Below are 67,113 nucleotides of genomic sequence, written 5' to 3'. Positions count from 1 at the left end.
CGGAGGGGGAGACGAACATGAGAGACTATGGTCTCTGAGAAACAATCTGAGGGTTCTAGAGGGGAGGGGGGAGGGGGGATTGGTCAGCCCGGTGATGGGTATTAAGGAGGGCACGTACTGCATGGAGCACTGGGTGTTATACGAAAACAATGGATCATGGATCACTACATCAAAAACTAACGATGTACTGTATGGTGACTAACATAATAAAATAAAATAAAATTTTAAAAATGTATATTTGTACATTGGAATAGTATTCAGCCATGACCTGGAAGGGCCTTGAGGGCATTATGATGAGTGACATAAGTCAGACAGAAGAGACAAATACTGTGTGATAACATTTATATGTGGTACCTAAGAAAGCCAAACTCTGAAAGAGAGGCTAGAATGGTGGTTGCTGGGGGCTGGAGGGAGGGGAATATGGGATTTGTTGGTCAAAGGGTGCAAACCTCCAGTTAGAAGATGAATAAGTTCTGGGGATCTAAAGCACAGCATTGTGATTATAGTTAACAGTACTGTATTGTATATTTAAAAATTACTAAAAGTAGGTATTAATGTTCTCACCACAAAAAAGTGGTATAACGTAGGTGTTAGTGCAATGTGATGTGATTAAGCTGTTAGCTAATGCAAAGCTGGTAATCATATTGTAATATATAAATGTATAAAATCAACATGTTGTACACCGTAAACTTACACAGTGTGATATGCCCACTGTATCTTGATAAAGCTGGGGGAAATGAGAAAATGCCAAAGATTCTACAAAAAGTAAACAGAATAATAAAGGAGTTTATATGGAAAATCAATTTTATTTCAATAAATACAAATAAAGAACTGGAAATTGAAATTTAAAATAAAAATAGTATCATTTAAAATAATAACATAAATCATGAGATACTAAGGCATAAACCTTAGAAAATACCTGTAAGATCTCTATCTTATAAACTAAAAAGATGACAAAAGAAATCAAAGAACATCTCAATAAATGGTGGAGTGTACTCTTATTTATGGAGTGCAAGACTCAGTATTTTTATGATGTCAATTCTCCCCAAACTGATCTATTGATTAAATGAAATTCCTATCAAAATTCCAGCAGGATTTTTTTTTTTAAAGACTTTCTTATTTATTCATTCCAGACACAGAAATACAGAGAAAGAGAGAGAACATGAGTAGGGGGAGAAGCAGAGGGAGGGGGAGAAGCAGGCCCCCCGCCGAGCAGGGAGCCCAATGCGGGGTTCGATCCCAGGACCCTGGGATCATGACCTGAGCCGAAGGCAGATGCTTAACCATCTGAGTCACCTAGGTGCCCCCCAGCAGGACTTTTTGTAAATATTGAAAGGCTGATTCTGAAATTTTTATGGAAGTCAGAGAAAGTATAATTGCCAAAACAATTTTGAAAAAGAACAGTCAGAGGACTCACACTACTTGTTTTCCAGACTCCTTCTAAGGGTATAGAATTTAAGGCAGGTGGTATTATAGAATGGGCATGTATATAGATCAACAGAACAGAAGAGAGTCCAGAAACAGACCCCCACATTTGTATGATCTATCAATTTTGGACAAAAGACTCAGTAGAAAAAGGGTAATCTTTTCAATAAATGATGCAGGATCAACTGGATATTACATGCAAAAAAATAAATAAATAAACCTTGACTCATTTCTCACATCACGTACAAAAATTGTCACAAGATGAATCACAGACCTAAAGGAAAACCTAAAATGACTAAACTCCTAAGAAAAAACAAATTAGAGTCTTTGTGTCCTTCGGTTGGGCAAAGACACCTAGATATGATGCCAAAACCACAATCCTCACACTAAAAAATTAACAGTTTGGACCTTATCAAATGTAACAACTTTTGCTTTTTTAAAGATTGAGATATTAAAAATTCAAGGCACAGAGTGTGAGAAAACATTTGCAAATCATTTATCTGATACAGGACTTTTTAAAAGATTTTATCTATTTATTTGTGAGAGAGTGGGTGAGAGCATGAAAAAGAGGAAGGGCAGAGGAAGAGGGAGAAGCAGACTCCCGGCTGAGCAAGAAGCCCAATGCAGGGCTCCATCCCAGGACCCTGGGATCATGACCTGAGCTGAAGGCAGACGCTTAACCAACTGAACCACCCAGGTGCCTGATAAAGGACTTTTATCCAGAATATTTAATAGCCCAATAAAAATATGGTTAACAATTTAAGAAAAAAAATTCACCAAAGAATACACGCACACATACACACACACACATATAACAGGTGGCAAGAAATCACATGAAAAGATGCTAAACATCATTGACTCTAGGAACGTATAAATGAGATACACAATATACAATGAGATTTCACTGCATCTATTAAAATGGCTAACATGAGGGCACCTGGGTGACTCAGTTGGTTAAGCAACTGCCTTCGGCTCAGGTCATGATCCCAGAGTCCGGGGATTGAGTCCCGCATCGGGCTCCCTGCTCAGCAGGGAGTCTGCTTCTCCCTCTGACCCTCCCCCCTCTCATGCTCTCTCTCTATCTCATTCTCTCTCAAATAAATAAATAAAATCTTTAAAAAATAAAAAAATAAATAAAAAAAATAAAATGGCTAACATGAACAAACAAAAAACTGAAAATCGAGGGCTGATGAGGATGTGGAGCAACTGGAACTCTCACAGATTGCAAACAAGAATGCAAAATGAGGGGCGCCTGGGTGGCTCAGTCATTAAGGTCTGCCTTCAGCTCAGGTCATGATCCCGGGGTCCTGGGATCGAGTCCCACATGGGGCTCCCTGCTCAGCGGGGAGTCTGCTTCTCCCTCTCCCTCTGCCTCTCCCTCTGCTTGTGCTCGCGCTCTCTCTCTGTCAAATAAATAAAATCTTTTAAAAAATTAAATAATTTAAAAGAAGAATGCAAAATGGTACCACCACTCTGGAAAACAGCTGGGCGGTTCTTGTGGAGTCAAACAGACACCTCTGGAGCCAGCAATCCCAGTCCTAGGTATTAATCCAGTGACATGAATACTTACATTCATACAAATGTTTCTAGCAGGCATACCCCTTCAGCTGAGGAATGGGGAAACAGATTGTGCTCTGTCCATGCAGTGAAATACGACAATCGAAAAGCTACTGATACGTTCAATGACATGCATGATGCCAAGTAAAACAAGCCAAACTCAAAATTTTATGATTCCAATTATAAGAGAATCTTGCAAAGACAAAAACAGTGGGGAGGAAAATAGCAACTGTTGCCCCAGGCCAGGATCACATGGGAACTTGGGGCGATGATCGATCGGTTCTATACGTTCACTGTGCTGGTAGTTATAGGACAAGAGACATCCATCTATCAAAACTCACAGTACTGTATGCGAATTATATGTTAACTAAAAATGGGGAGAAAACAGACATACAACTCAGCATTCCACTGTCTCCCATAGCACCAGCTACAAAACCCTATCACATTAATTTATCTACCCACATGTCTCAGTTGAGATTCTTAAAAAGGAGAATGTTGTCTTTATTTGCTCTTATCCCTAGTCCCTAGGTGTTTGCAAAACCGCCCTGAATAATCTTGGAAAAGTACCCCGGAATCTTCAAGTTCCTCATTTGTAACGGGATTAAAAAATGTTTCTTTTTGTGCCCAGTAATGTCCTTTGCATACTGCCATCCTCCCAACATCCCGGGAAGACAGGTGTGATCTCCATTTATTACAAGAGGAAACTGAGTCACGGTCAGTGAGGGCAGAGGCCAGGTCTGGACCTGGGCTGCCCTTCTCCACAGCCACCTTCCAGCCCTGGATGAACCAGCTAGCGAACAGGCCGAGGTTCAGGGCGCGGCGGAGGGAGGCGCCAGTCCGGTCCCCCGGCTGGCAGGCCTCAACACTTTCAGGCCACAGGAACTTCAGCGGCTCTTTGGAAGTTGTAATTGTCAAGCTCAACTTGGTCTGCATTGTTTAAAACAGTTTTTAAACTGTGCATGGCTAAACTTTAAAAGTTCGGTTTGAAAAAAAACAGTTGGATTCAAAATGACATCAGATGTCACATATGTTTCTGTCGCCTGGCGTGTCCTTCGTCCGCTGATTTGTGCAGTAGAGCTCGGGACTCTTCGTGTTCACCCAGAGCAAGGCCAGGGGCGCTGCTGGGCGCGGGGGAGGGGGTTCTCAGCCTCAGTCGGCCTTAATCCAGCCATGGAGCCCCCAGTTCCACCACCATGCCCACTACAGTGGGGTGAGCATGATCCGCACACCCCAAGCCATGGAAAGGATTCAGTGAGATCAGGTAAACACAGGAAACCACTTTGCAAAGCAAAATGCCCTGTAGAAAGTTGGCTATTATTTCCACGCCACAGCAGAGCCAGTATTTCGATTATTTCACAGGGAGCCCTGCGCCGACCCGCCTACTTCTCTGTGGGGTCCCTGCGCACCGCTGGTCGCAGACCCTGACCCACCGGTCCGCGGCCCCTCGGGCTCGGCCCCACCCTCAGCTGGGCGGGGCCTCCCGGGGAGCCCCTACGACTGGCCCGGGTCCCCACCCCGCCCCTGCCCCGCCTCCAGGCCCCCGGGCCGCTCAGTCCCGCCCGGTCCGCCCGGCCCCCCAAGGCCTGCAGCGGCTGCCGGCTGCGCCTCGCGCCCAGGGCGCCTCGGGAAGGAAAGGTCCCGCGGCGCCAGGGGGACTAGTGGGCGAAGGATGCTCCCCAAATACTTTCTGTCTGTACCGTGTTGAGCTGCTCAACAGTCCCGCGAGGCAGGGCGCGCGTTCCGCACATCAGCCAAGGCAATGAGGCAGCTGACTCCAGCCCTCGCTCGGAACGAGTCCCCGCGGCCCCCGCTGGGCCCTCCGGTTGCCTGGCAGGGGCACCTGCTGGGGCGGCCTCCCGCTGCCAGGACCAAAGGTGGATTTCACCCCGGGACGGGAGTGCTTATCCGGAGTCAGGAGCTCCTGACGTTCGCCTCATTCAGTTGCTCCTGCCCTTTTGAACCCCCACCCCACTCCCGCGTTTTGGAAGGTCGTGGACTGTTAGAGCCCACCTCCCAAATGGTGGGACAAACCAACTCTAATCGGCATCCAAGGTGGGAGGGCCCAGAGGAAATGCACTGAGGACTGCTGGGGCACTGGGACCTGAGGTCCAGCTTGTCCTACAACAGACTGAGAGGTTATCTGGAGCAAACCTTATTTTTTAGCAGAAAGGAAGGATCGGGAGAGCCTGGTAACCTACCTAAGATAAACGGCATAATTCTGTCCGGAGACTCCAAGACAGCTACATCCATTGGTATCCCAGATTTCTTGCCCCACATGTTCCCTAGAGGAATGTGTAAGGTCCTAGCAACCCTTTGTCGGATACCAGATACCCCGTTATTTTGCATCTCAGCCTAGACGTGCATGATGACAAAGTGAAACCTCACATACAGCCAACCAGTCAGTCAGAAGAAATTGGAAGCTTCCCAACACCAAATAGGAGTTCAAAAGACAAGTTGTGGGTGTTGGAATGTGGACATAACTTTGGGGGGGGCCGTCGTTCAATCTACTACTGAGGAAGTCCACAAGAGGGAAGAGTGGGCCACTTCTCCAGGTCTAGAGAATGCAGAGGAATCTGAGTAGTCAATTTTTAGTGCATTTACCCATATATTCCCCATCCCATGCATCAAGATTGTATTCTTTCCCAGACAAGTCCCCAACCTGGGCATAACCGCCCCGTTAGCGCTGAGAATCCCACCTTCTCTGGCGCTCTGCTTCCCTGAGAGTAAGTGCTGGGCCTGGTCCTCGGCCTCTTCTACCTTCTGGCTGCAGGAGGTAAGAGCCTCTGTTATCGTTGCAAGGAGGTGGGTCATGCGGCTTTCACACTTAGCCTCTAAGCACTGATGTATTACCGCAGCCCTTCATCATCTCTTCCCACCGCAATGGCTCCCCTCAGATGCAGCCATGCCATTGCACTTTGTTTAAATTCTCTTTTTCCTGTGTTTCTCAATTGGCTGTACATTGCATCCACCAGGGCATTTCCTTTCACTGAATACAGGAAGTTGAACACCGTGCTCCCACCTATGCCAGGGGCCATCGGTGCTCCGCCTACCACTAGTAACAGAGAAAGCCAGCCTGGGTGAATGCGTCTCCAAACACCACTTTAGAGCCTATCTTCCTGGACCCCACATCTGGTAGCCTCCATCACATATAGGACCCCTGAGTAGCAGACCCTGAGACAGAGATTAGTGTGAAGGAAGTTATTAGGGAGTACTCTCAGGATCAAGTCCTGCAGGGAGGGAAGGCAGAGGGGGTGAGCAGAAGCCGAAGCTGATGTCTGATGCAGTCACAGCAAAGGGCCCAGACTGTCTTATGAGGAACTACGGAGCTGGGATGTCCCTGCAGCCTCACCCCACCCAGGGGCAAAGAGGCTAGGTCTTTATGACCCCATATTGACCAGAGGGCATGTAGACAGCCATTGGGAAGGGAGCATAACCTTGAATAAGGCAGCTGCCTTAGGCAGAGGACAATCTTTGGAGGTAGAGTCACCAAGACTCTCAGCGGCTGGGGGAATTGCATTTGGTTTAGATGGGAGAAAATTCTGGGACACACCTCTCAGCATGCATTACATTGATCCATTCAGTCACTCTGCTGCTTAATCAATGGACCCACATACAAAGTGACCAAAGTTGGAGGTCACACGTGGCTCAATAAAAACAGACTTCCACTCTTCGTGAGCACTCAACCTGTGGGTCAATTCTTAGCTCTGAGAGAGCCCAACTAGCTGCCTAATGACAGGTTCATTTTATCTGGCCCTTTCCTTCAAGGAAGGGTATCCCTGTAGACCTCACAGAGATAGATGCTGTGATAGATGAGAGTAAAGCCGTCACACCTCCAGGCTTGATGGCTAACTAAGAAACTGTCATATCCACAGTTACGGTTTATTACATAACATGCATTATAGTACATAACATAACAAAAGTATACCAAGTAAAATCCACAAAGGAATTAAGCACACGGGGTAACGTCCAGAGGACATCAGAAGTCCAGGATCCCCGAGCAGGCACATAGGACATGCTGAATTCCTCCAGCAGCAACATGTGAAGTGTTGCCAATCAGGGAGGCTCATCCAAACCGAGGAATCCAGGGTTTCACCGGGAGTCACTCATGCAGGCACACAGGGAATATCCAGAGGGAAACCAGGCATTCACCGTAAAATACATACGTGTTCATATCAACTATCTAGACGAACTGGTACAGTGTGGCTCAGAACCCCCAACATGTGCTTTAATCACTCCTATTCACCTTTTGGTGAGTGAGGGAACCCTGCCTTAGGGTTATGGGGAGGCCAGATAGAAGACACCCCGAAACTGGACAGATGAGTTCAATGGCAGGTATCAGCCACATGTCCTCACAGCTCCTAGGATACCACACACCCAGAGATGGTTAACTGTATAGGGGCACTGGACCACCCCTTTCTTGTGAGCTCCCCTGTGGGTGTTTGTATGTCCTGAATGAGGGTGTCGAGTGGCCCTCCTCAGAAGAGGATGCCATCGATGTAAAGTCATATGTCAGTATGCTCCTGGAGAAAGCTGGATGCAGTTAAGTAAGGTTTTACTGCAAAGACCCTGCAATGGCAAAGTACCCCATGCTACGATGCAGGGCACACAGGGTTTGCTCCAGTAACACAGTGAGAAAGCGGGACTCTGGGGGGCAAACTTTGTAGGGTCACGAGGCTGCAGCGGCCCCTGGTTCTCAAAAGAGAATATGATCAGCTTGTGGAATAATTCTTTAGGCTGTCAGGAAGCTGAAACTCAGTACTTGGGGAAACGCAGGAGCGGGGCTGGTCCCTTGGATAGGAGTGCACCCACAGGAGCAGAGTGGGGAGGGGAACTTAGAGCGAGGCCATTAAGAGCCCTCCCAAATTTCAAGGTCAAGGTCAACCTGTGGGTCAATTCTTAGCTCCCAATGTCAAGGTGGCACCTGACATTCAGCTGATAATAACCTTATGATAGTAAACACATAAGTTTAGGCCTTCTGCAAGAGCGTGAAAACCATTTATCAGTCGGGACACTGCAAGAGCTCAATTCCCAGCCGCTGGTCAAAGGCCAGCCATGAAAACAGGTCCTTCTTGGGAATGTGCCAGGCTGCTGAGTTAACCTTTTCCAGCAGAGATGCCTACTCCAGGGTGGAGTCTCCTTTATGGCTGGTCCTCCAGCGTTACTGCTGTAAATGCACACAGTGCCTTGCCCATCACCGTGGTGTTCCACACAGCATCACACCCACGAGGGACTCATTTTGTAGCAAAGGAAATGTGGAAATGGACGTGTGCCCGTTGAATTCACTGACCTCAGCCCATGTCCCATCTTCCAGAAGCAGCTGGTGTCATAAAATGGCGCAGTGCCTACTTTGGGGCTCACTCACAGCCCCAACTGGAAGACAGCCCCCTGGGAGCGGAAGGTGCGTCCCCACAGGAAGCAATGTGTCCTTTAAACCGGTAGCCAGCTGTATGAAGTTCCTCCTGGTGCTGTCACAAGCTACCACAAACTTTATGGCTTAAAACAACTCAAAACTTACTATCTTCCGGAGGCCAGATGTCCAAATGAGAGGCTGGCTAAGCTACTCCCAGTGTGGCTGCCGTGGCATTCATTTTCCGCGGCCTGCAGGGACCCTCCACAGACACGAGGCCCTCCTACAAGGGCTGCCCTACAGAGCAGCCCACAGAGTCACCAGCAAGTGTCAGCTCCTGTTAGGACTTCCCCAACAGCCCTTGTGATCAAGACTCCCCGGCCTCCCGGGACCTTCCCTGTGCGTGCCGCTTAGTAAGACTTCGTGGAACTTACCAGCATGCAATCTCTTTGGTTTGAAAATCCAGCCTTAGCCTGGGAGACCCCCAGCACCCCACCCATGGACCCTAACAAAGGCAGGTTCCCCCGGTCCTGCCTCTCTCTCCATCTTCACTCTAACTTGAGCTCCCTGTGTGGCTCCCTGAAGATGCTGTGCACCTCCTCCAGGACTCAGGAGTAATTAATGTCTCTATCTCCATTTCTCTTGTGCTCTGTGGATAACCTACAGCTCACCATGTGGCATTATGTTCCACTTAACAAAAGTTAATTTTAAAAAAAGTCATAATGATGAGTCTTACAGGACTAACCTCAAGATGTCAGTACAGTTGATTCCTTCTAGAGGTTCTGAAGGGAGCACCCCTTTCTTTACCTTTTTCAGATTCCAGTGGCCACCTATATTCCTTGGCTTGTGGCTCCTTCTCCCGTGTTCACACCACTCATGTCTTTTCTTCTCTTTTGCCGTCAAATTTCATTCTTCTTATAAGGACACTTGTGATTACATCTAGGGCCCACCTGGACAATCCAGGATATGCTCCTCATCTCATTATCCTTAACTTAATCCCATCTACAAAGTCCCTTTTGTCATGGAAGGAGTCACAAATTCTGGGAATTGGGCATTGATATCTTTGAAGCCCATTATTCAACCTACCACACTATACCTTCTGGCTCCCCCAAATTCATGTCCATTCCATATGCAAAATATGTGCACCCCACTCCAACATTCCTAAAAGTCTCCACCCATTATAGCACCAACTCAAGTCCAAAATCTCATCTATGTATCACCAGCTCAGAAGATCCAAATCTCATAATTTATATCATTAAACCAGGTCTGCATGCTCTCTAGGTGTAATCCACCCTGGGTCAAAATTCCACTCTGGGGAACTTGGGAAGATGGCGGAGCAGGAGGACCCTGAGCTCACCCCATCCCACATGTACAACTCAGTATCAGCCACATCCAAGTCAATAAACCTGAGAGCCATCCAAAGATGGGCAGAACAAACCCTCTGCTAAATACAGAGAAGAAGCAGCATCTGAATGGTTGGGAAGGTCGGAAAGGCAGAGGGAGGGACCTGTGCCCATGGCGAGGGCAGAGAAAACAGCCCCCGCAGGAGGGAGCTCATAGGGGGAAGACTAGTCCCCATGATGTTTGGCTTTAAAAACCAGAGGGGCTGAATTCCCTGAGTCTTTAACACCAGTGGGACTTGGAGCCTGGAGGGCGAGTGAGAGCTGGTTCATCACCTTGCAGAGACAGCAGCCTGCATGGAGACACAGCATTAAAACAGCAGTTTACACCGATTCCAGGGGCAAACAGGTCTGTTTATACTGAGTGCAGAGCATGCTGGGGACTTCTCTAAACGGAGGAAGTGGGCAGCTGCCATTTCCCCTCCCCTCCCCCTGCATTAACAGCTTCCGGGGGGCGGGGCTACACACTTACAGGGCTCTGGGCAAGTTTTGTTAAAGCTGACCTGGCTGCCTGCCCCCAGCCTCTGCAGCACTTCAGGGATCCAGCGTTGGATTAGTAGGCCAGTCACTTTTTTAAAGATTTTATTTATTTATTTGACACAGAGAACACAAGCAGGGGGAGCGTCAGGCAGAGAGAGAGGGAGAAACAGCCTTCCTGCTGAGCAGGGAGCCCTATGCGGGGCTCAATCCCAGGACCCTGGGACCATGATCTGAGCCGAAGGCAGAGGCTTAACGACTGAGCCGCCCAGGCGCCCCAGGCCAATCACATTTTGCTACCACCTTGCTCACAAGATCCCTGGTGGGCATGTCCTCTCAGAGCCGGCCTGCCTGGGTCACACTCACACCACAGAGAGCAAGCACAGACCACAACAGACAGAGGGTCAGTGCAGATGGCTGCACTGTTAGGAAGAGTGACTCACAGAACATCAGGGTGTAAGCAATATGCACGGGACACTCCAGAAGTACCAGGTCTGGGCGAGCAGGGGACACTGTCCTGCAGGGCACTCCTGGACCTCCTCTGCATGAAGTCACTACTTTCAAGAGCAGAGGACAGAGCTGACTTAGTCCACACACAGGAACAGAGAGAGGCAGACAAAACAAGGAGACAGAGAAATTTATCTCAATGAAACGAACAAGGCCATGGCCAGAGATGTAAGCAAAACAGATATAAGTAGAATGCTTGATAGAAAATGTAAAGTAGGGGCGCCTGAGTGGCTCAGTTGGTTAAGCGACTGCCTTTGGCTCAGGTCATGATCCTGGAGTCCCTGGATCGAGTCCCGCATCGGGCTCCCTGCTCGGCGAGGAGCCTGCTTCTCCTTCTAACCCTCCCCCCTCTCATGTACTCTCTCTCTCTCTCATTCTCGCTCTCTCAAATAAATAAATAAATCTTTAAAAAAATGTAAAGTAATGATCATACAGATACTCACTGGGCTTGAGAAAAGAGTGGAAGACATGAGTGAGACCAATATCCCTGATCAACATGGATGCCAAAATTCTCAGCAAGATCCTAGCCAATAGGATCCAACAGTACATTAAAAGGATTATTCACCACGACCAGGTGGGATTTATTCCTGGATGCAAGGTTGGTTCAACATCCGCAAATCAATCAATGTGATCGATCACATTAACAAAAAAAGAGACAAGAACCATAAGATCCTCTCAATTGATGCAGAAAAAGCATCTGACAAAGCACAGCATTCTTTCTTGATTAAAACACTTCACAGTGTAGGGATAGAGGGAACATACCCTCAATGTCATAAAAGCCATCTATGAAAAGCCCACAGAGAGTATCATTCTCAATGGGGAAAAACAAAGCTTTTTCCCCTAAGGTCAGGAACATGGCAGGGATGTCCTCTATCACCACTGCTATTCAGCATAGTACTAGAAGTCCTAGCCTCAGCAATCAGACAACAAAAAGATATAAAAGGCATCTGAATCAGCAAAGAAGAAGTCAAAGTTTCACTATTTGCAGATGACATGATCCTTTATGTGGAAAACCTGAAAGACTCCACCAAAAAATTGCTGGAACTGATACACAAATTCAATAAAGTCACAGGATACAAAATCAATGTACAGAAATCTGTTGCATTTCTATACACCAATAACAAAGCAGCAGAAAGAGAAATCAAGGAATTGATCCCATTTACAATGGCACTGAAAACCATAAGATACCTAGGAATAAACCTCACCAGAGAGGTAAAGGGCCTGTACTCTGAAAACTACAGAACTCTTGTGAAAAAAATTGAAGATGACAAAAAGAAATGGAAAAACATTCCATGCTCATGGATTGGAAGAACAAACATTGTTAAAATGTCTATACCACCAATGCAATCTACGTATTTCAATGCAATCAAAATACCATCAACATTTTTCACTGAGTTAGAACAATCCTAAAATTTGTATGGAACCACAAAAGACCCCAAATAGCCAAAGCAATCCTGAAAAAGAGAGCGAAGCAGGAGGACGTTACAAATTCTAGACTTCAAGCTCTATTACAAAGCTGTGATCACCAAGACAGCATGGTATTGGCACAAAAACAGACACACAGATCAATGGGACAGAATAGAGAGCCCAGAAATGGACCCTCAACTCTATGGTCAACTAATCTTTGACAAAGCAGGAAAGAATATCCAATGGAAAAAGGACAGTCTCTTCAATAAACAGTGCTGGGAAAATTGGACAGCCACATAGGGAAGAATGAAACTGGACCACTTTTTTACACCACACACAAAAATAAGCTTAAAATGGTTGAAAGACCTCAATGTGAGACAGGAGTCCATCAAAATCCTTGAGGAGAACACAGGCAGCAACCTCTCTGACCTTGACCTTAGTAACTTCTTTCAAGACACGTCTCCAAAGGAAAGGGAAACAAAAGCAAAAATGAACTATTGGGACTTCATCAAGATAAAAAGCTTCTGCACAGCAAAGGAAACAGTCAACAAAACCAAAAGACAACCAACAGAATGGGAGAAGCTATTCACAAATGACATATCAGGTAAAGGGCTAATATCCAAAATCTATAAAGAACTTATCAAACTCAACACCCAAAAAATACAAAGAAACCAATCAAGAAATGGGTGAAGACATGAACAGACATTTCTCCGAAGACATACAAATGGTCAACAGACACATGAAAAAATGCTCCACATCTCTTGGCATCAGGGAAATACAAATCAAAACCACAATGAGATACCAGTTCACATCAGTCAGAATGGCTAAAATTAATAGGTCAGGAAATGACAGATGTTGGCAGGGATGCAGAGAAAGGGGAACCCTCCTACACTGTTGGTGGGAATGCAAGCTGGTGCAGCCACTCTGGAAAACAGTATGGAGGTTCCTCAAGATGTTAAAAATAGAGCTACCCTATGACCCAGCAATTGCACCTACACCCCAATGTTCATGGCAGCAATGTCCACAACAGCCAAACCGTGGAAGGAGCCAAGATGTCCTTCAACAGATGAATGGATAAAGAAGATAAAGAAAATTTGCCCACAGCCCTGCACATACAGCCTTGGTGCAGGACTCTGGGCAAATTTTTTTAAATATATACAATGGAATTACTCAGCCATAAAAAGGAATGAAATCTTGCCATTTGCATCGACATGGATGGAGCTAGAGGGTATTATGCTGAGTGAAATAAGTCAGTCAGAGAAAGACAATTATCATATGGTTTCACTAATATGTGGAACTTAAGTAAGAAAACAGATGAACATATGGGGAGGGGGGAAAAGAAAAATGGAGAGAGGGAAACAAGCCATAAGTGACTCTTAACAATGGAGAACAAACTGAGGGTTGCTGGAGGGGAAGGGGTGGGGGGAGGGGGTAACAGGGTGATGGGCATTAAGGAGGGCACATGTTGTGATCAGCACTGGGTGTTATATCCACTAAATTCTACTCCTGAAACCAATATTACACTCTGTGTTAACTAACTAGAATTTAAATAAAAACTTGAAACAAAGAAACCAATTTGCAAACCTGAAGGTGAAAAGGGAATTATCCTTTCCACTCAGTTAGAGTCCATGAGATACTCCAAAACCCAGCCCCCGCCTGTGGTGCTCATACAAGCTGAGGACGACGTCATTCCTGCAGATCCTACCATCACTGCCTTCCTGGCACTTGGGATGCAGCCTGGGACATTGCTAACACCTTCTTTTCTACAGACCACCAAACAGGGCTAGCGCTTCTTAAGTTACAAGTCATGCGAAGTACTCTTACTCTACTTCCACAGAGGTTTCAAAGCAATCTGTAACATGCTGAGCGTGGGCTAAGTAAACTTCAGCACAGTGTAAGTTCCTGGTAGGGCACTGATAGCAGCCTCCAGTGCAGAACCTGCTTAGATCACGTCGCATCCCTGTTTAAGGCTGGGTGGTCCTCGAGGGAAGATGAAATCCAGAGCCCTAGGTCTCTCTCAGGAAGGACTAGACATTGCACATGCTAGAACGGATGGACGGGTAGTCTTACTTCCTCCAATTACAAAGAAAAAGTGCCGCCACCTTCCTGCCAGTATCTGATTAACCTCTTTGGGTACTGGAGGTAAAACATCCCATGACTTTGTACCAAATCCCCAGACAAGCGACGCAGTTTGAATGGGACCCTGCTAACAAGGAGCTTGGGAGGCACCTAAGCAGCGGTAACGCGAGCCGTGCCACTGGGGGCTGCCTCCTTCAGTACTAGAGTTGTGATCACTGACTGCAGCCTCTGCCCCCCGATCTTGTGAGCCCAAGTCGGCCTCCCTACCGGCGGGTACAGCCCCTGCAGTGTGCTCCTGAGCCAGAGGGTCATCTTGCCAGTGGGAAGATGATCAGTCTCCAACCAGGCATCCTCATCTGCTCTGGGTTCTGCTGTGGGGCAAGCATAGGTAACTTTTCTTTCTTTTCTTTTTTTAAGATTTTATTTATTTGTTTGACAGAGAGAGGGCCCAAGCACAGGGAGTGGCCGGCACAGGAAGACACAGGCTCCCCGCCGAGCAAGGAGCCCGATGCGGGACTCGATCCCAGCACCCTGGGATTGCAACCTGAGCCAAAGGCAGATGCCTAACTGACTGAGCCACCCAGACGTCCCTATAGGTAACTTTTCTATTTTATTTTTAATTTTAATTTTTAAAAATTTTTTTTAAAGATTTTATTTATTTATTTATTTGACAGAGAGAGACACAGCGAGAGAGGGAACACAAGCAGGGGGAGTGGGAGAGGGAGAAGCAGGCCTCCCGCCGAGCAGGGAGCCCGATGTGGGGCTCGATCCCAGGACCCTGGGATCGCGACCTGAGCCAAAGGCAGACGCCTAACTGACTGAGCCACCCAGACGTCCCTATAGGTAACTTTTCTATTTTATTTTTAATCTCCATATGCTTTGCTAATTTTCTCGGTTTAAAAAATTTTTAATAGCAAGGCATTCACATGATTCTACAATCAAACAATAAGAAGTTTTACAAATATTTCTGCCCTAACATTATGTGTGCATTCCTGAAAAAAAAATTCACAAACTCCAAAATGTCCACAAAAAGAATAGGGCTTATAGGGGAAATAGTGTTTTGGCAGCCAACTCAAAATCTACACATCTCTATGATCATAACACCAACAAAATGGTAACAATTGCAGTAAAAATACCAGCATAGTTTGGAAAAGACACATTGGACACCTAATAGATAAAGATTATAACATGAAATAAAGGACTTTGCTGATATAAAAGGAAAACATAAAGACACCTTGAGACTGTGAGGAAAGATGGAAGCTGGTGGTTCATGCAGACAATGCAGAGTGACATCCCCATCAGAAGTTCCAGGATGAGCAGTTGAGGTTTTGCACAAAATGAAGGTGCCAATGAGACTCTGGCTCACCATTTTGTGTTTGTGATCTGAAGGGGCACCTTCTCCACAATAGCCAAACTGTGGAAAGAGCCCAGATGTCCATCAACAGACGAATGGATAAAGAAGATGTGGTATATATATACAATGGAATATTATGCAGCCATCAGAAAGGATGAATACCCACCTTTATATCAACGTGGATGGAACTAGAGGGTATTATGCTAAGTGAAATGTCAACCAGAGAAAGACAAGCATCATATGATCTCACTGATATACGGAATTTAAGAAACAAGGCAGAGGATCATAGGGGAAGAGAGGGAAAAATAAGAGAAACCAGAGAGGGAGACAAACCATAAGAGACTCTCAATCATAGGAAACAAAGTGAGGGTCGCTGGAGGGGAGGGCGTGGGGCGATGGGGTAACTGGGTGATGGACATTAAGGAGGGCATGTGATGTAATGAGCACTGAGTGTTATATAAGACTGATGAATCACTGAATTCTACCTCTGAAACGAGCAATACACTATATGTTAATTAATCGAATTTAAGTAAAAAAAATAAAATTTTAAAAAACTGATGACACACGCATGCAGAAAGTGAAACAGAATGCTGCCTGATGGGGAACTGATCTAGATGGTGGAGGAAGGCCGTCGGAGATGGCAGCGGAAGCGACTGGCAAGAAGGGACAGCCGTGCAAGGCGCTGGGGCAGAGCGAGAGATGAGCAGGGCCTTCCTGTGTCTGACGGCGCTGGGGCGACAGCAGCCTGTCTGGAGCCGGGGCAAGCGACCTCCCCGGCTGCACGATGCCCAGAACGGCCTCTGAGTGGGGCTAGTCCGTGCTAGGCACGCGGGGGAGAGATCCGGGGCCCGAAGCCACAGCCTTCTTCCTCAGCACCATCTGGAAGAGCAGGTGCTGAGACCACACCCAGAGCGCAGGCCTGCCCGAGTGCTGTCCAGTAGGTGAGGTCCACCCCGCCCCCCGCCCCCGAGGAGACCGAAAGCGGGAGAAGACGGCCCTGCGTGGGGGTGGGGGCGGGGGTGGAGACCGAGGTGTACGAATGAGGGCGTGTAGCTCTCGTTCCCCGCCCGCGACACCGCCGCGCTTTAAACCCAGCACTTTCGCTTCAAATTCCCGCCCCAGCCCGCGAGAGGGGCGGAGGCCGGCCGGGCTCTAGGGTTCAGGACCCCGAAGCCCACCCTCTTACCCCGCCGAGGCGGCCGGCCCGCGCCCTCTCCGGGACCTCCCGACCACCCTTCCGGGCAGGAGCAGGTAGGTGGCTGGCGCAGAGACCCTTTCCCGCCCCTCCCGGACCCCGCGCAGCCTGGGGAGCCGGGACCAGGGGTGGCGGCCGGGGTGCGCCGGAGCCCGGGAGCCCTCCCCAGCGAGGGCGAGGGGATCCGAGTGCCCCGTCCAGCCGCCAGGACGGAGACAGCCGCACGGGGCTGGGCCCGGGCCCCCACGCTCTTGGGACCTCGCTCTTCCCTTCTGTGGAATGGGGACAATCATGCCGCCCTGTTCAGGGTATTTTAGGTAAAGCTCCTCACTCATCGCAGGCGCTTCGAAAAGGGTACTTAATTTTTGTAAGTAACCCCCTTGAAGTACGTGCTTGCTAAAGGCCTTCCGGGTTCAGGAAGCAAAATTAGGCCAGGCTGGGGGCAGGGAGTCCGATTTAATGCTGAGCATCCGGCGAGCCCCAATCCGCCGCAGAGCCGCCCTCCGACACGATCCAGCGCAGGGGGAGGGCAGGGGGTCCTGGCCTCCGAGCCCCGCGAAGAGCCCCAGCTAGGCCTCGGACTGCGCTCCCCTCCACCTCCCCGGGAGCGCGCCCTGCCGCCCCACCCGGCTGCGGCTCCCGCGCACCCTGGCTCCGCCCGGTCTCAGGTCCCTGCGCTCCGGCCCCTGCCGCCTCGCCCCCTGCAGAGGCCCACGGACTTGCCCAGTGATCGGTGACGTCGGGGAGGCTCGCGCTCCCATTGGGAGGCGGCGATTGGCAGGGGCCAATCCGGGCGCTGATCCGGGGAGCAATCTCGGAGCCGCGCTCGGCGGAGCCGGGAGGCCGCGGGGCGGGGACGCGACCCGGAACCGGCCGCTGCGGGAGAGGGGGCCCCCCCGTCCGGCGCTCGCGGCCCGGAGCTCGGCAGCGGGGTGAGTCGGGGGCGTCGGGCGCGGGAGGGGCGAGGCGGAGGGCAAGGGGCCACCCGCCGCGGCGCGCGCGCTGGGCCCCGGCCGGCCTCCTGCCCGGAGCGCCCGCAGGTGCCCGGGCCCCCCCCCCCCCAGGGGCGCTGCGGGGGGCTGTGCAGTAAAGCAGGTCGGCCACCTGTCCTCGGAGCCGTGCACTAACTCCCTCCACCAGCCGGGAGCGCTCTTCCTGATTATCGGCCCCTGCTTGGCCTGCGAGAAAGGACCGGATTCCCGCCGCACTCCGGATCCTGACCCCACCATGAAGATGGGGGAACGACATCCGGTCATGCATGCCGCAAATAGTGCGGGGACCCTGCCCGAGCCTCCCCCAAGTTTAGAAGAAGCAGGTCTTTTGAAAAATAGGCTTTATAGGTTTTCTTCCCCAGATTACATTTTTTCTTCTGAATAGATTTGTTTTAGAACAACTTTAGGTTTATAGAGAAATTGCAAAGATAGTAGAGTTCCCACGTATTCCAAACCTTTTCCCCCTTTATTAACATCTGACGTTCGTATGGTGCATTTGTTACGATTAATGAGCCGATATTGATCTGTTATTATTGGCCCAAGTCGTCCTTACTCCTGCTGACTGAGTTTTCACCTAAGCACCGGTTTCCGTGTGGTGATCCCGTCCAGGTTACCAGGCTACATTTGGTCGGCATGTCCCATGAGGCTCCTCTTGGCTCTGGCCGCTCATACTTGTTTGGGATGATCTTGACAGTTTTGAGGAATGCTCCTCGAGTGTATTGTGGGGTGCCCCTCTGCGGGAATTTGATGTCTGTTTCCTAAGACCAGTCTTCAGTTTACTGGGGGGACGACTACTGGGGTAGGTTGCCCGGTGATGGCCTGGCGTCAGGGGTGCGTGCTGTCCACACGATTTAGGACGTGGTGTTGATCGTGGTCACCTGAGAAAGTGTTTGCCAGTCTCTCGGCTGTACAGTTACTGTATTTAGCCCTGTTTCGTAGCATGCTCTTTGGAAAGAAGTGACTGTGCAGCCCATACTGAAGGAGGGGACAGTACGCTCCTCCTCCTCGAGGACAAGTAGCTACACCTAGTATTTGGAATTCTTTGCATGGGAGATTAGTCTCTCTTGTCCTTATTTATTAACTTATTCAGTCCTTTATCATCAGCACGGACTCATGGATATTTATTTTATACTTTGGGTTATAATCCAATCCTACTTTATTTTGTTGCTCAAATTGTTGTAGCTTTGGTTACAGGGGGCTCTTTCAAGTTGGGTCCTGTGTCCTTCCCAGCGAGTATTTTTATAGAGCTTTTTGCTGTTGAAGGCACTTTGACTGGGGGGCTTCCATTGAACACCAAACAGTGTGATTATTTCCCTCCTTGAGAGGTAAGGAAACGGAGGCCCAGGAGAAAGTGACATCTTAGCCGTCCCTTTCCTACAAGGGAGTGACAGGCTGGTGTCATACTATCCCCAGAAAGCATTGCAAGCCGCAGAAGGAAGTCCATGGTCCGGACTGAAGCTTCTTGGCGTGACTTCAGACTTAGGCCCTGGGATCAGAATGGGAAGACAGTGGCTTCGGAAACAAAGGCTTAATTTGACTGTTATCCAGGAGAAAGTACTGCTCGCCAGATTGGTAGACATGAAATGTTGACCTTTTCCCCAAAACAGTGTGTGTGGAGGGAGGCAGGGGAAGATCTGGGAAATGTTTGTGGTCAAGAACATCTAATCGGAGGGGGCCTTCTGCAGAAGCAAGATTGTGAAGTGGGCAAAAGAAGCCTGTGGGGGTGGGGGGATGAAGGAGAGGATGGAGGCATGGAGTAACTCTGTGCCAGGTCCTGGAGATGGAGGACCAGTGAGGAATGTGCTTGGGTTCACCTTCTGGTGGGGGGAGGTGGGTAACCATGTCAGCTGTTGGTAGTAATGACCCGCGTGGAGTGCAGAGCTGTGGGAGCCTCCCCAGGGGAGAGCCATTCAGCTGGAAGGTGGGATGGACACCGCGGGGGCGGGGCACCTCACGCGGTGCTGATTCAAGCTGTCCAGGATGCGCTGGAACAAAGACCGTGTGCAAGCACAGGGGGTGGGGCTGGGGGCCCTGGAGAAGGAGCTGGTGTTAGGCTGAGGCCACAGTGCCGGCCAGATCGTGGGGACTGTGTGGGCCCTGCGGAGTCCTGACCACAGCTAAGACTGAAGCAGGAGAGGGACAGGACGAGAGCTGTGTGTTCGAAAGACCAGCCCAGTGGCGCCTTGTAGGAGATAAGGCTACATTCCACCAAATCTAAGATGCAGTCAGTTTATATATGTTCCATATAGAAAGCATGTCTTTCTAGGTCAGTTAGAGTATGCTACGGATCACGTTTCAGAGATGCTGAAATGCAATGACATGGATATCTTACATTTGAGGAAAAGCTGTACCCCCCTTTGCCAGTTCTTAGATCCCTCCTTGCGCTGGGAAATGAATGGTCAGAATAGCTCCGTCTCACTAACCCGTAGATGGTAAGTTCCAGGCTCCACCTATGATCTTGAAAGAGCTAGCTCTGATAAGCACGCTTTGTCCTGCCTGATAGCCAAATTGTCGAAAACCAGCACAGAGGATGCCTGACCTAAAGATTTCATCTGTGTTTATTGGTTGCGCTCGATAACGGCCATGACTTTAGGTTGCACACTGAATATGCTCATGTGCTCACCCCACATTTATTTCAGTTTGCCTACGAAGGGTCTAGATGCCCCCTCCACCCCCATCTCTTCGTGGTGATCCTGAGCTGGTCAAAGGTCAAGAATGTATCCCCCAAGCTGCACAGCTGAGTCACTGCATTGGGGTGAAAATCTGGGTTTTGGTGCTAACCCGGGAGTCTTCATTGTCAACTTTGGTTAGGGTAACAGCCAAGGATGGAGGAAGGTTCTGATTGTGTCTCTCGAGCTGTGGGAAGGGGCCATGACGGCTGAGAGCGGCTTGGAGATCTGTCAGGTCCTGGCCAGGCATTCCACCCGTGGGGCCAGAGAGGGCCAGAGAGGGAGCCGCCACTGGGTGTCTACCTTTGTCTAGATAAATAGGTGGATTTTTTTTGTTTTTGCACAAATTCTTTGTATATTTCAGCCTTCAATAATGTCCTGTGCTGTATCAGTCAGGATTCCTTTTTTTCCAGGTGACACACAGGTGCAAGCTAGCTGAGCATAAAGGGCATTTATTGCCTTGTACGAAGGCACAGTTCAAGGGTCGATCTAGCTTCAGGCACTGCTCGATACAGGGTTTTACAAGATGCCATGAGGATCCAGTTTCTTCTGCTTCATCTCTGGGTTGGCTTCATTCTCAAACAGGCTAGCCCTCTGCTTAGCAATATCGCTCTTGCATCTCCAAACCAGATTGACGTCACCTCTTGCAAATTCTCGAGAAACCACAGAATCTTTCCCCCCTGTCTCAACCAGGTCTCCTTGTGACTAGCAGACTTGAGTCATATCCTAACCTCTGAAGCAAGCACGGAGGTCAGGGAGGCATCCGACTCATTCTCTTGCTCCACCCTTGAGCTGAGGGAGAGCTATGGCCTAAGTACCTGATCAAAGCTGGCAAAGTTAGTAAGGGAAGGAAGAATGGAAGCTGGGCGGACCCCTCCCCAAAGATAAAGCCTTTACAGCACTCCTGCTTGGAGCAGGGAGCCCAGTACCATCCCGCTGCCATCCCCTGTAGACTGGCACACATGTCAACGCCGACATAGCAGGTTGGTAGCCCATGGCCTGCCGCTTGGAACGTACACTGCTACAGTCAGTGTGGGAACAGGGTGGCCTGATCTGGTCAAGGACGCATCTGCTTGCTTGTGTGAACCAGGACACGTGCACAAACCTTCACCGAACAGTGTTTGTCATTGTCCCAAACAGGAAACGGTCGGTGGCCGTGAGAAGTAGCCTGCAGGCACACCTCGTCTTCCTGTGCTCTGGAGACACCGTGTGTGTTACGAAGGGGGCGGTTCGTGGCGGCCCCGCCACGGGCAAGTCTGTCGGGCCCACTTTACAGGAGCTGTTTCTGGCTTCGTGTCTCTGTGTGTCTCACAGTATTTCACACCTGTGCGATATTATTATAGTTGTCACGGGGATGTGTGATCAGGGATTCCAGTGCACTGAATGCTCAGGTTACAGTTAGCAGTTTTTAGCAATAAGGTATTTCTTTTTTTTTTTTTTTAAGATTTTATTTATTTATTTGACAGAGACACAGCGAGAGAGGGAACACAAGCAGGGGGAGTGGGCGAGGGAGAAGCAGGGGGAGTGGGTGAGGGAGAAGCAGGGGGAGTGGGTGAGGGAGAAGCAGGGGGAGTGGAAGAGGGAGAAGCAGGGGGAGTGGAAGAGGGAGAAGCAGGGGAAGTGGGAGAGGGAGAAGCAGGGGAAGTGGGAGAGGGAGAAGCAGGGGGAGTGGGAGAGGGAGAAGCAGGGGAGGTGGAAGAGGGAGAAGCAACGGGAGTGGGAGAGGGAGAAGCAGGCTTCCCGCCGAGCAGGGAGCCCAACGCAGGGCTCGATCCCAGGACCCCGGGATCATGACCTGAGCCGAAGGCGGACGTTTAACGACTGAGCCACCCAGGTGCCCCGAGCAATAAGGTATTTCTTAATCAAGATTTGTATATTGTTTTGTAGACCTAACGCGATCGCACACTTCATAGACTACCACATAGTGTAAACACAACTTTCCTGTGCACTGGAAAACAAAAGCCCCCTGGGCTTGCTCTGTTGCGATATTCACTCCATTGTGCTGGTCTGGGACTGAGCCTCTGGTATCTCCAAGGTAGAATTATAGTGTCAAAAAGCAATGAAAATGAACAGAACCAGCTCACGGTCACATGAATGAGCCGCACAAACATGATGTTCATACGCGCCCCTGCAAACAAATGCAACACGATTGCATCCATCTGCAGCCCAAAACCAGGGAAGATAAACTGTCACAGATGAATGCACAGCTCGGTGTAGCAGGAGGGTGGGGGTGACGAGCATCACCATGTACGCCCCCACCACATCTCCCAGACCCGGGGCTCTGTGGCTGGTGCAGCCCGCTGCTCGGGGCACAGGGAGAAAGCGCCTCTCTCCCTAGCCGTGAGCATCCTGTCGGAGAGATCGCTTGCCCTCGCTCAGCACACCATAGGAAGCGTGTTGTGTGCATCCTATGCTCTGGGCCAGGCACAGTGCTGGCTTCTGCAGATAAGGCAGACACCGTCTGTGTCCACACACGATACAGAGAGCTGTGGAAAACAGGTGACTGTACTGATTAGCAGCCTCAGCCCTGCAGAGACATGCGCAGGGCAGTGTGGGGTGCTTTCGGGCTTTGTGGGGGGAGAGCGTGTGGCCTCAGCCTGTCAGGACGGACTGGCCAGAGGAGGTGGCTGTCAGCTGGTACTTCGGGCTGGGACAGGACTGGTGTTCACTGCAGACGGAATAGCATTTTCAGAGGGCTCGGGCGGGAGCGAGCGCGGCACCTTTTGAGGCGTGGAGAGGGTTCTGGTTTGGCCTGGGGTCAGGTCTGGGTGGGGAGTGGCAGGAAATGAGCCTAAAGACAAGATCCCTGGAAGGAGCTCTGGCTTTACCCCGAGCGGCAGAAAGCCTTGGAGGGGTTCTAACCAGGGTGGCCACGTGAGCACATGGGCATTTGAGCACGTGGCAGGGTGTGTGTGTTTGGGGGTGAAGGCCGGCCTCAGCAGTGGAGAGGGGAGCTGCACGTACGTTGGGAAACCCTTGAGGGTCGTGTCACCCCCACAATCAGCTGCGGTCCCAGCTCCCGAAGGCTCAACGTGCTAGAGTTTGCCCTGTTCCTTCCCTGCGCATCCCCAGTGCCTGGCACGTAGTAGGCGCCCAGCACGAATCTGTGAACTCTCGGATGAGCTCTGCTACTTAGAGCCCCTCTGTGGCACCCCAGAACCCATGCCGTGCCCCGCTGAGCCCTGTGGACATCTCCGCGGTTTGGAGCGTGTCTCGTGCTGGCCCCAGGGCCATGTGCGGCCTCCCTATGCTCCAGAGTCCCGCTGAGCCCCGGCCCTGCAGGGGAACCATCACCCACCCATGACCTCAGGAATGCACCGTCCGCAGGCCTGCGTCCCCCAGACTGCCCGGCTCACGGCCACGGCTGGACACTCTGAGGGCCAGGCCTACGGCTGCTCGTCTGTAACCAGAATTCTGTCCTCTCCAGGCCTGGGAGAGACGTCACAGACGCTGACTTTGAGGAGAATTTGCTTATTTCCGGTTAAGAAATGGGGCTTCACCTGAGCCCCAGGAGCCCTAAATGGGCTTCCCACAGGGACTGGAGCCCTCAGCTAGGTGCTCTGATGGTGAGAAAGAAGGGCCTACAGTTCAGAGCCCGAGTGTGGGCACGAGAAGCAGCCTGGAGGCCAGAGCGCAAACCATGGCCCTCCGCTCACTTCTCTGGGCCATGAAGTCCACGGCTGGCATTCGGTGGCTCCTGGGTCCCTTCCGTGGCACCTAGGGGAGGGTGTGGGGCAGCAGAAGCCACGGAACGCTGAAGGAGAGCTTATTACCTGCTAGGCCAGACGTTGGCAGCTACTAAGAAAAACGGGGCCAGGTGCTGCCGTCCGGTCTGCCGTCAGGCTGCGGCAGGGGTGGGGCGAGGAGCGTGTGTGCCCAGAGGCGTGGACGCCGACCCCAGTGCCTCCTTCAGCTAGTTCCTGCAACCCCAGCCATCCTCTTGGGCAAGAATCGTGCCCGGCTCCCACATCTGGAACGTAATGCTTGCATCCTGCCGCCTGACCAGATGCTGGCATGTACAGAGGGGCTTTCCTGAGATCAGGGAACGAGGAGGGTGCGGGAGAGGAGACCCGGACGGGTGGGGGCGTCTCCAGTGCTGCTCTGCAGAATCGCACCCAGCCTCCGGCTTCTTGAAGGACAGAAGAGCCGCCCACACCGGAGCAGGGATGCATGGCCTCTGCCCCGAGGGCCCCCATGGGATGATCCCTGGTTTCCGAATTCTCACCTGGGGCAGGGCAGTGGGTGGGCTATGTGGTCTTGGAGGCTCTTTCCAGCTCCGGTTCTCTGTGGTTCCTGTGTGCCCCAGAGTCAGGCGTGGAGAGCGGAATGACGGTCACCCCTACTCTGGAAGCCTGCGAGATAACCAGGATGTTCCAGAAGCATGAAGTGATAGCGGGCAGGGTGTAGGGGAGTTTCTGGGGGGGTCGGTGTTTCGCGGGCTCCGAATGTGTGGGTGGTGAGCAGACTTTCTGGCCTGCCCCGGCTCCCACACCAGCAGCCCCATCCTCGGCGTCTACACTGGCGTGCCCACGCTGTCCAGCTCGAGAAGTGCGTCCATGCACACGGCCCCGTCTGAGCTTCCTGGTGTCCCATGGACCGGGGCATCCTAGCCTTGTGGCCCCCTGGGCAGGGCCCCTGAGCCGCTGCTGGACCTCGCTGAGCCTCAGTTTTCTCAGAAGAGCGTCCTGAGCGATAAATAACGTGGACGTGGATGTGGACGTGGCAGATGAGGCGGGTCCTGAGTGAGTGCTGGTCACGCAGGCCTGGGTCGTTGGAGCCCAGGCCTTGTGTGCTTGCAGCAGGGATCCGAGCGGGGGACTGCGCGTAGGGGGTGCTCGCACACCAGCAGCTCCATGCTGAGCGTTGCGTCCAGTTCCTCGGAAGCACGGAGCACCGAGCTTCTGCCACGTGGCAGCACCCTGATGGCTGTCAGTGACCGTGACGTCTTTCCAGTACACACCCTCGTCCGCATTCTTTTCAGGACGGCAGAAAACTAGAGCCTCGTCCTCAGAAAGTTTCTCCAACACCGTGTGTGGTTTTGTTGAGCTATTTAGAAGTAACCGCCCCCAGCTCAAAGTACTGCTGCGTGCTTCGCCTGCAGACGGACGTTCCCACTCATGACCTCGGTAAACACGTTAGAAATTAACAGTTTCGGGCGCCTGGGTGGCTCAGTTGGTTAAGCGACTGCCTTCGGCTCAGGTCATGATCCCGGGGTCCTGGGATCGAGTCCCGCATCGGGCTCCCTGCTCAGCGGGGAGTCTGCTTCTCCCTCTGACCCTCTTCCCTCTCGTGCTCTCTGTCTCTCATTCTCTCTCAAATAAATAAATAAAATCTTTAAAAAAAAAATTAAAAAAAAAAGAAATTAACGGTTTCCTAATGTGATCCAGTACCCAGCCTTTGGTCAGACTTCTCATTTTATACCTTTTTAAAACAAAACAGGATCCAGTCAAGGTATTTGCCTTTGGCTGTTTTTTCTCATTGGTCTTATTAAGTCAAGAACAATCTTTTTTCATGACATTGACTTTTTTTTTAAGATTTATTTATTTATTTGAGAGCGAGAGCGCGCCAGGTGGGGAGGGGCAGAGGGGGACTTCAGCAGACTCGGCGCTCGGCGTGGAGCCCGACACAGGGCTCCATCTCAGCATCCTGAGATCACCACCCGAGGCAAAACCGAGAGTCGGAGGGTCGCTGACTGCGTCCCCAGGCGCCCCCATGACGCAGGCCAGCCGGTTGTCCCGTGGAACGTCCCGTATTCTGAATTTGTCTGTTTCCTCATGACGTGGTACAGCACAGCTCTCTATCCCTCGTATTTTCTGTACCTCGGAAGTTAAGTCTGAAGGCTCGGTTAGGTCCATTCAGGTCGGTTTTGGCAGGATGACTTCTAAGGGGATGTCGTGTCTCCACATGGTGCCATTTTGGGAAGCAGATACCAGCTGGTGCCTCTGAGCGCTGTGGGTTTGGTCACTGCTCGGGGTGATCGCGGGTCTCTGCGTTGTCAAGGTTCATCCGGAGGCCATCACTGGGCAGTACTTGGCAGCGGGGACGTGTCCCCTCTGCCCTTCATGGTCGGACCAGCCACTGATGATAAAGAGGGTTGCAGGGCGGTGTGCCGCGAATCCCCTCCTACACTGATGGGCCGGCGTGGTTCTGTAATCCTAGACCGTTTCATGCGTCTCGTACACATGGGATCATTGTCCTACGGTGAGGAGCACCTGCTGTACGGGACGGGGTCAGGTCTTGTGTGGACGGGGGCTGTGGCTGAGCTCTGCCCACAGCAGTCACACCGCCGGCCCCAAAGACAGCACGTGCCGTCCCCCCAACAGGGACAGAGACACATGGCCTCTGCTTTTCAGCTTGCAAGCTGCTCGGCAGAGTCACAGCCCCCGGGGATCCCCAGCACCGGCCACTGTCCTCTTTGTGTCGGGACTGAGGGCTCGGGGTCAGGTGATTCCCTCAGCAGAGAGTTGCATGAGGCTGTTCCTGGGATCGGTTACCGCCTGGCTGACATCCTAGACACTGTACTGTCTCCACGTCCCAGTTAAATCCCGTAATTCCTTCACGTGGGCCCTGTGTGCACATGACCCCTCTTCGGGTCCCACGCCTCCAAGTCCCTGCTGGTGTGTCCGGTCAGCAGTGTCTGTAGAGTTCTGCAGTTACAAAGCACGTTTGTCTGACTGCATCCACTGTCCAGGAGTAGACCCTGCTTCCTGTCGTCTCTGTCTGGGGTTCCTCTGCAGCTCCTTCCTGTCGCCGCCGGGGAAGGGCCGCAAGGCCACCGGGCTCTCGGTGGTGGACCTCCCGCATCCACAGTCAGCAGCAGCACTGACTTGCCCGTGGCCCCCGTGCTCCCTTCCTGCCCCGGCCGCTGGCTGCCCTCTGTGGGTCCCAGTCCCCACCCCGCGAGGACTGGCACCCAGAGCCCGAGTCACTGCGGCTGCTTCAGCCTCACGTCCTCTCTCGCTGCCACTGTGCATTCCCACCGTGCTCTGTCCGGGCTTGCAACTCTCGCCGGGTCCGGGAGCCAAGGGCTCTGGCTTCCTTCCCGGACCCCCTCTGGACTCTCTGGCTCAACCCGCTTAGCAAGCCCTGAAGGTAAGTATCACTGTCCCCATTTTACGATGGATAAACCGAGGCTCAGAGCCCGTAAGAGGTTTCTGTGGGCGCGTGGAACCGGGGCAGCCCTGCGGAGGCTCCTCGGACAGGCCGTGGGCCAGGGCTGCCGAGGTCGACGGGGCTGAGGTCCTGTGTGTGGTGCGTGCCGTGCTCCCGCCGAGGGCCAGATCCGCAGCAGCGGGTCACAGGACGGCCCGCTGGGGGCCCCCACACTGGTGTCCTTCCCGGGCCTGCCGGCACGCTGCGTCTACGGGGAAAGGGAACGAGACCAAAACCACGGCACAGCCCGGGGACACGTCTGTTCGGGGGCGCCAGGGCTCGGAGTGCCCGTGCTTCCTGAGTCTAGCCTGACAACCCCGTGCCCTCAGTCCTGGCGACCCGCAGCCTGGAGAGGCCTCCTGGCTCTGGTGCCCCGCCCCACGGACTCTTGTGCCCCACAGCTGAGGGAGTGCAGTGCAGACACGGAGGCGTGGGCGAGGTGACACATCTCCAGGTGTCTCACTGTGTCGTCACGAGTGCCTCTGAGCGTCTCCCAGCAGGTGGAAGGACGGGCCTCAGGCGGCTCTGCTCCCAGCAGCAGGTACCGGCTAGCGGCGCTGTGCTCCCCGCTCGCCCCGAGCACCCTCTCTGGGCCTTGGTTCCCGTCTGCACTCGGTGCGGTCCTTCACTCGGACACCGAGCCTCGTAGGAGCGGAGGAGTGTCTGTTGCCTGCCTGACTGGTTTCTGGAGCTGGGGGCCCGTGTGCGCGGCCGCCTCTGCCCCTCCACTGGGCCTGCTCTTGACTCCGTGTCTGGTCTCCCAGGACGCGAAGCGCCCCCGAGCCAAGGACGCCATGGCCACGTCAGCGCCCCTGCGCAGCCTGGAGGAGGAGGTCACCTGCTCCATCTGCCTCGATTACCTGAGGGACCCCGTGACCATCGACTGCGGCCACGTCTTCTGCCGCAGCTGCATCACCGACGTCCGCCCCGTGTCGGGGGGCCGCCCCGTCTGTCCCCTCTGCAAGAAGCCGTTCAAGAAGGAGAACATCCGGCCCGTGTGGCAGCTGGCCAGCCTGGTGGAGAACATCGAGCGACTGAAGGTGGACAAGGACAGGCAGCCGGGAGACGTGGCCCGGGAGCAGCCAGACGCCAGGCTGTGTGAGCGGCACCGGGAGAAGCTGCATTACTACTGCGAGGATGACGGGAAGCTGCTGTGCGTCATGTGCCGCGAGTCCCGGGAGCACAGACCCCACACGGCCGTCCTCGTGGAGAAGGCCGCCCAGCCCCACAGGGTAAGCACGCCCCTCCCGGGGGCGAGGCCTGGCGCGGACCCTTCGGAAGGCTTCTGGCCAGCCCAGGGCTCAGCCTGAGTCCACCTGTGCCCGCGGCTTGTCTCTCCGCAGGAAAAAATCCTGAACCACCTGAGTACCCTAAGGAGAGACAGAGACAAAATTCAGGGCTTTCAGGCCAAGGGAGAAGCGGATATCCTGACTGCACTGGTAAGTGGGGCTGTTAAGAGAGAGCCTGAGGCCGTTGGCCATGTGGAGCAGAAGCTAGGAGGCTGAGTGGTGGAGGCCCTGCCGGGATGCTGAGTGGTGGAGGCTGAGCAGCAGAGGCTGAGTGGTGGAGGCCCTGCCGGGACACTGAGCAGTGGAGGCTGAGCGGTGGAGGCACTGCCAGGAGGCTGAGCGGCGGAGGCTGAGTGGTGGAGGCTGAGTGGTGGAGCCACTGCCAGAAGGCTGAGCAGTGGAGGCACTGCTGGGAGACTGAGCAGTGGAGGCTCTGTTGGGAGGCTGAGCAGTGGAGGCTGAGTGGTGGAGGCCCTGCCGGGAGGCTGAGCACTGGAGGCTGAGTGGTGGAAGCCCTGCCGGGAGGCTGAGCAGTGGAGGCTGAGTGGTGGAGCCACTGCCAGAAGGCTGAGCAGTGGAGGCACTGCCAGGAGGCTGAGCAGTGGAGGCCCTACTGGGAGGCTGAGTGGTGGAAGCTGAGTGGTGGAGGCACTGCTGGGAGGCTGTGCAGTGGAGGCCCTGTTGGGAGGCTGAGCAGTGGAGGCTGAGTGGTGGAGGCCCTGCCAGGACGCTGAGCAGTGGAGGCTGAGTGGTGGAGGCCCTGCCGGGAGGCTGAGCAATGGAGGCTGAGTGGTGGAAGCCCTGCCGGGAGGCTGAGCAGTGGAGGCTGAGTGGTGGAGCCACTGCCAGAAGGCTGAGCAGTGGAGGCACTGCCAGGAGGCTGAGCAGTGGAGGCCCTACTGGGAGGCTGAGTGGTGGAAGCTGAGTGGTGGAGGCACTGCTGGGAGGCTGAGCAGTGGAGGCCCTGCCGGGACACTGAGCAGTGGAGGCTGAGTGGTGGAGGTCCTGCCAGGACGCTGAGCAGTGGAGGCTGAGTAGTGGAGGCCCTGCTGGGAGGCTGAGTGGTAGAGGCCCTGCCGGGAGGCTGAGCAGTAGAGGCCCTACTGGGAGGCTGAGCAGTGGAGGCTGAGCGCTGGAGGCCCTGTTGGGAGGCTGAGTAGTGGAGGCCCTACTGGGAGGCTGGGCAGTGGAGGCACTGCCGGGAGGCTGAGCAGTGGAGGCCCTGTTGGGAGGCTGAGTAGCGGAGGCCCTACTGGGAGGCTGAGCAGTGGAGGCCCTGTTGGAAGGCTGAGTGGTGGAGGCCCTTCTGGGAGGCTGGGCAGTGGAGGCCCTGTTGGGAGGCTGAGCCCTGACGGTCTGAGCTGGGTGGCTTCCAGCTGGCTTCCTCATCTGGTGTGTGAATGGGTGTTCCTTCTCGTGTGTGAGTCACCGTGGCTGTGGGCCTTGTCTAGCAGCAGCTGCTGTTGTGCAGGGGACCGCGGAGGTCCAGGCGAAGTCCTTCCTGTCAGCAAGGGGAGGGACCCGGACTCCTAATGGTGGGGGGAGCCAGGGGCTTTGGAGGGGGGCGCTGGCTGCAGGATGAGCACGGAGGGGGAGGCCTGGGAGGGCGTGAGGCGTCCTGGGGACACTGTCTGCTGAGTCCTGCAGCCAGGGCTGCCCGCGGTTGCCCTGCCCGCAGAGACCGCGCGCCGCGTGCTTGATCCAAGATGGGGTGTGAGGGGCTGTGCCTGTTTCCTGCTGGAGAGTCGGTGTCGGGGGGGGGGGTAGGTTGGGCCAGGTGTGCTCTGAGGTGCCTTAGCTCACGGATGGGGGTGGGAGCCGGCCTCTGTGGCTCTAACAGCAGACGCTGCAGGGGTTCTTCAGCTCAGGGCAGAAGTGTCACCCCCTCTCCCCTCCGCACCCCTGCAGAAGAAGCTCCAGGACCAGAGGCAGTACATCGTGGCTGAGTTTGAGCAGGCCCACCAGTTCCTGCGGGAGCGCGAGCGGCACCTGCTGGACCAGCTCACCAAGCTGGAGCAGGAACTGGCGGAGGGCCGCGAGAAGTACAAGAGCAGGGGCGTTGGGGAGCTGGCCCGGCTGGCGCTGCTCATCTCCGAGCTGGAGGCCAAGGCGCAGCAGCCGGCTGCAGAGCTCATGCAGGTGAGACGCCTCCCCAGGGCGGCGAGGTCTCCGTCCCACCACCCGCGTGCGTGCGGGACCCTGGGAGAACCACTGCCTCTCAGGCCTCGATTTTCTCTCCTGAAATGTCGGGAGGTCACCCCCACCCGCCCCACCTCCTCTGAGGTCACGTGAGCACAGGAGGACCTGACCGGCATGGTGTCCCTTCAGAAGGCAAACTTTCTACCAAAAAAACAGTTCAAGGAATTTAGAAAGTGCTGTGAAGAGGAAGGGAAGGTTATGCGTGTTTTCATCACTACTGTCCGTCCTCATCTCGACCATCACAGGTCCCTGGCAGACAGCCTCCAGGGGAAGCTGCAGGCAGCCCGCACTGCTGGGGTGGCTGAGGGAGGGCCGCAAGGCGGCTTCTCCCAAGGAGGGACTGGAGGAGACAGGCGAGGTTTTCTGTGGGACGGAGAGTAGGCAGGGTGCCTCTGGAGTACTTCCTGGAGGAGGCGGCTTTGATGCTGAGAAGGGGAGAGCCTTGAACTAGAGAGCAGGTCACCAAGTGGAAACAGCACCGTGCCTCCTTCCTCCTGGAGCCTCCAGGAACAGGAACAGGGCTCACCAGCGTCTGGAGGGGTGTGCTGGACCCTCCCCCTCACGGGTCAGGAGGAGGCTCTGGTGGCTGGGGCTGCCAGCAGCGGAGCCCCCCAGGATCTCCTCCAGGAAGATGCTGTCCCGGCCAGCAGTGTGGCCTCAGGAGACACAGCAAGGCAGGCTCTCCAGGTACATGAACAGGTGGCCTGGCCTGCCTCCCTGCGCGGTCCATTCTGACTCCCAAATCGGGACTGGCAGGGGGTGAGGGCCCTAAATCAGAAGTCGCTGAGGGCCCAGCCGCAGGGCAGGGCAGGAGTCCTGTCCCAGCTCTGCTCCTGGGCCTCTTGTTCTTGTCCTTCATTTTGTCCAAAATGTGTCTCTGGCATTTCCTCCAGATACCACTGTGTTCCCTCGAATTCCTCCATCAGACTGGGACTGGGTCACTTACTGCCCCCTCCCCTGCCTCCTCAGGGCGGGAAAGCCCTCCTTTCCCCGTGGCCACGCCACGTGATGTGCAGTTATGTGGGGGGCAGAGAGAGACAAGCTGGGGTGCTGGTGGGGGCTGAGATCCCGACGGGACCCCCTCCCGCTCCACCCAAGGGAGTGGAGCGCCACTCAGACAGAAGACAGACTGGGAGCATGGGGCGGGGACAGGGTGAGGGCGTGAGGACAGGGCGCAGGTGCAGGGCTGGGGCGAGGGCAGAGGGACGGGGTGCAGGGACAGGATGCGGGGACCGGGCGTGGGGCGGGGACATGGTGCAGGGATGGGGGCGCAGGGACCGGGGACGGGGTGAGGATGTGGGGACGGGGTGAGGGGACGGGCGCAGGGACAGGGTGTGGGGACAGGGTGCAGGGACGGGGCGTGGACGGCCCGAGGGCTCAGGGACGGGGCACGGGGACAGGGTGTGGGGACGGGATGCAGGTGCAGGGATGGGGCAAGGGCAGAGGGACGGGGTATGGGGACAGGATGCGGGGACCGGGCGTGGGGCGGGGACATGGTGCGGGGGTGGGGGCGCAGGGACCTGGGACAGGGTGAGGACACGGGGACGGGGTGAGGGGACGGGCGCAGGGACAGGGTGTGGGGACCGGGTGCAGGGACGGGGCACGGACGGCCCGAGGGTGCAGGGATGGGGCACGGGGACGGGACACAGGTCCAGGGGTGGGGCGAGGGCGCAGGGGACCGGGCGCAGGCCCAGGGCGCAGGCCTGGGGACGGACTGGGCATCTGCGGCAGCCAATCCGTGAGCTCAGTGTCGGTACTGGTAGGTTTTGTCTGCTCGTTGGGGTTTGATTTTGCGGCAAGGGAACCGCACAGCTACCTCCTTCAGGTCATTATCTTTTCCCAGAGGCTATCTGACTGTGGGCAGCCAGCAGGAGGGAAACCGCAGTAACAGAGGCCCGATGCAAAGTGTGGTGCAGGGGGTAGGAGAGGGGGGAGCAGCAGGACTAAAGATGGAAAACACAGACCTTTGCACGAAGGTGCTAGAAAAGGAGAGAAAGATCTCGGCCTGGAATATCAGAAGACGTTAGAGGGACATCCTCCCCGGTCCATCCCCGGACGGGCCTTGCCCGGGGGCACCGCAGCCCGCTCCTGTCTCTCCCACCGTTGGGCCGAGCTCAGCCGTGGGGGCCTGCATGAGTGCCTCCGCCCTGCCCCGCTCCCCAGCCGCGGCCTCTCTGCTCTGATGGCCTGTTTCGGGACAGCCGCAGGAGTCTTGGGGGGTGTCCTCAGGAGCCCTGAGCCGGCCCCTTCCCTGTGCAGGCTCGTTCCCTGTGCAGGCCCGGCGTGTGGACCCCCGGCCCCCCACGCTGTGCTCTCCCACGGTCTCTGGGCCACTCCCAGGCTTTCATCCTTGGCTGGTCTGTACCTTCCCGCAGTCCTGGCAGCTCCCCCCACTGCCCACGTGCCTGCCTTTCGAGCCCCGTGTCCCAGCACACCAGCAGGGGAACGCGGCTCACGTTTGTTGCCCCGTCCACCAAAGCTGGCTGGATTGGAAGGATTTGCTGGAAACTCACGACTGGTGTCGGGCCGGTGCTTGGTGAGACCGGGGTGAGCGGGGAGCTCTGACGGCCCATCTGGCCTCCCTGCAGCAGAGCCTGCCGGTCCTCCTGAGACCGCCGGACCTGCATCAGCAGCCACCGTCCGGTGACTCTGTGTCCCAGAGCTCCCTCTCTGAGAGGCTAGCCCGTCCCCTCCCTGGGCTCCACTCCTGCCAGAGCAGAACGCCTAGTGTCCCCTGCAAGGCTGTCCCCCGGCTCCATGGCCCCACCCCAAGCCCCGGAGCCGGGCCGGCGCGGGGGAGGCGCACAGGAACATGTGCGAGGAGCGACAGGAGGGCCACCGTTACGGGAGCGTCTCATGGGGGCCGCAGACCCCCCAGGCACCGTCCCGGCCCACCTGCCCCTCCGCCCCGCACTGCGCAGGGCGGCCCCGTGGCTGATTACCAGGACCCTGGCTAGGGGCTGGGTCAAACCCAAGGACAGAGACGCAAAGACAGTTGTGTTTCTTTCGGGAACGGAGCTGAGGGTTCTGGAGCCGTCAGGGCAGGGGCTGACCGCGAGGTTCGGGAAAGCTGGGCTACCCCCACCTGCTTGTTCCCCCAGCTGCAAGGCCTGCTAGGGTGCACAGCAGTTTCCCCTTTTAAAGGACATGACCTACAAATTGTAGTCACTGGTTCCTCTCGCGTCCCATTGGCTGGAGCTCAGTCACATGACCAGACGTGGCCACAAAGGCCTCTGGGAAATGTAGTTTTCCCTGGTGGCCCTCTACCCACTGTAACTCCAGGGGTCTGCTGTTCAGAGGTCGAAGGGGGGCGGACTTAGCTGCGTGAGCCACCTGGCAAGCAGCTCGCACACATCACTGCCCCACGCGGATCCCCTCGGGGCGTTTGCATCCACCAGGAACACGTGCACCTCCCGCGGTGCCCGTCCAGCCCCGCATGGCCCGGGCCCCCATTCCGTTCCTCACCTGGCCAATCTCAGCGGAAGCCGGGTGGCCGCGGAGAATGAACCCTGCCCTCACGGTTATCCACCACTGCCGCGGCGGTGCGGGCCCTGTAAGGAAGGGGCCACATCGTTCTGTTCACTGTTGCGCCCGGCTGCCAGCATTGTGGGCACCTGTGAGTGGGGTCTGATTCCACTCAGCTGATGCTTGTGCTTTCTTCTCCTCCAGGACACCAGGGACTTCGTGAACAGGTAACAGAGCTTCCTTTCCACGGCGCACCCCACCCCCCTTCTCCTGCATGAGACCCATTTGAAGGAATGGTGCCACCTCGGTTTATGGTGGCCGGCCTCACTCCTGGGAAGCAAGAACACAGCCTCGGGAACTGGAGACTTGCTCTCCGAGGCAGCCAGCGTCCCGTCCTGTTCCGAGACGGGGCAGGAGATGAGAGTGGAGACCGAGGCAGTCAGCGTCCCGTCCTGGTCCGAGACGGGGCAGGAGATGAGGGTGGAGACGTGCTCAGCAGACAGAAGCGTTCTGGATGCTCTGAGTCCTGGCCCAGCCATGGGCTGTTCACTCAGTTTTTTTGAGCCCTGGTTTCTCTGTCTGTTGATTGGGGATTGTCATACCTTTCTCTCCTGCTTCATAACTGTCGTGAGAATTGAGAGAAATGCAGGAAGAGCTAAGTAACAGGTCCATCTGTCATCTTCCCAGGTATCCACGGAAGAAGTTCTGGATTGGGAAACCCATTGCTCGGGTGGTTAAGAAAAAGACGGGAGAATTCTCAGATAGACTTACGTCCCTGCAGCGAGGCCTGAGAGAGTTCCAAGGTGAGGGCTGGGGGGTGCACTGGGGTGGGAGTTGGAGCTGGGGCTCTGCATTGAAGGAGGGTACGAGCTTCTTACTGTCATCTTTGGCCTCACTCCTGGGTCTTCTGGTTGTTTTCTGTTTTCTTCTTGGGATCTCAGGGAGGGAGGCCCGTCAGGAAATTAATCCTGTCCGAGTAGAAAACGGGCCCGTAAGTTTGCTGGGCTCGAGGGTCATTCTTGTCCTTTTCTTGTCCCCAGGGAAGCTGCTAAGAGACTTGGAATATAAGACAGGTGAGTGTCCAAAGGGCTGTTCCCAGTTCACCTCCCATGAAGAATACTGTCCCCACAGAGACTGAGACTCCCCTGCTGCCCCCGGGGAGCCCGTTCTCTAACACAGCTGAGATTTCCCAGCTGCTTGTCTGCAGCTCCCTCCACTGGGTCTCTAGTCTGCAACAGAGGCTTCTGCTTGATTGCCTGACCCCGTCTGCACAATGTTCCCCTCTGCCGAATGCCTGGCTCCCGCATTCGGAGGCCGTCTGTGCCTCAGGCCCAGCACTGTGCTCCCTCCATGCCCTGCTGTCCAGTTGTGCACTGCATAGCCCTGAGGGACCCTGTGACTAGCAGCCCTTTGATTGTAGGGTGTGGCAGCCCCGCGGGGCCCACCAGTGACACCATTGCTCGTTCTGTCATCCCCACAGTCAGTGTCACGCTGGACCCGCAGTCGGCCAGTGGGTACCTGCAGCTGTCGGAGGATTGGAAGTGTGTGACCTACAGCAGCCTCTACCAGGGCACTTACCTGCACCCCCAGCAGTTCGACTGCGAGCCGGGGGTGCTGGGCAGTAAGGGCTTCACCTGGGGCAAGGTGTACTGGGAAGTGGAGGTGGACAGGGAGGGCTGGTCCGAGGAGGAAGAGGAGGGGGAGGAGGAGGAGGAGGGGGAGGAGGAAGAGGAGGAAGAGGAGGCGGGCTACGGGGATGGGTATGAGGACTGGGAGACGGACGAGGACGAGGAGTCCTTGGGGGAGGAAGAGGAGGAGGAGGAGGAGGAGGAGGAGGTTCTTGAAAGCTGCATGGTGGGGGTGGCCAGAGACTCTGTGAAGAGGAAGGGGGACCTGTCCCTGCGGCCAGAGGACGGGGTGTGGGCGCTGCGCCTCTCCTCTGCGGGCATCTGGGCCAACACGGACCCCGAGGCCGAACTCTTCCCGGCGCTACGGCCCCGGAGGGTGGGCATCGCCCTAGATTATGAAGGAGGCACCGTGACATTCACCAACGCAGAGTCACAAGAACTCATCTACACCTTCACCGCCACCTTCACGCGGCGCCTGGTCCCCTTCCTGTGGCTCAGGTGGCCTGGGACACGCCTCCTGTTGCGGCCCTGAGCCCACCGCTTGCTGCCTCCCTTCTTGGGGATTCCAGGACCGTGATGGGGAGGGGTGTCTGGCCATGGCACCTGGAGCAGTGCACACACCCCGCCCCCCCGGTGGCTGTGGCCCCTTGAGGCTTGCTCGGTGCTGGTGCCGCCGCTCCCGTCACACAGCTCCTCCCCCAGCCCCGGGGGTTCCCAAGCAGATTTCTGACCCCGGAGTCCATGAGGGCCCCTCTGCTGCCCACGGCCTTTGGCCCAGCGCTGCACACTCTTTGTTGAATGGAGACGAGCTAGCATTTAGTCGCCCAGTCTGGCGTCTGGTGCTGGCCTGCACCTGAGGTCACTTGCCGTCCTCCATCCCCCGGCGTCCCCCTCGCCGACATCCGCTCTGCTGCCAGCCTTCCCTGCCACCCTAACTCAGAGTGACGCGTGTGAACGTGAGCAGAGCAAAAACCCGCCACGGGTTCTGGGCCATTTGAATGAGCCTCCTGGAGCGCCATGGAGTTGCCAGGCCCCGAGTGGGTGCCTCGCTTCTGAGACCAGGGTCCAACGTCTGACGTTTGCACATCAAAGAAGCCAGGACCCTCGGAGCCTCTTGGGGGAGGGATCTGGAGACCTGTGGCTTTACGGCCACACGTGTGGTCAGTGATCAATAAATGACCTGAGGGTGGGGTCTTGGGAGGGGAAATTGTAAAGGGAAGCCAGAATAGCCTGCTCTTGATCAGTCATCTAAAATCACCGGGGCAGACATCCGGTCCAGGAGAACCTCCCCCTGGGAAGCCCTGGCCAGTGCCTCCAGCAGGGTGGAAGCTTGGGCTCCGTTGTCCTGGGACAGGGGCGGTGGGGAGAGGAGAGGACACCAGCGGGGCTCCCGGAGCTCGCCCGGCCTTCATGCTGGTCTTCCTGCCGGGAGAGGGCTAGAGTGCGGCCTCACTGCGCCCACTCACCCCCTGCTTCAGCCGGACGCCCACAGCCTTTGTCCGCACCTGTCCCAGGCCTGGCACCAGCATCCTGCACCCCAGCACCTCGGCCCCCACATCATCTGTAAATGTCCCTCTGATTTCTGCCTCTACTTTTGAACCCCCCACAGCACCTCCTGCAGTGCTGGGTACACAGCAGGTGGTCAGTAAAGACTTGTGGGATGAACAGCCTGGGTTCACATATTTTATTATAACCTTCCTGTGGCTCCAGAGCGGTTGCGTGGACAGCAGTGGCCCGGGGTCTCTCCTGGGCCCAGACAGGAACCCCCACATCTCCCTCTCCCACTGTGCTGGCCCCATGTCGACACCGAGCATCCGTGCAGCCCAGGACGGCCTGTGACACGGCGACATTCCGTGGCATACCCAGAATCTTCCCTTGGAAAATGCGCGGTGCCTGCCCCGAAGGAAACGCAACCAGCTGAGCCTCCATCCTGCCCTTGGACACACTCAGCCACCCAACCATTTCTGGTCTCTTCTTTCTGCTGGTTTTTTAATTGCCATGTTACAGATAGAAAAGGAAGAATTACATAAAGCCCTTTCAAGATCTCATTTATGACTATTCCCCCTTTTTATTTTTCATTTGTTCTTTTTACTTTTCTTTCTAAATAGAGATATGCAAAGTGTGTCAATTATTAGAAATAAGACACGTTATTAATATGATGTCAGTTAATCCTGAGAGAGAATAATCAGTAGCATATTCTTGAAAATTTACATTTATTTTGTTGATTGATGTGAATTGTTCCCTAACATTATACTCTCCTAATCTTTTATTTATGGAAAAATTTCAGAATTCTCAAAATGCCTTTTATCCTTTTTTGGAAAGAATTTTTATATAATGAGATGTCTGTAACTTTTTAAGGTGATCATTGTATAATTAAAATTTCCTATTTATTAAATAGGGAACATTTGCATTTGAACAAAATATAAATGCTTTCGGGTCATGGTTTAACGAGTTTCCTGAGTGTGAAACTTCCAGAATGAACTGTAGACGATGAAGTTTTCGTATGAAACAGCCTTTGAAAGTCATAAAAACGTGCACGTTATGCTGCCACCTGAGGACAGAAAGTTGCCGCGTGGTACTTATTTGGCTAATTCTTTTGAACCTTTTTATTTTTATAATCATATTTTTAAGTATTTTTTTTTTATGTGAACGTCACCTACATGTATGGTCAGATCTACGTAGTGTTTATCACGGAGAGAGAAAAGAGCAGCCCCTCCCTCTCCCGGGGCGCTTCTTGGCGGACCATTTCCTCGACGGCGCTGGGGTGGGACCCTGCCCTCCGATCCCCCAGCAGCCGAGGCTCTGGGTCGGGCCCCGTCCCCGAGCGCACGCGCCCCACCTGTCCATCCCGGCGGCCGAGCCCGAGCTCGGCGCGCCCACGGCTGGGTCTGCAGAAGCTGTCTGTGGGGACAGCCTGCTCTTCCTGGACTGGGGAATTTCCTTTTTCTGCCCTTTGGCTCCATTGCCTACGTCCGTCTTAGTAATCAAAGCCCGGCGTCCTTACCCATTGTCAGCATCCGTCGCGATGGCGGGTCGTCAGCTGCTCTGTCGTGTTGTCCCGAAGCCTGCGCCCCGGCCTGTGCACAGCCCTCCGGGGGTCGGGGGTCGTGGCTTGGCTTTGCCGCTTCCTGACCCCGTGTTTCCTGTGTCCCTGACCCTCCTCTTAGCTGACTTCCTCGTCCTGGCCCGGGAGCTTCCCGAGGGCGCCTGCAAGTTGTTTGAAGTGCGGAGTATCGGCAGGTTCTCGGCCCCTCGGTTCTGGGAACGTTCCCGAGTTACTTGTGGACGGTCGCTGTCTCCTCCGTTTCCTCTGTGGTCCCGGCCTTCGCAGGGCTCCTGCACGGGTTACTGAGAGGCCGGGGCGGGCCGGGATGTTTCCGGGCTAGGGCGGCGGTGAGGCGCGCGTGCAGGTTATATTCCGGGGGAGGGCGACACGCAGGGAACTGCCATAGGACGGTGACGGGCGGGGAGCCGCTGTCCGCTTTCCGGGCCAGCAGGGCTGCTCCGAGGAGGACAGTCTGCGATCGCACCGGCCAGGGTCACGGGCAGGGACAGGCTGGGCCGGGACGCCCGCGTGTCTGCAGTGCGGTGGGCGGAGGGGCGGGGGAGCAGGGGAGGGGTCGGCGGCCTGGTGGACCGCGCTGCAGGGTCGGGGGTTTCCCCCGAGGGCAGTGCGGTGGGCGGAGGGGCGGGGGAGCAGAGGAGGGCCCGCGGCCTGGTGGACCGCGCTGCAGGGTCGGGGGTTTCCCCCGAGGGCAGTGCGGTGGGCGGAGGGGCGGCAGAGCAGGGGAGGGTCCGCGGCCTGGTGGACGGCGCTGCAGGGTCGGGGGTTTCCCCCGAGGGCAGTGCGGTGGGCGGAGGGGCGGCAGAGCAGGGGAGGGTCCGCGGCCTGGTGGACGGCGCTGCAGGGTCGGGGGTTTCCCCCGAGGGCAGTGCGGTGGGCGGAGGGGCGGCAGAGCAGGGGAGGGCCCGCGGCCTGGTGGACCGCGCTGCAGGGCCGGGGGTTTCCCCCGAGGGCAGTGCGGTGGGCGGAGGCGCGGCAGAGCAGGGGAGGGCCCGCGGCCTGGTGGACCGCGCTGCAGGGTCGGGGGTTTCCCCCGAGGAGGGGCGGCAGAGCAGGGGAGGGTCGGCGGCCTGGTGGACCGCGCTGCAGGGTCGGGGGTTTCCCCCGAGGAGGGGCGGCAGAGCAGGGGAGGGTCCGCGGCCTGGTGGACCGCGCTGCAGGGTCGGGGGTTTCCCCCGAGGGCGTTGGGAAGCTGCTCAAGCCTTACAGGCAGAGGATTAGTGGTTCCACTCAGACACAAGTAGGCCGCACCTCGTATTGACCAGGTACTGTTCTTCGCTGGGAGGCTCCCTGTCTTCAAGGAGCTCATTCTACAACAGACGCAAAGCTACGCATGACGGGCGCCTGGGTGCCTCTGGGGGTTGAGCATCGAACTCTTGATTTCGGCTCAGGTCCTGATCTCAGGATCGTGGGATCCATCCGTGCCTTGGGCTCCACCCTCAGTGGGGGGGCTGCGTCTCTCTCTCCCTCTGCCCCTCCCCCGTTCATGCTCTCTCTCAAATAAATTAACAAATCTTAAAAAATAAATAAGCAATAATAAAAATAAGCATGGCAAATACAAAACAGCGCATGTTAGAAAATAAGCACAATGGACCCAAACCACTACGGTTGCTTTTTGAAACAGATAAGTGAGGAAGCAGGGAGTCCTGGAGAGGAGACGTCTGTGGTGAATCCGCCGAGTGATGACAGTGTAGACTGTGGTGGTAGGAGGAGCGGGTTCCAGGCGGTGAACACGACTTGCTGCTAGGCCGGCGGCCCCTGGGTTTGGGGTTCAGCCGCGGGCAGCTACGCGTGGTTGGGGAGCGGCTTTGGAGGCCGCGGTGGCAGGATCGGGCTCGGGTCTTGCTCGTGTTCCGTCCGAGACGTCTGTCGGGCATCTGAACGGAGAAGTCACGCAGGGAAAGGGCTCTCAGAGTCAGGACCGAAGCCACAGACGTGGGAGTCAAAACGCACAGGGGCCAGCCAGTTAAGGCCCTGGCAGGTGTGAAGCTCGACCCTAGGATGGGGCGGTGCTGACCCCTGGGCGGTCGGGCATCTGTCCACGGGCCAGAAGTGAGCAGCAGCGGGTTAGGAAGAGGTGCAGCGGAGGAGCAGATGAACTCAAGAGCTGGGGGGGAGGGGGCGCCCCCGAGCGGGCACGGAGCTTGCGGCTCGCCGCCTCGCCCCTGCAGCGCAGTGATGCTTTGCGCCCCGCGAGGTTTGCGGAGCCCCGCACGCATCTTTGTAAATAGTCCCTCCACTGAGGCCTCCTCAGTCACCCCCGTTGATAGAAGACCAGCCCAGGGCTGGGGTGATGGAGGGACGGAGAGGAAGGGGCGAGGTTGCGGCTGCTGCAACCAGGGGCTGGCCTGTGACACGCGCATTTCCAGAACAGGAACGGAGAAGACTCTCAGCACCTGGCTTGTGCTGTTCGCATTAAATTCCAGGCCCTTGGCCCTCCTGCGGAGGGGTAAGATGCTGATGATTCAGGTAGTCTTCCAAGGGCTGTGATAAGAGAAAAAGAGGGGCGCCTGGGCAGCTCAGCCGGTGACGCGTCTGCCTTCAGCTCAGGTCGTGATCCCGGGGTCCTGGGGTCGAGCCCCGCGTCAGGCTCCCCGCTGAGCATGGAACCTGATTCTCCCTCTCCCTCTGCCCCTTCCCCGACTCATTCTCTCTCTCTCAAATAAATAAAATCTTTTTAAAAAGAGAGAGAGAAAGCAGCTTGCAGCAGGTGCTTGGCTTGGGGGGCTGATGAGTTGGTGCCCCGCCCAGATCACAGCCCAGGACAGAGAGGAGAGATCAGAGGTTCCCAGAGAATCTGCCTGCACATGGAGAGCAGTTTTGAATAAAAACAGATTGCACGATGAAAACGATGGTAGAAACCACGAGAGATTTCCTTCTTGCATCTCAATACTTACACTCCTTGTGTAAGTACTGCTCTTTCTTTTATTTAATTAGCTAGCAGGAGGATGATAGCAAGATGATAGCATCTTTGTCTTGTTCCTGATTTTAAAAGGATGCTTCCGTGTTTTAGTTAGGATTAAGTGTGTTGAATTCAATGTTTGATGTATGATTTTGTAAGGTGTGCTTTATAGGGTAAGAAAATTCAGTCCTTAGCATATGAAGCATTTTCAATGGGAATGAGTATTCAATTATATCAGATGCATTTCTATCTCTCTTGAAGTGATATTTCTTCCCTCCGTTAATCTATTAATGAATGACATTGATGATTTTTTTAATGTTAAACCGATGTTTATATTCCAAGGGTAAACTCTATGATTTAATACCATTTTTGCCAAGTTCTGTTTATTAACTTTATTTAGGACTTTTGAATCTGTGTTCATAAGGAAAACTGGACTGCGGATTCCCCCTGTCTACATCTAGTTTTAGTATCTCATTTACACGGGGCCGATAAAGTGGTTTGGGGAGCATCTCTCTGTTTTCTGTAATACTTCAGTGTGGGCATTATCTCTTTCTTAGAAGGTTTGATGAAATTTGCCTGTAAGATGCCAGTGGATCTGATATTTAATTTTGTTGGAGGGGAGGAAGAGGGAGGGCTTAAAATTTTAATTTCTAACTTGATTTAATAAATGGTAATAGATCTATTCAGGTCTTCTGTGTCAGCATGCGTCAGTATTGGTAAGTGATATTTTCTACAAAATTGTCCAGTACGTCTCTGTTTTCAAAGTTGTTGACGTAAATTTCTTCCCAATTCCTCAGTAGCCCTGTTTCCCATTGTTTTTTAAGATTTTATTTATTCATTTGAGAGAGACAGAGAGAGCACAAGCAGGGGGAGAGGCAGAGAGAGAGAGAGAAGCCTAATCTCCACTGAGCAGGGAGCCTAACGTGGGGCTCTATCCCAGGACCTGAAGATCATGACCTGAGCCAAAGGCAGACGCTCAAAGACTGAGCCACCCTGGCGCCCCTCTGTTTCCCTTTTTTTTTTTTTTAAAGTTTTATTTATTTATTTGACAGAGAGAGAGAGACAGCGAGAGAGGGAACACACAAGCAGGGGGAGTGGGAGAGGGAGAAGCAGGCTTCCTGCAGAGCAGGGAGCCTGATGCGGGGCTTGATCCCAGGACTCTGGGATCATGACCTGAGCCGAAGGCAGGCGCTTAACGACTGAGCCACCCAGGCACCTCTGTTTCCCATTTTTAATATTGTTGTTTGTACTTTTGCTTTTGTCTTGACCAGTCTTGCTGAAGAGTTGCTACCTTAGTGGTCTTTTCAAAGAAGGAGCTTTCAGTGTTGTGGAACATTCTAGCATTTCTTTCACTTATGTTTGCTCTTAGCTCACTTCCTCTTTCTTTAAGCTTACTCCATTCTTTTTAATTTGTTGACCGAGGTAGTTTAATTTTATGATTTCATTTATCTCTACCAAATGCACCTAAGGCTGTAAATTTCCATCCCAGTAACACTGTCGTGGATTTAAAGTTGTGTGTACAGAGTTCTTTGCTATGTCCCGTTCGGGAGATAAAGCTTACTTCCTTTCCCCTGGGTGTGGGGGGCTCACTCCTCACAGACAGGACTCTGAGCGGTGCTTGTGAGCAATGAACTGGATGGTCCAGCTTCTGGCGGCCATGGCTGCAGCCGGCACCTCAAATGCCCAGGAGAGACCGTGAGCCAGAGCTGCCCATCGCAACTGCCCCCATTGCTGACCCACAGAAACTGGGATCGTGAATGTTTGTCACCTCAAGCTGCTAGATTTGGGGGTCAGGTGCTGTTAGGCTCCAACAGCTGATGAACACAGTGTTAGCTGCATTATACCCTTTTGGTGTTTGCCTTAACTTTCAGGGGGTTTTTTGGGTTTTTTTAAAGATTTTATTTGTTTATTTGAGAGAGAGAATGAGAGAGAGAAAGAGCACAAGACGGGGGAGTGGGAGAGGGAGAAGCAGGCTTCCCGCCGAGCAGGGAGCCCGATGCGGGACTTGATCCCAGGACCCTGGGACCATGACCTGAGCCAAAGGGAGACGCTTAACTGACTGAGCCACCCAGGTGCCCCAACTTTCAGTTTTAATACTTCAAAATTTTCATTATGATTTCAAATTTGGCCCATAACTAATTTAGAAGTGTGTTTTTAAACGTAAGAGCTTCTATAAATGTAGAGAAATTGACTTTATTTTCTGATTTTTCTTTCTGTTACACTGTGGTCAGAGATCTTCCTCAGATGCACTGTTTTAGGAAAACAGCTCTGTTACTTGTGACTTTATGACGTTTGCGGGTGGGAGGGGGGTCAGGTGGTTTTTAAAGCTCTTCGGATTAATAAATCTTTCAAACATTTATACTTTTAGAAAACATGATTATTCAGGTATTATTCCCTGAGCAATTATGATCATGCAAGAAATCATTTAATAAGGCAAACACTGTGGAGACTAGAAGTTTTACCGGATTCTACAGAGCAGTCATAATATGTGGAGTTGAGGAATCCTGAAATACTCTCTTGTTACAAATAACATTTGCAAGAACAGTTTTCTGACAGCAGAACACAGACCGGGCAGTCATGATCCTGAGCTGCCATCCAGCCCCACGGCCTGTGATGCCCTCGGGGACGCCTCTGGCCAGACGCCTCCGCAGAACTAGCAGGAGAGGGCACTGCTCTGTGTGCCTTTCTGATACTCTTTCCCCAGCAGCTGGGGTGCAGGAGAGTGAGACACGAGGACTGCATTGGTCACAAGCAAGAAAACAGAGCTGAAGGAGAAGGGTCAAAACTCACACATGGAAGAAAGCTTGAAACAGACAATGATAGTGATGTTTGACTTTGGTACCTAGGGCTTGTTCGCTTTTTTCCTAATGTTTCATGAGTGTTCAAAAAGACTCTATGTTTGGGGCGCCTGGGTGGCTCAGTGGGTTGAGCATCTGCCTTCAGCTCAGGTCATGATCCCGAGTCCTGGGATCGAGTCCTGCGTCGGGCTCCCTGCTCAGCAGAGAGTCTGCTTCTCCCTCTCCCTCTGATCCTTCTCCCTGCTTGTGCTCACTCTGTCTCAAATAAATAAAATCTTTTTTAAAAAAAGACTATGTTTACTGTTAAGTTCAGGGTTCTTTGTATAATCATTAGATGAATTTTATTTTGTTATTCAAATACAGTGTATCTTTATTAGAAAAATCTTATTTTGTGGTTCAAATATTCTAGATCCTTATTATTTTCTTCATATTTGAGTATCAGTAACTGAAAGAAATATCTTTTAAAATCTGCTAAGTTCTTTCTGTAACTGATTATGAATTGTTAGATGTATGAGAGCTTAGAATTGTCACAGTTTCCAGATAAATTGTTCCTTTTACCAGAATGTAGTGTCCCTGTTTCTCCACCTAATAATACTTCTTGCATTGAAGTATATCTTCTCTGATATTGATACATTCATATCAACTTTCCCTTCACTATTGCTGCCCAATATGTTATTTTTAATCTTTCAGGGTCATTGTTTTATTACTTATTTTGTAAACAGCATAGCTGGATTTTTTTCCAGTTTAGAAGCTGGTCTTTTGGCAAACATGAGTTATCCTGTTTACATTTATTCTGTTTATTGATAAATCAATAAGTTTCTATGGTGTTATTTTATGATTTCTATTTATCATTCTTTTCTGTGCTTTTTTTTTTTCTTTCTTATCTTTGTTGGGTTGATTAAGTTTTCTTTATTCCCTTGTTTCTCCTCTGCTGGTTTGGAAGTTACATATTTTCCTTCTCTCTTCCCATAAAATTTTACATGCATGCTTGAATTAACAAAAGATGAAGTGTCTCAGTGTCCCTCTGTCCTCCCAGACAGTACGAGACCTTGGAAAGCTTGAACTTGGAACACATCTTCATGTGCATGATATTATTATTCATAGCTTGGTTCCACATTTGTGTTGTTTCCAGTCTCTCACCATCCTAACAATGCTGCTAAGTATGTTTGTGCATCCCTCCCAGTGAGCGTGTGCAGGAGTCTCTCCAGGATAGACACATAAGTGAAGTTCAGGTCATAGTGTAGTACGTCTTCAGTTTTACCAGGCAATGCCAAACTGTTTTTGAAAGTGGTCATATTGATTCACACTCCAGCTGCGGCGTCTGAACTTTCTCACCAGTCTTCCGTTTTGGTCCGGCAGCCCTGTGAACTCCTCCCCGTGGATCTCACTGTGGTTGTAATTTGCATTTCCCAGGTAGCTGAGGAGGGTGGCTCTGGGATTCCTCTCTGGGTAGCGCCTGCTCAAGTCTTCAGTATTTTTTGCTGAGGTTTTCTTGCGTCTGGATCTGCAGTTTCTAGTCTTTTGTCAGTATCTTTTCCCAGTTTGTGACTTATCTCTTCACTCTCTTTTGCTGTCTTAATAATGAGAAGTTCTTAACTTTAATGCTGGGAGATTTATGGATCTAAACCTTTGTGGAGAGTGCTGTATTTACTCGTTTATTAATTGGTCTTACTTAAGAAATCTTCCCTTATGGGCGCCTGGGTGGCTCAGTTGGTTAAGCGACTGCCTTCGGCTCAGGTCATGATCCTGGAGTCCCGGGATCGAGTCCCGGGATCGAGTCCCGCATCGGGCTCCCTGCTCGGCGGGGAGCCTGCTTCTGCCTCTGACCCTCCCCTCTCTCATGTGCTCTCTCTCTCTCATTCTCTCTCTCAAATAAATAAATAAAATCTTAAAAAAAAAAAAAAGAAAATCCTCCCTTACCCCACGGTCATGGGGATTTCCCCCCATATTACCTTCTAAAAGTTTTACAGTGTCTCCCTCACATTTTGATGTCTAACTTACCTGAAAACAGTCGTGTGCCCCCTTGGTTTTCATATGCCTGCCATTAGTCCCTGTTATTGTTGGTCTGTAGAATTAGTGTTTCCTGATGTTCGCTCACATGTTTGCCGGTTATGAGTCACTGCACACTGTTATCAGCAGCCACGGCAGCCGGGAGCCTTGCCCTGCGCCAGGCAACGTGCCCGTATTTCCAACCGTTGTGAGATAGAAGGATGTACATCGGTCTCAGCCCCGGTTCCTGGCACAGAGTTCCTAAAACCCTTGTAATGTCCTACATGATAACAGCACCAGGAGCATCTCCTGCTCAGTGTGGTGACTCTGGGCGGGCTCCCGGATGGGGGCTCATCACCAGAGACCAAGCCACGACTAGCAGCTTGGAATTCCCCACGCCATCCCCCACTCTCCAAAAGGGGAAAGAGGCTGGGAATGGAGGGAGTGATTCATCATGCCTATGTGGGGAGCCTCCATAAAATCCCAATCGTACAGAGTTGAGGGAGCTTCCAGGCGGCTGAGGACACCCACGCCCGGAGTGTGACACCCCAACTCCGTGGGGACAAAACTCCTGCGCCTGGGACCCTCTCCCTGTGCGTCTCTTCATCTGACTGTTCCTCTGCATCCTTTATCGTGTCCTTAAATAAACTAGTGAATGAAAGTCAGTGTTTCTGTGCATGCTGTGAGCGTTCCTAACAAGTTAATCAACCCAAGGAGCCCCCATTGGAACTCTGACCTACAGCTGATCAGCAGAAGCACAGGTGGTAATGTGGCTGCCGAGGGGCTCCTGACATGGCAGGGGGGCAGTCTTGTGGGACTGAGCCCTTGACCTGTGGGGTCTGACGCTGCGTCCAGTGGAGAGTGTCAGAATAGAGATGAATCACAGGGCATCCCCCTGCTGTCTCCAAAGATGGCCTGATGCCGGGAAAATTCTGCACTTGCCGACCAGAACTGACGTGTTGCCTGCAAGCAGGACAGGAGCCTCAGTGGAAACACACGGTAGGAAGAGCTGTGTGTTTCCCCACCAAGAAGGGAAATCTGTGCTTCTCCTTACACAGGTATTGTTCACGCCTTTTAACAGTCCCAAAGTAGGCACTTGTTCTCAGTTTTCAGACCAGCAGACTAGACGTTTAGGGAGATGAAGTAAACCCCGGAAGCTCACACAAGTAAAACGTGGGAATCCCTGTTCCTAGAGCCCATGGTTTCCACTGAGCACAAAGGTACGAGATCATTGCTTTGCTGGGGGGCCTGGGAGACAGTGCGTGCACGTGGTCCCAGCCCTGTGGGAAACAAGGTGATGCTTCAGGGCGTAGAAGCGCACTCGTCCGGCCCGTGGATGGACTGTCTGTGAGCACAGGTGTGAAGACACAGGTCTCGAAGGTGGGAGGGATCCTCTATGCTCTTGGGCCCTGGGCAGAGGGGAGGATTTCCCAAGGTTGAGCCAGGCGCAGACAAGAGCCCTTGTTCCCCAGGGCACTTGGCCGACTTCTCGTACACTCACTGTTCCTTCTGCATGGCTCTCGGGCCCCACCCAGCCAGTCTCTGTAGCCCTCTACAAAGAGACATCTGTGAGCTGATGATCCTGGTGGCAATGGCCTTATTGTCACATGAAGATAATTAGTTCTGTGTCCTCCTTCGGACGGGGCTGGGGCGGAGAGAATATACAAAGACAGTATTCACTGCTGATAGCCACCTAGTCCCAAACTGAAGGTAGTCTACACAGCGCTTCTCAGTTTAATTTTCTTGGCTCTTCTGTTGGATTTGAATACATTTTTTTCACTCCCTATTCTGACCTTCCGGCAATGAAGCTACAGTGCTCTTTGAATTTGGGAGGTACCCAGCCCTGGAGATGCCGGAACGCCGGCCACGACCAGAAGCCAGCCCTGGCTCACTCCTTCCTTCACCGGTGGTGCTGAGTGTGAGCTCTGGGCCTTGGTCATCTCTGTCCCCAAGTGTTGTACTGGACCTAGCCCAGATTTCTCATTTTGACCACAGACTTTTCAGTTACACGTGAGAGAAGGAATGGAAGTGGAGATTACCCGGCTCCTAAGTAGGTTTGGTTTTTTGCTTTTTGTTTTTCTGGCAGATGAATGGATAATGAAGAAGTTGTTGCATAAACACACACACACACACACACACAATGGAATAGTACTCAGCCTTCAAAAGGAATGAAATCTTGCCATTTGCATCAACGTGGACAGAACTGGAGGGGATTATGTTAAGTGAAATAAGTCAGTTAGAGAAAGACAAATACCATACAATTTTGCTCCATGTTGAATTTAAGAAACAAAACAGATGAACATAGGGGAAGGGAAGGAAAAATAAAATAAAGCCCTTAACCTGTGAAATCTGATGCAGTTCCTGGGTAGATGGTGTCAGAATTGAGTGGAATCTGGTGGACACCCAGCTGGTGTCCAGGTCATTGGTGTCAGTGTCAGGAAACCCCATCTACCCCACATTGGGGTTGGGTTCCAGAATCATCTTACACACATTAATCCATTTAGCCACATTTAAGCCTAGAGAACAGGCATTTTGATCTCTTCTTCACATGAGGCTAAGACTCAGAGAAATTAAGTAACTTCCCTCTGGCAGAACTACAGTTTGAACTCATAATAACCAAGCAAAGGGCTATGAATTGCAGCGGGTGCTGCCGGCCACAATGACTGGCCCTGAGGTGCTTACCCAGGGTCACCAGCACACATGGGCTAGTGACTTGCAAACCAGCACAGAAGTCAGTACCCAACCAATCAAAAACCTCTGTCAGGAATTTGGGATTGAAGGTCCACAGTAGGGTGTGTTGGGTGAAAGCAGTGATGTGGACCCCCACTTAGACTGGGGTCTGATTGCAGACCTAGCATCACCCTAGCGCTTTTAGAAAATCCCAAGTCCCTCCTTACATCTTCTGAATCAGAACTGCATTTGAACAAAACTCTCAAATGCTGTTTAAATGCTAAGGTTTGCAAAGCACTGAGGTAGCTGGTGGCTCAGCCAAGAGGGTCCTGGGCGGGTTAAAGAATCTGTATGTGATTACGAAACACTTCAACAGTGAACTACATCGTTATTAGGTAAAGTTATCAGAAAAGTCGGGGTGCCTGGGTGGCTCAGGTGGTGAAGCGTCTGCCTTCGGCTCAGGTCATGATCTCAGGGTCCTGGGATCGAGCCCAGTGCCAGGCTCCTTGCTCAGCGGGGAGCCTGCTTCTCCCTCTCCCCCTGCTCGTGCTCTCTCTCTCTCACACACACAAATAAATAAAATCTTTAAAGTTATCAGAAAAACAGGGCGCCTGGGTGGCTCAGTTGGTTAAGCGACTGCCTTCGGCTCAGGTCATGATCCTGGAGTCCCTGGATCGAGTCCCGCATCGGGCTCCCTGCTCGGCAGGGAGTCTGCTTCTCCCTCTGACCCTCCCCCCTCTCGTGTGCTCTCTCTCTCTCAAATAAATAAATAAAATCTTTAAAAAAAAAGTTATCAGAAAAACAATGGTGGTCTAACATCAGACGCTCTGACGGTGGGATGACCACACCCATGGTCAAATACAGAAAAATCACAATGATTATCTTGAAACATGAAAAAGGGTATTTGATAAAGCTTAAAACTTAGGCATTATTTGACAAATTCTAAGAAAACTAGGAATAGAAAAGCTCTCTCGGGGTGCCTGGGTGGCTCAGTCAGTTAAGCATCTGCCTTCGGCTCAGGTCATGATCCCAGGGTCCTGGAATCGAGCCCCGTGCCAGGCTCCTTGCTCAGCGGGGAGCCTGCTTCTCCCTCTCCCCCCTGCTCGTGCTCTCTCTCTCACACACACAAATAAATAAAATCTTTAAAGTTATCAGAAAAACAATGATGGTCTAACATCAGACGCTCTGACTGTGGGATGACCACACCCATGGTCAAATACAGAAAAATCACAATGATTATCTTGAAACATGAAAAAGGGTATTTGATAAAGCTTAAAACTTAGGCATTATTTGAAAAACTCTAAGAAAACTAGGAATAGAAAAGCTCTCTCGGGGCGCCTGGGTGGCTCAGTCAGTTAAGCATCTGCCTTCGGCTCAGGTCATGATCCCAGGGTCCTGGGATCGCGTCCCACATTGGGCTCCTTCCTCAGCGGGGAGCCTGCTTTTCCCTCTCCCTCTGCCTGCCACTCCACCAGCTTGTGCTCTCCCTCTCTTTATCTCTGTCAAATAAATAAAATCTTGAAAAAAAGAAAAGCTCTCTCTAACTTGATGAAGGCTCTCTACCAAGAAATCCATAATAGTCATTATGCTTAACTGAGAAACCTTAGTGAGCTGCTTTTCCCTTTAGCGATGGACTAAGGATGCCCTCTCTCCACACTGTTGAACAGCATGCTGGAGGTCTGGGCCCACACAACAGGATGCAAAATGGCAGTGAGAGTTATATAGAGTAGAAGGAAAGAGTCAAAACTGTTATTTTCAGGTGATGAAATAACAATTTTCTACATAGGTAACCCTGTGAATTAACAAACTATTAGAACTAATAAGGATGTGACAAAATTGCTAAAAACAAGATTAGCAAAATCAATATCGTTCCTCCATATCAGAATAATCAATACGAGTTATAATTTTTTTACAAGGAATGTTTTATAATAACAATGCAATCCTTAAAACAATTGTAGCCCCCCAAAATGTACACATTTTATGAAGAGCAAGTTTTGTTTTTTCTTATAAAGTATTTCAGATCCACAGGAGAGTGTTTTAAGTAAGCCACTGCTCAACTCTCTCAAACCATTGTCTTTTGAGGAACATGATTCACTTTTCCTCCCTGCCCTCCAGACCAGAAGGAACCACTATGAGTCATCGTTTTAACTGTTGTATGGTGCTGTATATGAATATACTAGTTGGTTATCTGTTCTATGATGTAAACTATGCCGTGCCAAACTGTTGTACGCTTGTGTGAACATTTGTCTGGAGGGAAAATGACCAGGTCAACAGACAGACATGTCACTAGATGTTGCCAAAGTCTTATCTGCAGAAAATCTCAAAATTCCATTAAAGGCATAAAAGGAGATCTAAACCGCCAGAGAGAGATGACACGTTTATGGATAGGATGATGATGCCCATTTGCTCCAAACTAATTTCCTCAGTCCTCAAATCTAATAAAATTACGATCAATACCAATGTAATTTCAGTTAAAAGAGCACCAGGATTTTTTAAAAAAGAACCTGACAAATTGATTCTAAATTTATATGGAAGCATAAACGTCTACAGATAAGTAAGATACATTTGAAAAGGAAGCCAAGGCGGGGAGAGCAGTCCGATTAGACATTACGTTGCACTACAAGGTCATGGCAATAAAAAGCAGCACGTCCCGGTTCCCGGGGACAACGGAGTCGAAAGCTCAGAACAGTGTCTGCATTCGTGGGAAATGGGTGTCGTAGACGTGCTACCAGCCAGTAGGACTAAGATGGATTATCTAAGTAGATGGGGTCAGAAGAACTGGCTTATTATGTGGGGAAAAATAAAGCTGGCTGTCTTCTTCATTCCAGATAAACTAAAGATATTAGTGTGAACAGTAAATTTCTAGAACTTGTCGCAATATATTTAAACACACACACACAATCTTGTGGTGGTGAAAAAGAATCTTTTTTTTTTTAATTTATTCATGAGAGACAGAGAGAGAGACAGGGGCAGAGGGAGAAGTAGGCTCCCCGCGGAGCAGGGATCCCGATGTGGGACTCGATCCCAGGACCCTGGGATCATGACCTGAGCCGAAGGCAGACGCTTAACCGACTGAGCCACCCAGGCGTCCCATGAAAAAGAATCTTAAAAATATAAACCACAAAGTGAAAAGTTTACCAAATTTGTCATCAAAATTCAGGATTTCTTTTTTTTTTAGATTTTATTTATTTATTTGACAGAGAGAAAACACAAGCAGAAGGAGTGGCAGAGGGAGAAGCAGACTCCCCACTGAGCAGGGAGCCCGACGCAGGGCTCGCTCCCAGGACCCCAGGATCATGACCTGAGCCGAAGGCAGACGCTTAACTGACTGAGCCACCCAGGTGCCCCCAAAATTCAGGATTTCTATCTAATGAATAACACCACTATCAAAGTTAATAAGAAAGTGATATTTTCAAGTCTAAAATGAGCAAGAGATTGGTAGCTAGAGTATGTAAGAAATTCCTGGAAATCAATGAAAGAAAGATGGGAACATGAAAGATGGGAGAAAGATGGAGAAAATTCGAGAAGAGATGCACAACCTGACAGGTGGAAAAGGACAAATTTTTAGAAATGAGGTATCACTTGGGGCGCCTGTTTGGCTCGGTCGGTTGAGCAGCCAACTCTTGATTTCGGCCCAGGTTGTGATCTCAGGGTCGTGAGATCGAGACCAGCGTTGGGCTCTGTGCTCAGCGGGGATGCTCTCTCCCTCTCCCTCTGCCTCTGCCCGTCGCACTCACTTGCTCTCTCTCTCTCTCTCTCTCTCAAATAAATAAATAAATCTTTAAAAAATGAGATAACACATTACAGTCATCAGATTTGCAGAACTGAGCAAGTCTGATAGCACCCATTGTTGGTATGGGGGTCGGAAAGCAGGAATCTCTGTGCCCCTCTGGTGGAAGTATACATGAATACAGCCATCTTGCGAAGAAATTTGGTGGTACTGAAGGAAAGTGAGTGTGCAAATGCCAGTTGCCCCCTCCTGGGGGTGAACCTTACCTTCATAAGGGGAGAGTATGAGGCTGTTTGTCATCAATTTTGCTCACTGTCATAGGCAGAAGGAGGTAACCTACATGTTCTGTGCCAAAAGAAAGTACAATGAAGCGTGGCTGACGTGTTCTATGGAATAGTATTCGGCAATTAGAAGCCATAAACTAGATGCATGTACGGCAACATGACTAGATCTTAAAACCGTGGTACTAGGTCAAAAAAAGGAAGAAGCAGAGCTAGTCCTGTACTAGGTATATATTCAGAGATCCCTCTGTATCCGAGGACATGTGAAAACATTAGAGTAGTGCCCATGTGGGTGAGGAGAATGGGAAAGAGAATGGGAGAGACAGGAGAAAGTATAAAGAACACGAGAAAACCTGCCTGGGCTGCTGATAATTGTGCACTCTGAACCGTGGAGTATGACAGAGGCAACTCTCTGCCCTGAAGTCCCAGGAAAAGGGAGGAATGGAAAGTAGTGGGGAAATAGAGGGCACAAGTAAAGCCAGCAAGCCTGCCCACAGACAGGAAAACCGCCCAGTGTGCAGAGCAAAGCGAGTAGACTGGAGACGACGCTGGGGCTCACAGCCTGCTGTAGTCACGGTTCTTGGGCTTCGGACAGATTCCTCCTACATACCCCAGCTGGGTCCTCACAACCACCCCTCCAGTTCTCTGGGGCACCTCAAGTGCATGACAGCCCCTCACAGAAGCCAGCAGCCTGGCAGTTGGGGGGGGGGCAATGTCTATTTTCAGACCGCCCAGTGGGGCCACCAGAAGGATTCTTTCCCTCCAGGCAGCTCCCAGTCCTCCTATTTGAGTGTTGGCGACTCCTAAACCTTCTCCTTAAGATTTTAAATTCCATTTTCTTTCTCATGCAGGGCAATTTAATTTAGGCCCAGAGCCTCCACCTGAGCCTATCCACACCCCTAAGTTACCTGGGCCACTCACCCTAAATTTAATCACACTTGGAAATACAGTGTGAGTGTCTCATTTGTTTTTTCAATTTCATACTCGGCCAAAAAAAAAAAAAAAACAGCCTTGCTTGTCCAAAACACTAGATCAGTGCACAGGAAGTGAAACAAAGCCCCATCATCCAAATAATAATAATGGTAATGGTAGTAAATATCTGAGAGGTTAGTTAGACCTGAACAGTGGGGTCTGGTTCCACTGCCATCAGGACAGGATTGTGTCGTGGTCCCCGAGATTCCATGGAGAGACACATGACATGCAGAAGTCTGGCTGGTTCCTACACTTTATTAGACATCCTCTACAAGAAACACGGCCGAAACGTCAGAAAGGCAGGGGGCCCGGGTCCACCGGGGCTGGAGGAAGAGGCGCTGCGCCGGAAGCATCTCCCAGCGCGTGTCACAACGGAAACAGTCAGCTGCCCAAGTCAGTGCAAGCCCGACGAAGTTCTGCTTTCCCCCACGGTGATGATTTCTGAAGCTCTGGCAGTCTGTATTGGAGCGCTGTTTCGTTCCGTTCCTCAAATCATTGCCCCGGGTCTCCGGCGGCCAGCCCGGCCGCTCTCCGCCGCAGCGCCCCTCGGACGCGCCCCTCCGCCGCCCAGGCCTGCAGGAGCCCGTTTCCCAGACGGCGAAGCGGGGAGTCTCGGGGACGCAGGCGGCGAAGGCGGGGTCCCGCTCCGCGGCCGGGCGGAGTCGCGCAGGTGCGCGCCCCGGCAGCAGGTGCAAGAGCGGCGGGCCGGCCCCCCTCGCGGCGCGCCTCCCCGCGGGCTCCCGGCTGCAGCAGCCGGGGCGGCGCGCGCCGCCGGGACACCCTCGGAGCGCAGGGGCTGTGCGGCAGGTCCTCGGAGACAGGACGTGACGGCCCCTGCGGGAGGAGAGGGGGGCCCGGGGCGACGCGCCCCAGAGCGCGCGCGATGCGGGGGCGCTGCGCGGCCTGCCAACGCCTGGCTCCGCTCCGTTTCCGGGCAGAGAAGGGCGGCCTTCCCCGGCCTGCAAGTGCTCCTGCGCTGCGGCGGGGTTCGCTTCCGAGAGCGGCGGCATCCGCTTGGCCGGGGGGCCGGGAGAAATGCAGAATCCTGGGCCCCGCCCCAGACCTACTGAACCACAGTCTGCCCTTTTTTTTTTTTTTAAGATTTTATTTATTTATTCATGGGAGACAGAGAGAGAGGCAGAGGGAGAAGCAGGCTCCCCGCTGAGCAGGGAGCCCGATGGGGGACTCGATCCCAGGACCCTGGGACCATGACCTGAGCCGAAGGCAGACGCTTAACCATCTGAGCCACCCAGGCGCCCCACAGTCTGCCTTTTAACAAGACCCCCCAGCTGTTCCTTCTGCAGTTAAGTTTGAGACGCAGAATGAGGTGATATTTGTGGAAATAGTTTCTAAAGTAAGCACCATCTTCGAAGTAAATGCTATTTTTTAAAATTATACAATATGTGTTCAAGTCAACAGAGTCTGGCACGATGCTGGGCAGAACACACACCCACCCAACCAAGACCTTCGTAAGTATTTTTGAGGAAATAATATCCATACGCGGAACAAACATTAACAGCACTAAGCTCCTGACATGCATGCATTCCTTTATCTCGTGGCTGCTCATGGGGTCAGGACTACTGTGTGTTCCATTTTAAGGTGAACAAACCGGAACCAGGAGGTACGCTGGCTTGCCCATGGCTCATAACCAGCAAGCGGTGATGGGTGGAAGAATCTGCTGTTCTGCCATCAGGGGATGGGGAAAACTGCTGCCCCTCCCCCTTACCTGAGAAGGTCCTCAGCATCACTGGGAGGGGGAGTATTTTCCTGTGGAGATCTCGGATCTTCTCGACAAGGTCTGGAGAAATGGTCTCTGGACTCACAAAAGTCTTTGTCTCATACCTACAGACAATCAGTCCCTTAAGAATTAGAGGTGGGTCCTTTAAGAGAATGTTTGGGGTCTGCGGAGGCTGCAAGGGGCAGAGGTCATTACCCTGTTTGCCTCTAGAGGACAGTACAGTGTCACTTGAAAAAAAAAAAAAAGACGACCTTAAACTCCTCTTTCTAATTTGGGTGCTGTTCATTACTAGGGGAAAGGGGGTTGGGGGGGAAGAGATGAGAGAAAACACGAATCAGCTCCATCCCTGCCCGTCCCCCATGGTCTGACCGCGAGCAGGCTCAGGGTCCTCATCAGACCAGAAGACCCGCACAGCCCTTTAGCTCCACACCTCTAACACTCTTGGAAAGTTTGGGAGACACTTCCTGAGTCCCGGGCCCCAGGTCCAGGTTCTTATGGCTGCCTGAGAAGTGTTCCTCACCAGGCAAGCACAGAGAAGGGACAGGTGCTCCCAGCAGGGGACAGGACGGGACCAGCAGCTTCCCTTTGTGGTGGTGTCTGTGACCCGGAAGGACATGCAGCAGCTGAGCTGGGGGAACACGGCCGAAAGGACGGGTTGGTCTTCCCCCGCTCTGCTCTGCCTACCACAGTTTATAGGAGGTATCTCCCCTCGGAGTTACAGTTTACATGCTGTTCAATATGGACTCGAGCACCAATAACTTCGGGAATTAAACAGATGTTTCTGCATCAGCCTAAAAACATGATTATGGCTTATAACTTCACCTCCAGGGGAGAACTGTATCCCTGGTACCAAACAACCAGTTTAAAAATGGACTCTTAGGGGCACCTGGGTGGCTCAGTCGTCAAGCGTCTGTCTTCGGCTCAGGTCATGGTCCCAGGGTCCTGGGATGGAGTCCCGCATCAGGCTCCCTGCTCCGCGGGCAGCCTGCTTCTCCCTCTCCCACTCCCCCTGCTTGTGTTCCCTCTCTCGCTGTCTCTGTCAAATAAATAAATAAAATCTTTAAAAAAAAACATTTAAAAAATGGACTCTTAGAGCACAGAATTTTACGTGGAGGCTGTTTGTGTGTGTGTGTGTCAAAGTGAATTTGCATTTCTGTGGGGGGCAGGGTAGAGAGTGACCCCCCTCGGTCTCCGTGTCCAGGGGAACAGAGGTGAGAAGAACAAAGTGTACGCTCCAGGCAGAAAGGAGACCTATCTGCTCTGGCTGGCTCGGACACCCTACAAAGGAAAAGAACATCTCTCAGGGTCCACAAGTCCTTCCCACCGCAACTGCACAGCCTGTCCTCCTTAGCGTCGGCCTCAAAGCTCTCTCTTCCAGAGAGCTGTATCTGCTCGTTACATCACGCCTCCCGACTCACTGGGACACTGCTCAGGTCATTTGAGCTGGCTTCTTTGTCTTAGCCTTCTCTCGGAACTGTGTTCTACCTCCAGGGCTTGAGGGATGCTGGAGAACAGGGTCCAGGCCTGACTTACCCGCCGGACCTGATGTGAAACGGGATGATACAATGACAATCACACTGCAATCTGTGTGCGCCGGGGACCATGCTACGCATTTTGTATGGACTGTTTCTTACAATCCTTGCACGAGCTCTGTGAGGGAGGTGCCATTATTATCCCCACGTTTAGGGGGCTCACGAGGCTCGCCATGGTCACACGGCGGGAAGAGCCTGCCCTCAAACCTAAGGCCCTCTGACTCCAAAGTCCTCGACACGACCCCGGTGGGTGGCAAGTCATCCAGCCTTCCTGGGTCTGCGCATCTGTCAGCTCTCCAGGCCAAGGGAACCCAAGGACTGGCAGTCCCTCCCAGCAGAAACAAGGTTCGCTTGCCCTTCCTGCCTGTGTCCAGCAGCCCCAGCCTCTGCCGGCGTCCCCGCCTGTGCGGCCCCTCTCCTAGCCCACGGGGTGGTGGGGACGGCCTCACCTGCAGCAGGACCCTTGCTGGCTGCTGACTCTGCTCCTTCAGCTCCTGGGCCTGGGCCCCAAGCCTGGCGACCTCCTCAGATGACCTGAAGATGTATTCGTCTCTCTCCATGCAGCTCTTCCTCTCCAGGTCCCTCAGCCTGGCCTGCAGCAGACGCTGCTGGTCCATCAGCTCCAGCTGCAATCTCTCCAACACCGTGTCCACCTGCTGCCTCTTGCTTTCAATGTGAGTCTGTGAGGGGTGGAAAGATAGACAGGGCCGGGAAGAAGGTCAAGAGGCCGGTCTGCAGGAGGATCACCTGGATCTTCCTGATTCAGAGACACAGGGAGTCACTAGCTCTCCCAATACTATGTTAGAAGCAGATGGGTCTCAGAATAGACTTGGCAGCAAGGAGGGCTATGCTCTTGTCTTACCTGGGGATTCTAATAATGCCCCATACGCCCTCAGAGCCGTGTTGAATTTTTCAAGCATCCTTGCCCATCTACAACACCGTCCTAACCCCACCATGCCTTCCCTAGAGTCACGAGGAGCAGGTGGTAGTCGTCCGTCAGAGAGCCACTGAAGGAAACAGGCCGTGGTTCGAGTCAGCACGGAGGGTCCGGCATCGCTCTCCGGCCCTGACGTCGCCTTCTGCACGGCACGCTTGGGAGGGAGCAGAGGAGTGCTGCGGGTCTCTTCCTGCCTCCAGCTCTGCCGCCTTGCTCAGGGCTCCAGAAGTTCTCAGACTGCGGCTTTCCTCCGGGATGACTGAGGAGCTCACCAGTACCCCACTCCCCCACGGTGCGCAGGCCAGCCTCGGTCAGGACTGGAAGCAGACCCGGGTACCAGCTTCTGCCCCACCCTTCCCGTCTGAGGGCAGTGCTTTTGGGCACATAGACTGGGATGGGAAGGTGGCTCCGGGTCAAGACACCCGGCTTCTAGGGACGCCTGGTGGTTCAGTCGCTGAAGCATCTGGCTTGATTTCAGCTCGGGTCGTGATCTCAGGATCGTGAGATCCAGCCCCGTGTTGGGCTCTGAGCTCAGCGGGGAGTCTGCTTGTCTCTCTCCCTCTGCCCTTCCCTACTCTCTCTCTCTCTCAAATAAATAAATGTTAAGAGAGAGAAAGACCCAGGTTGAAGCCATGTCCTCATGAACATGGGCTTTGCTCTCTGTGGACCGTCACGCTCCCGGACCAGTTCTCGGCTCTGTAGAATGGCTGGTAAGATGGGTCTTGGGCTAGATGTCGGAACCATCTCCAGCTGTGAAGCTCTGGGATTCCATAGCCTTGACCTCAAATGCCCTCGTACAGAGGCAAGGAAGTGAATGAGAACAGTACAAAAGTACCAGACAGCAAGCTTCCCCGGAGTCTGCTCAGAAAACCCCCAAAAGGGCAGGTGGCAGAAGCACTTTACCAGAAGCGCTTGGGGCTTCCCGTCTTCCCGCCTCTGTGTGTCCTCCATCTCTTTCTTCTCCAAGCTCAGGGCTTCCGACCGGTTCCGGAGATGGTCCTATGGGGAGCAGAATGGGCAGGAAGAGGTGGCTGAGTCCACAGGTCTTGTCCGCTGAGTCCCAGGTGCATGGCTGATGGTGAGAGAGTCAAAGGTGAATAGCTCCCGTCCGTATTCCGGCAGAGATTACCTTGAGGTCGCCACCAGCCCGGTCACTCGGGGCTGAAGTACAGACAGACGAAGGCGGGGTCAGTGTGTGAGCAGCTGGGTGGGAACGCAGCGGAACAAGGGGAGGTTTCGAAGACAGAAGGCATTTACAGTGGGTCTAGAGAGGGGGTGGTGAGGACCGCATGCCCCGACTGTACACTTAGAAATTGCTAAAATGGTTTAAAAAGAAAGAGTTCAGGGAGAGGACAGCAGTCTGGGAGGAAGAGTCAGAAGCAGGAAAGAGCAGAGACGTCCAGGAGACGGCAGGTGCACAAGGGCCAGTCCGCCGGACACGCGGTGCCTGGGGGGCGGCTGGGCTGGGGCTGAGGTGGACAGGCGGGATCCGTGTCCTCACTACAGATGGCATTGGTGCCCTGCTGATGAGGTCGGGCTTTCCCGGCGCTGGGGACCCTGGGAGGGATTGCCACAGGGGCGCACCATGGTCTGCTGCGTGTTTTGGTGGACTGGAGGGTGCTTGAGAGGGTGAGAATGGACATAGGGAGTGCGTTCGAGGCTATGCAAGGTCTGGCTGAGGACGGCGAGAGCTTGCATTTGGAGGTGGTTGTGGGGACAAGGCCAAGTTCAAGATTCAAGAGGTGCTTCTGAGAAAGTCACTTCTAGACCCGGACACTGGATGAGCAGAGCGATCTGAGGGCAGCCCGGGGTGGGGGGCAGGGGGCGACACAGGTGGGCCACGTCGGGCCTCCCCTTCTCACAAGGAAGAGTGGCACCTGCAGGCTGCCCTTCCTGGCCCCTCGCGTCCCTCTGAGCCCCGCAGTCTGGGCCTCGGTAGATCCCACACCCAGTGTGGGTCCTGGGAGATCAAGTTCACCCTGCCCACTGTGGGAGAAGACCCTCCCTGCACAGCACTCATCCTGCAGGTGTGTCTCCTCCTTGTGTCTCCACCCCACAGCTGGGTCCCTGTGGGGCCCCTGAGGCAGGAGTCCCCCTAAGCCTGGGAACGGCCTTACGTCCCCGGGGAACCATGGTCCTTCATCCAGATCCCTATCGGTTCTCTTCACTGTGGATGACGGGACACTGTCCCAGCCCACACAGTCCCAAGGAAAAGCCATCCATCTTACCCAGTAGGGCTGAACCACCCCGTCGAGGACGCCCACGGGGTGGGTGCGGTGGGAGGGACCCTCCCAACAGACCATACAGAGGAACTCAGCATCGACCTTGCAGAAGAAGTAAATCTTCTCAGCATGCTGCTCATAGTTGTCTCCCCCAGAGGGCCCAGGGGCACAGGGGCCACGAGAGGCTCCGTGGGCTCCTTCTCCTTGCAGAGTGCACAAAGCAACACCTGGCAGGAGGGCTGGGCCCCCATCTGGGAGGGCGGGAGGACGCAAAGCCCCGCAGAAGGTGTGTCCACAGGCGCTGGCCACTGCATCCTTCGGGGGTCCCCTGCAGGCCGGATAGGTGGTCTCCTCATGGGAAGGCGTGGAGGGCATCCTGGTGCCATCCCCAGCCTGTCCACGGAAGCCTCTGCCTCAGGCCACACAAATCCCCCATCCGTGAAATTAGCCACTTCTGCGTGAGTCATGGAGGGAACATGATAGGAGGCTGAGAGAAGAAAGCAGGAGAGTTCAGCCTGGGAAGCCACCGGGCGCCACCTGGCCACCACCCATCAGCTGAGTGGGTTCAAACTCCAGGGCACCTCGAATGACCCAGCATTTCCCAGCAGGAGCCTGGTCAGCCCGTTCTCCACTCCTGTCTCCTTCTGTCCCTGGGATGGGGAGCCCAGCGTGCATGAGCTCACAGGGAGATGGGTTTCCTGGAACCCCACCCTTGGCCGCTGTGGGGTGGAGACACAAGGAGGAGACACAGCTTCCTGCCATCGGAACAGGTGGGAGCCGTCAGCTTCTGGCTCTGGGATGTGCTCTCAGCGTCAAAGTCCAGGCTGCCCTGGGAGGCACGGTTGGGGCCCCTCCTCTGCTTCCTCAGCTCGTCACCTCATCCACCCAGGCTGGCCTCCTAAACTCTACTGTCGCCAGGCCTGGACCCAGTGCCCCCAAACACGGTGACGCTGGGTCACAGTGTCCTTCGATTTTAGTTTTTAACTTCAGGTGGGAGAAGGCAAGAAACTGTAATACAAATGATTTATGTCCCTAAAATTTAGAAAACTCAGCCCAAGAGATAACGGACTTAATAAGCACATTTATGTAGGCTCAGTATTTTCCTATTACTGCACCCAATCAGCTAACAGCCCTTTGGGACAGGCATGATTACCTTCATTTTACAGAAAGACGCGTGAAGTGACTTCCCCTAGGTCACGGAGCTGGAGAGCTGCGAGGCGGGGTCAGTCCGAGTCTCCTGGCTTCGGCGGTGCTCCCCCCGTGGCCTTCCCCCCACAAGATGGTCCACGCCTCGGTTCTTCATCCGCTCCCTGCATCTCTGCGTAAAACCCAAGGAAACTCCCACTCTGACGCTAGCGATCCCCCCTGCGCTGTTTCCCTCGCTCTGAACCTGAGCTGGTGTGTGTACCCCGTTTCCTTCACGCCCGCCCTGGCCCTCCCGGGGGTGCAGCCCCTCCCCCACCCTGCACGGGAGCCCCCAGCCCCACGGCGCCGCGGAGCACGGGAATGCAGCCGGTCCCAGCGGAGATTGCGCGGCCGTCCAAACTATACATCAGTTAGAAGGAACGCAAAATACCTCATTACTAATTCTTAGACTGGTTACGCTGGAAACGATCATATTTGGGGCTACATAAAATAAATAAATATTAAAATTAACCCCACTTTTTCAAATATGGTACGTGGAAACTAGGTGCACAGGTGGCCCGCGTGGTGTTTGTGTGAGGGCAGGGCTCTGGGACACTCAGCTCTGAGTGCACACGGCGCCCTCACCTTCCCACGCACACGCGGCCGGCTGCCCGAGCAGCGCCCTCTCAGCCCGGAGGCTCCGCCCCAGAGCGGCGGGGGGCTCGGGGCGCGCCGCGGACGGACGCGGCCCGGGGTGTGGGTCATTAACAGGTGCCCGCTGCTGCGGGTTTCCCTCCTGCTCCCACACAGGGCTCGTTCCAACCTCCGTGGAAGCCGGTGCCCGGCCGGTGACGTGCTCCGCCAGCAGGGCCGCCTTATCTGCGCGCTCGCGCTCCCTGCGCCGGCTGATACCCGTATCTCCCGGGGGACAGCTGGTCCTACTGCAGGGGGCTGGCGTGGCGTCTCTGCTCCCCGACCGGGTCCCCCTCCCACCTCCCACCCCAAAGCAAGGACTATCTCTGCCGACTGTGGACGGCCAAGATACCACTTCACGTCTACCGTGGGCGTGTGAGGATGGACGGGAGCAACGCGGGGCCCCAGGCTGTGGGCAGCAGCCCGGACAGTAACTGAGGCCGTGTCTGGAATGCCGCGGCCCCCCCTCCCTCCCTCTCCTGGAGCGCGTGTGTCCACTCCTTTGGGAGGAGGACGGGAGGACCAGGGCATGCAGGTGGGTGCCCTGCCCTTGGGCAAGCGTGTCTGTGTGTGCGTGTGCACGTGTGTGCGCTCGTCCATGACCACGAGGGCATTGGTGTGTATTTAAGCCGTGCCGCGTCTGGCCGTGCGAGGATGAATGTGTGTCTGCTGTTCTCCCAGATCCTTCCTGCTCAGCCACGCACAGACGGTGACCTTGAGGAGCCCACGGGCCCAGCCACGCCATGGCCTCAGCCGCCTCTGTGACCAGCCTGGCGGACGAGGTCAACTGCCCCATCTGCCAGGGCACCCTGAGGGAGCCGGTCACCATCGACTGTGGCCACAACTTCTGCCGTGGCTGCCTCACCCGCTACTGCGAAATCCCAGGCCCGGACCCCGAGGAGGCCCTCACCTGCCCCCTCTGCAAGGAGCCTTTCCGCCCTGGGAACTTCCGGCCCAACTGGCAGCTGGCCAGCGTGGTGGAGAACATCGAGCGCCTCCAGCTGGTGTCCACGCCGGGCTCAGACGAGGAGGACGTCTGCCAGGAGCACGGGGAAAAGATCTACTTCTTCTGCGAGGACGATGAGGCACAGCTCTGTGTGGTGTGTCGGGAGGCCTGGGAGCACCGGGCACACACCGTGCGCTTCCTGGAGGACGCAGCAGGGCCCTACCGGGTAGGAGCGGGGACGCAGGGGCCTCCCTCTTCCTGTCACCCCTCAGGCAGGAGCCCAGACGCGCGTGCCGAAGCATGTTCTGTGTTGTTTACTTATGGCCAGCACAGACCAGGGGCTCAACAAGGACACGCAGGATGGCTGAGTGACCACAGTGGGTCAGGCAGGCGCTTCCGAGGATGTCTGCATTTGGGGGAGCAATTGTGCAAATAGTGTGTGATGTGCACCAACGTGTGCATGTTGCCGTGCATGTGGTGTTTGGGGGGAGGTCTGTGTGCGTGCTCATGTTTGTAAAGAAACCAGTGTTTATATGCAGGGTCGGTAAACATGTGGCGTGCAGTCTTATCCACCATTAACTGCGTGCTCTTTTTAGTTACTTACACCTTGTGCTTTAGTAAGAGTGAGCATCTGTCTGTGCCGATTAGTTCCCTAGTGTTTGACGGTGAGAGCGTTAATTATATTTCTGAATGTCCCTATGTGGACATTTGTGTGTGAATACCTGTTCCTAACTCTATTCTAGAGCAAGCAGTTTTTAAAACAGAGTGTCGACTCTTTTTATATTATCTAGGTTTCTTCTCCCGTCTGGAATCATACACAGAAAATGGATTCTGTTCACAAGAAAGGGTTGTGTGTATGCGTTCCCTTTGAGATATGCGAGCAAGTTGGAACACTTTCAAAGAAGGGCATATCAGCTGGGGACAGATCCCAGATCTAACTTACCAAAGACAAAACAAACTAGGGTTTTTAAGCTGAAGGCAGCCAGGCTCAGATGGGGAAACCGAGTTGCGGACTGTGCCGGCACAGGGAGAGGGGACAGCTCTGGTCAGAGTTCCTGGAGAGCAAAGCTAGAAGGAAAAGGCCCGGAGAGGGCCATCTGCCGAGGACAGTCCGGGCGCGGGTGCTGGCGGTGAGGGGAGGGCTCCCTCCCTCGGGCGTGTCCCTCCTGGAGGCAGCGGGCTGACCCCTCTTCACGAGTCATTGCTTCCATGTAACATAACTTCGTGCTCTGTCTCCCCAGGAGCAAATACAGAAGTGTCTTGAGTGTCTAAGAAAGGAGAGAGAGGAGATTCAAAGGATCCAGTCAAGAGAAAACGAGAGGATACAAGTCCTCCTGGTAGGTCTCCGTGCCCTCCTGGCACCGGCCTGCCCCGGGATCCAGCGCCCCCTGAAGCCAAGGCAGGGTAGCCAGCGTAGCCCGTGGGAAGTCGCTCAAGTCCCAGCACTGACTCCCACCCCAACTAGCACATCTCTGTTTTTGTGCAAGGTGGGGAGGAGAAGTCAGCAGGCCCTCCTGGACTTGCTGAAATGCTGTAAGGACCGAAAGCGACTGGGCCCACGAGGCAGCCTCGTGCTGTGCGGACAGTGCAGGGACCTGGGGCGGGGGCTCCGATTTTCCACCGAACGTGGAGGACGTGGGTGTGGGCCAGAGGGAGCCGGGGGTGGACAAGTAAGGAAACAGAGGGATCACCCCCGGCCTCCCCCCACCGCCCCTTCAGTGTCAGGTGGCCACCAAGAGACAGAAAGTGATCTTCGAGTTTGCGCATCTGTGCCAGTTCCTGGAGGAACAGCAGAGCATCCTCTTGGCCCAGCTAGAGAAGCTGGACGGGGACATCCTGAAGCAACAGGATGACTTTGATGTCCTGGTCAGTGAGGAGCTCTGCCGGTTCAGCAACCTGATCTCCGAACTGGAGGAGAAGAACGGGAGGCCGGCCCGGGAGCTCCTGACGGTGAGACCTGCCCCCCCGCAGGCTGGCCTCTGACTCCCAGCATCTCACTTGTCCAAGCCCTTCATCCCATGTCCCTGCATCCCATGTGCAAGACAGGTCCTGAACTCCTGTCCCTGCTCCCTGGACAGTCCCCTGGTCACTCTGCTCCCCGACCTCTCACTGTCCGGCCCACATCCATCGAATCAGGGGGCTCCTTCCCTTACCTACCTGTCAGGGGTTCTGTGAGGATCCAATGGGAAAATGCAGTGGAAACTAGCAGTCTGGAGAGCATCATGTGCTATGCAAACAGATGTCACATTCTGTTTCCGAGGCAGAATGTGCTCTGTCGCCACCCTCAGGAAGTTGTTCCTGGTCTGTGGCACCTGAGGGAAGATATTGGGGTCCCAACGAGGCATCAGAAGGGCAGCATGATTGGGGGCCACACTCCTGGTTTATGGGACTGAGAGCAGGGGCCTTGGCCTCCAGCTACAGGCAGGTCCCTCCACTGTGTGGATGCATGAGATAAAGGGGTGACCTGTGTGACCCCAGACACCTCATCAACCCCAAAACTCTGTGCCTGCGGGATCTTGGGCCCTTTTTCCTATGTGGGAACGTGGTATTTGTCTTTGCTGAGCTCTCCCCTCTCTCTCCTAGGACATCAGAAGCACTCTGATAAGGTAAGCTGCCATTCCCTCATTCTCTGAGGGTATGTACACACAGTGCTTGGTGCATCTGGCTATTGCACGCCAGCAGGGCAACCTTCATGCACGCGCATGCATTTGCACGGGCAGTTGCCCAAGCCTGGGCAGTGGGGTGCGTCCCCGAGGAAGTGTGTCTGCCTGTGTCCGTCTCTGTGCCCAATTCGCAGGCAGCCAGCTGGGTCTGGAGAATTCCAAAGCCCACTATTTCTGTGCCCCTAGATGTGAAACCAGAAAGTGCCGGAAACCAGAGGCTGTGTCCCCTGAGCTGGGCCAGAGGATTCGGGACTTCCCCCAGCAGGCCATCCCTCTGCAGAGGGAGATGAAGATGTTTCTGGGTAAGAGAACCCCAGGGCTCCCTGGGGGCGGGAGTCCATGAAGCCCGGGCCTGGGAACAACCCTCATGATCCACTGCCCAAGGCTTGAGTGGCCTTTGGCTCGTGCCCTTCTGGTGCCTTCTTTGGCTGTCCTTACTTGCACATCTTTATAAAATCTGCCTATCGGAATAACATGACTGAACAGAGATAGTAAAGATGAAGATTTCTGAAAAAAAAAAAAATTAACTGACTTGAAAAGTAATTACACAAATAAATCTGATCTGCTGACCTTGAACAATATAAAAAGTAATGATTAACAAAACCTGCCATTCTCAATAACTTAAAAAATCTACAGAGGCCCTTGTAATGCATGATAAGTTTCTGATGATGAACACGGTTAATAAATAACCAGGGAGAGCGTTTCTCCG

General features: G+C 53.7%; 3 protein-coding genes across 5 annotated transcripts in view; 2 read left to right on the top strand and 1 right to left on the bottom strand.

The window, feature by feature from the left end:
- The first annotated feature begins 16,273 nt into the window (after window positions 1-16,273).
- Window positions 16,274-38,689, top strand: LOC123837334 (tripartite motif-containing protein 26). Of its 3 annotated transcripts, none has more exons than XM_045866204.3 (8): window positions 16,274-16,494; window positions 28,326-28,793; window positions 28,905-29,000; window positions 30,759-30,989; window positions 34,719-34,741; window positions 35,202-35,317; window positions 35,555-35,587; window positions 35,995-38,689. In XM_045866204.3, the coding sequence occupies exons 2-8, from the start codon at window positions 28,356-28,358 to the stop codon at window positions 36,672-36,674; spliced, it is 1,617 nt and encodes a 538-aa protein (XP_045722160.1). In that variant the 5' UTR covers window positions 16,274-16,494; window positions 28,326-28,355; the 3' UTR covers window positions 36,675-38,689. The 3 variants fall into 3 exon arrangements, with proteins under 3 accessions (XP_045722160.1, XP_045722158.1, XP_045722159.1); XM_045866202.3 differs by lacking the exon at window positions 16,274-16,494 and adding an exon at window positions 16,511-16,804; XM_045866203.3 differs by lacking the exon at window positions 16,274-16,494 and adding an exon at window positions 16,875-17,680.
- Window positions 38,690-55,040: 16,351 nt separating this feature from the next.
- Window positions 55,041-61,352, bottom strand: LOC123837146 (E3 ubiquitin-protein ligase TRIM15-like). Its single transcript, XM_064598031.1, is given in 7 exon segments — window positions 55,041-55,382; window positions 56,174-56,407; window positions 58,268-58,498; window positions 59,659-59,754; window positions 60,984-61,120; window positions 61,123-61,255; window positions 61,257-61,352. Coding segments are annotated over 7 exon segments (1,269 nt in total).
- Window positions 61,353-63,538: 2,186 nt separating this feature from the next.
- The window catches only part of LOC123836852 (tripartite motif-containing protein 10), a 6,357-nt gene continuing 2,782 nt past the window's right edge, over window positions 63,539-67,113 (top strand). The window contains exons 1-5 of the mRNA XM_045865934.2: window positions 63,539-63,967; window positions 64,983-65,078; window positions 65,461-65,691; window positions 66,325-66,347; window positions 66,591-66,706. Of these exons, the coding sequence (XP_045721890.1) occupies window positions 63,539-63,967; window positions 64,983-65,078; window positions 65,461-65,691; window positions 66,325-66,347; window positions 66,591-66,706 (895 nt within the window). The remainder of the gene's footprint in view (window positions 63,968-64,982; window positions 65,079-65,460; window positions 65,692-66,324; window positions 66,348-66,590; window positions 66,707-67,113) is intronic.

The sequence above is a fragment of the Mirounga angustirostris genome, unplaced genomic scaffold (genome assembly GCF_029215605.1).
Source record: "Mirounga angustirostris isolate CCGP_5_RB_7025 unplaced genomic scaffold, mMirAng1.0.hap1 SCAF_8, whole genome shotgun sequence".
Classification (NCBI taxonomy): Eukaryota; Metazoa; Chordata; class Mammalia; order Carnivora; family Phocidae; genus Mirounga; species Mirounga angustirostris.
Note: the sequence above shows the minus strand (reverse complement) of the source record. Positions and strands in the feature narration are given on the sequence as shown.

Coding starts and splice junctions, on each gene's coding strand:
- LOC123837334 (XM_045866204.3), top strand. CDS start 28,356: ATGGCCACGTCAGCGCCCCTGCGCAGCCTGGAGGAGGAGGTCACCTGC. Junction 28,794..28,904: donor AGGCCGCCCAGCCCCACAGG/GTAAGCACGCCC, acceptor GTCTCTCCGCAG/GAAAAAATCCTGAACCACCT. Junction 29,001..30,758: donor CGGATATCCTGACTGCACTG/GTAAGTGGGGCT, acceptor GCACCCCTGCAG/AAGAAGCTCCAGGACCAGAG.